Genomic DNA, 72,089 nt, shown 5'->3' with positions numbered 1-72,089 from the left:
TAAGCCAAACTACACTCAAAGTCTAAAGTGACTGCAGACAACTCCAATATCCCTCTCCACCATCTTACAGGGATCTGTCCTCTGTACTTTACATTGCAGGCTGCATTGAAAAAACTGTGCAACATGGAAACTATATTTTGTAATATAATTATAAAATATTTCATTTTATGAGCTGCTTTTTGAAAAGGTTTAGGTCCCTTTAAGAACTGCACATTGTCACGAAAATCAGGTAACACTACGTGAGCGAAAACAGAAAAAGTTTCTTTGGCCGCATAAGATACGAATGTTAATTAAGTTTAGGAGTTGATTCATAGACATGTAGGAAATCATTGCTGACCGGTCACGAAGTCGCTAGGGACTGGTGCTGAGGTCTTGCTTCCAGTAACAGAGCACTGAATACCTTACATACTGGGATAGAAATCTGCAGAATGAGTCACGAGAGACCCCACATGGTGTGGCCATAAATTCTGTAACCCCCCTGCCCCTAATACCACAGACCAGGCTGCGAGGACCTAAAGGAGAGCGCCAAAAAAATTCTACACAGCTCGTGCACATTAAGAAGTTACAATATGATTTGTACATTGTAGCAGTGTGTAGCATCACTTTTGCATTGCCCCCGAGTTATTCAATAAAAATTATCGGCATACTGCCACCTGCTGTACTTGTTCTTTTCTTTATTACTCTGTCCACCTCATTGAGGTGGTTGCACATGCTCAGTTCTATCCTTCAAGTGCCAATGGCTGTGCCTACTGTGACAGTTACAAAGAGAGAGCTACAGCAGAAAGGATACGCCCCTGAGATGTGATAGGGGGACAGCTGCTGCAGAAAGGATATGACCCCTGAGCTGTCATAGGGAGAGTGCTGCAAGAGAAAGGACACACCTCCTGAGCTGCAATAGGGAGAGCGGCAAGAGAAAGGACACGCCCCCAGAGATGTTATAGAGTGCTGCAGCAGACAGAACACCTCCACTGAGCTGTCATAGGGAGAGTGCTGCAGCAGAAAGGACACACCTCCTGAGCTGCGATAAGGAGAGCGGCAAGAGAAAGGACACGCCCCCAGAGATGTGATAGAGTGCTGCAGCAGACAGAACACCTCCACTGAGCTGTCATAGGGAGAGTGCTGCAGCAGAAAGGACACACCTCCTGTGCTGTGATGGGAAAAGAGCTGCAGCAGAAAGGACATGCCCCCAGAGCTGGGTTAGGGAGTGCAGCAGCAGAAAGGACACGCCTCCTGAGCTTTGATAGGGAAAGAGCTGCTGCAGAAAGTACATGCTCCTGAGAAAGGACACACCCTCTGAGCTGCCACCTTGATATAAATCTAGCAGAGCAGTGAATGGGGAGATCTCTGGATCCATGTGAGGTACAGGGCTGGTTCTAGCTTTGTTAGAAAGAGATTGTCATGTGCTGTATGATGTCAGTTTTTTGCTTGTTTTTTACATTAATTATGGGATAACCCCTTTAAAGGGTTTTTAGACTTTGCAACTATTTTTTTATTTCACCAATGCAGCTAAAATAAAATAAAAAAATGAAGTAGCTGTGAATAACCTTGTCTACAAATCTCCTACCGTTTTGTGTAAACAGCTTCTGTGCAAAACGATGTGTCTCTACTCCATGTAGTCTGGTCCTGCAGTCCTGTGTGTCTCTGTCCTCTTCACAACACGTGGCTGACGGCTCAGATCTCACAGGGTTTGGTTGTAGTTGTCTTATTTTACATTTCCATAAAAAGGGAAAAAGAGAAGAGAGGAGGCAGCGCCTCGTGTGTAGAACCTTACAGTACTAGGTATAAGGAAAAGCACTGATTATGCTTACCGAATGGGGTGGTGATGGGTCACAACGCCTCCGAATCGCTTCTCTGGATTGATTACCTGTCCAGTTCACGGGAGAAGAAAAGACTGCGTCTGCCGCCCCTGGTCTGTATCCCTTGCCGTAATAACGGTTATCAGGATAAAATACGTGCAGAAAAATGGAAAAAGTTCAAACCATTCTGGGTGGCGCTGATGCAGAAAGAACTCGTTACTCTGAAGGTACCAATAAAGGAAATCTTTTATTAAAGAAGGTCTACGCGTTTCGGGGGCAGAACATCCCCCTTCATCAGGACAATAAAAATTATTACATTTAAAACAAGATGCTTCCAGTTGTTTTATGCACTCAGTTTGAGCGCAATGTGTGCAAGTCACATGGGTGGGGAGGAGGTTGGGGGCGTGAGTGTTTGCACGGTCGCTAGGATACCGACACTCCCCTCCGGTTCAGGTGGCCAATCATTTAGCCTTGTGGGCTGTACCATTGTTCTGTTTTCCTCCTCTTGATGACGTGCCGTGGGCGGTGGTTTCCCTGATTGGTCCGGCCTCCGGATGACGTCGGTGGGGTGGGATCTAGGTGACGTGGTGGATCCGGCCTATCGGTGATGTCAGTGGGCTGGTCTGGCGGTGACGTGATGGTTCCTAGTGCCGTCTTTCATTGGTCAGGCTTCTGGATGACGATTTTTGGGGCGGGGGTGAGCTCTCATTCCTGATTGGTCTTATTGTTCTGGGCGTGCGTCAGATGGTGACGCTGTGTGCTCTCTACGCCTACGTGTCTAAGTTGTTCAGGTTCTTGATTGAACTCTTTGAGATGTTTATGTCCATCTCACGGGTCAATATAGTTTGCATAATTTTTCTTTTGACCCGATAATTTTTTAAAAATATATTTATATAAAGCATTTGCTTTATATACCCGACAAAGCCTAAAAACCAAAAGGGTTTTTAGACTTTTTTACTGATGCTAAGCACCACTTACCATACACAAAAATGTGGCACGTCTTTTGGATAAGTATCGCATCAGTGCGATCCCTCCACCTAGACCTGCCCCTCCAGTTCCGACCTGACATGCGCTATGCGGCATTTGAGTATACACAATTCATCCAAGGTGTACCGGACATCCCTGTGCACCAAATGCTACATGACAGAAGTGTCCACACAGGGACCAGACAATACACATACCCGCTTTGTTTATCCCTGATGACAGCCGGACACGTAGGAGTAGAGAGCACACGGCGTCACCATCTAACGCACGCCCAGAACAATAAGACCAATCCGGAATGAGAGCTCACCCCCGCCCCAAAAATCGTCATCCAGAAGCCTGACCAATGAAAGACGGCACTAGGAACCATCACGTCACTGCAAGACCAGCCCACTGACATCACCGATAGGCTGGATCCACCACGTCACCTAGATCCCGCCCCACCGACGTCATCCGGAGGCCGGACCAATCAGGGAAACCACCGCCCACGGCACGTCATCAAGAGGAGGAAAACAGAACAATGGTACAGCCCACAAGGCTAAATGATTGGCCACCTGAGTGTCGGTATCCTAGCGACCGCGCAAACACTCACGCCCCCAACCTCCTCCCCACCCATGTGACTTGCACACATTGCGCTCAAACTGAGTGCATAAAACAACTGGAAGCATCTTGTTTTAAATGTAATAATTTTTATTGTCCTGATGAAGGGGGATGTTCTGCCCCCGAAACGCGTAGACGTTCTTTAATAAAAGATTTCCTTTATTGGTACCTTCAGAGTAACGAGTTCTTTCTGCATCAGCGCCACCCAGAATGGTTTGAACTTTTTCCATTTTTCTGCACTTATTTTACATTTCAGTTACATAAATGAAATAATAAAAAGCTGCTGTGTGTCTCCATGGTAACAGACTACAAACAACCCCTGTGTCGTCTGATCCTGCAGTCCTGTGTTACGCAATTCCATCTACGCCCTCTTCTACAGTCTGTAGGTTATCAGCAATAAGGAGAGAGGGAGAAATGTACCACATGGCTGCAGGATCAGACTACACAGGGTTTGTTTGTAGTCTGTAACCATGGAGACACATAGGCCTGCATAGGAGCTGTGTACACAAAACAGAAAAAGGCCTAGTACAGGCACTGATGGACAGGTGACAAAGAGGTGCAAAGAATACCAACAGGAGTGTCCCGGTGTCACGCAGTATCATATTTGTGAACGGTCCCAGGAAAACAGGTGAGAAGGGGGCGTGGTTGACTCCAAAGAAGACAGGAAGGGGCGGGGATTGTGAAAATTTACCCAAAGTGGGCTCTTTGTGGGCTTCAGTGGTGGTCCCAGAGCGGGACGTATATGTTGGAAAAGCAACGCAGCGTATCACTTTGGTCTGGAGTGTTCCTGGTCTTTTATGTTAATGAACTGCCATGTTGCCATACCACAAAGGGGCGGGGTTATGCAAATAAACATGCAATCCGAGATTTAAATATTGATACGTGTGATATTGGGCGTCATTTTCAACCAGCTCGGTAGTCACATGACCAGGGAACCAACATAAGGGGGTGGAGTCTGAAAACTATTTGATTGCTTGAAACCTAGTCGTCATGGAGATTACAGTCACCGACTGCTACAATGTAGAGATATTGTATCGACAGTGAGGACAGGAAGCCCAGCCCACACTGTGTGGTTAAAGGGGGGCACCGGTATTATGTTAGGGCCTCCCCTGTGTCCAACCCCCCCCCCCCCATATAATAGATCAGGTCTCACACATTATAATGACCGCACACAAGAAATGCTTTGCTGGCGTTTATTGCTGCTCCCCAGGTGAAGATCAGGAGTCCATCGTGTCCGGCTCTTCTTCAGATGTCTATGGCCGGTGGTTGTCAGCAGCGGGTTCTCTGCATCTATCCCATCACTCTGTAGTAATAGTAGTAACGTTGGCGTCTCCCTGTAAGACAAGGTCACATGATCGATGTAGCAGAGCTGGATTTGTCATTAAGGAATAATAATGTAAGAGGTTTAGCTGCAGTCCTATGTAAAAGTGACAGATAACACAGTGACTCGTGGCTGGCCATACATGACCTGATACCACAACTGGGTCAGCACTGTGGGGGGGTAATGGGCTTACTATGTCCTTAGGGTCTGGGGTCTTGTATAGGACACCTATAATCCCAGCAGAGGTTCTACATCTCCTTGTAATGACCGGATCCCTTTAAGGAGGGTCCAGAGCAGGGAGATGTCTCACCAACCATCTATGGTCACCTCTAGACCAGGGATAGACGCCGATATTGGACGTGCACCGCACTCCAGATGGAATACGCTGCCATAGGATCCCAACTCAAGCGGATGATGGGGGTTGTCATAGTTAGGGTGGGGTGGCTTGGGTTGAGTTGGAGATTCCATGGGTCTCAGAACCTTCGATCTCAGGTCATTCTGTCTGGAGATAAGCGGTTAAAAGTGGGTTACCTCTTTGGGGTGCTCTGTGCCCTCGCCTCCTCCTGGCTGGAGCCCTCCTCCTGGGTGCACGGCGTCTCTCCCTGCGAGCCATTCTAGGATGATCCCAACACGAAGGCAGCGGTGATGAATGACTGGTGGGCCGCACCCCTGACCGATAGACTCCTAGGTGTCTGTGATGTCACCCTATGATGTCATCAGTGTTCTGCATTCCATCTACATTCATACAGAGATGCAGATATAATAATCTATAAAGAAGTAGCAGAGCTGAGTCTGTCATTCACTAGAGCGGATATCTCTGTTTTTACATAGGGGTCACTGTGTCAGTGCATAATAACAAAGTTAGCCCTGCTACATCTATATGCAAATCCATAACCAAGAAGAAAAGTGTCTCATGTATCTCGGCTCTAATATAACACCTATAATAACCTTCCCATATGGCACGTTACTTTCCAACTCTTAGCAGAACTCGAATGACAAGCTCAGCTCTGCTTCATCAGTTATTTTTTTTTTTTTTGTATGAAGGCTTAGTCTCACAAATGTAGCAGAGCTGAGTTTCGTCACAATTTGTTTCCACTAATAACTTTTTACAAAGTTCGGCCTGTTTAGTGCCAGCTTTATATGGCTGCACATCTCAGCCCTAGATTATGACGCTGGTGGTTCAGGTCAGTTATTGGGCTAGGATTTGTGGGCAAAATATGGGCACCAAAATATGCCCAGATGACACTAGCCTGAAAAATACTAACACACTGTAACAGAACTCAGTCTGCTATATCTACAGTTGTGTTCAAAATAATAGCAGTGTGTTTAAAAAATAAAGCTCAAAATCCTTCTAAGGCCTCATGCACACGACCGTTGTTGTGTCCCGTGTCCGTTGTTCCGATTTCCGTGAATTTCTGCGGACCCATTGACTTTCAATGGGTCCGTGGAAAACTCAGCTAATGCACCGTTTGTCATCCGCGTCCGTGATCCGTGGTTCCAGTCCGTGAAAAAAATAGGACCTGTCCTATTTTTTTCACGGACAACGGTTCGCAGACCCATTCAAGTCAATGGGTCCGTGAAAAAACATGGAGGCACACAAGATTGTCGTCCGCGTCCGTTTTTTTCCTATCATTTGCATGGCAAACTTGACTTAGATTTTTTTTTACTTTCCTTTATGTCTGGAGATCCTCCAAAAATAAAGGAAGACACCCGGAAACAAAAACGGACACGGATCACGGAACCCCTTTTTGCGGACCGCAAAAAAATACTGTCGTGTGCATGAGGCCTAATAGCTTTTATTTCCATACACACAAATGCATTGGGAACACTACACATTCTATTCCAAATCAAAACATGAAGAAAAATATATCAAATTTGTGTTGTTCCTCTAAAAGAAAATTGAAGAAAAGTGAATATTAGACTGTTCAAAAAAATAGCAGTTTGTATTTTTCTTTACAAACTCAAACATTCACTATATAAAACGGAGATGTTTGAAGATTTTGCTTTCCTTTGATCATCAGAGAGGCTCGATCAGGCATCCTCAAACTGCGACCCTCCAGGTGTTGTAAAACTACAACTCCCACAATGCCCTGCTGTAGGCTGTTCGGGCATGCTGGGAGTTGTAGTTTTGCAACAGCTGGAGGGACGCAGTTTGAGGATGCCTGGGATAGATCATCAGTTTAAACAAACTGCAGAACCCCTTTAAATAAGGGCAATAATTGCCACCTGTTTTTCAAAGAATGAATGACCTCACTCATTGAAATCCACACTGCTATTATTTTGAACATGCCCCTTTCAATGTGTGATTCAATTACACAGAATCAGCAGCATGCATGTCATGACTGTTGGCTTTCTGTTACTCTACTACACCTGCTAGGAAATTATTTGCCATGTAGAAATATCATTTCTACCAAAAACAGTGATTGATCAGGTTAGTGATGTCTGACTGCTATTATTTTGATCACAACTGTATATATACAGTACATACAATACACATCTGTACCAGTCATGATGGAATGCAGAACACTGATGACGTCATAGGATGACATCACAGACACCTAGGAGTCTATCGGTCAGGGGTGCGGCTCACCAGTCATTCATCATCGCTGCCTTCGTGTTGGGATCATCCTAGAATGGCTCGCAGGGAGAGACGCCGTGCACCCAGGAGGAGGGCTCCAGCCAGGAGGAGGCGAGGGCACAGAGCACCCCAAAGAGGTAACCCACTTTTAACCGCTTATCTCCAGCCAGAATGACCTGAGATCGAAGGTTCTGTGGGACGCATGGAAGCTCCAACCCAAGCCACACTATGACAACCCCCATCATCCGCTTGAGTTGGGATCCTATAGGAGTGAATTCCAGCTGGGGTGTGACAGCCATTCCTATAGGTGCACGTCCAATATTGGCGTCTATCCCTGGTCTAGAGGTGACCATAGATGGTTGGTGAGACATCTCCCTGCACTGGACCCTCCTTAAAGGGATCCGGTCATTACAAGGAGATGTGGAACCTCTGCTGGGAGTATAGGTGTCCTATACAAGACCCCAGACCCTAAGGACATATATTAAGCCCATTACCCCCCACAGTGCTGACCCAGTTGTGGTATCAGGTCATGTATGGCCAGCCACGAGCCCCTGTGTTATCTGTCACTTTTACATAGGACTGCAGCTAAACCTCTTACATTATTATTCCTTAATGACAAATCCAGCTCTGCTACATCGATCATGTGACCTTGTCTTACAGGGAGACGCCAACGTTACTACTATTACTACAGAGTGATGGGATAGATGCAGAGAACCCGCTGCTGACAACCACCGGCCATAGACATCTGAAGAAGAGCCGGACACGATGGACTCCTGATCTTCACCTGGGGAGCAGCAATAAACGGCAGCAAAGCATTTCTTGTGTGCGGTCATTATAATGTGTGAGACCTGATCTAATATAATGGGGGGGGGGGGGGACACACTTGCCCAGGGGTTTGTTGCTTTCATACAATTGGTTAATAAGACTGATAAAAGCATGACTGCAGGATCAGACTACATAATGTTTGTTGTCTGTTACCATGGAGACACAGGGGTCTGAATAGGTGCTGTATGCAAAAAAAAAAAAAAAAAAAAGACATCCAGAAGCTTTTAACCCATCATAGTCGACTTCTCTAAGCACAGGGCTTGTTACAATTGTAATCCTGTGAAACAATCCCATCAGCAGCACACATCTGTTTCCTGCCTTGTTTGTTACAATGTATCAGAGTAATGGGTAACGGTCAGTGGAGTCCGAAGTGTGTAGACGGGATACCATTGTAACAGATCCCCAGGTGTGAGAAGTATGAAGTCTGTGCAGGTTTTCATCTCCTGTCTGCAAACATGATTGCCCCCGCTTACTGACAGTAAGCAGAGATCTTGAAAATGATGAGTAAACAAAGTATATTTAAAATTAAAATAAAATGCTAAACTTTCCATTATACTATCCATGAGGAGAACCAGAGCACAGGTACTGGAGGGGCTGGAATACTTCTTTTAACCACGAGCCTTACATGAGGAGCAACAAAGGGCTTGGATACTCCCTGTATCCATGAGGGGTACCAGAGGAAGGGACTTGCATACCTCCTTGCATGAGAAGAACCAGAGCACAGGTACTGGAGGGGCTGGAATACTTCTTTTAACCACGAGCCTTACATGAGGAGCAACAAAGGGCTTGGATACTCCCTGTATCCATGAGGGGTACCAGAGGAAGGGACTTGCATACCTCCTTGCATGAGAAGAACCAGAGCACAGGTACTGGAGGGGCTGGAATACTTCTTTTAACCACGAGCCTTACATGAGGAGCAACAAAGGGCTTGGATACTCCCTGTATCCATGAGGGGCACCAGAGGAAGGGACTTGCATACCTCCTTGCATGAGAAGAACCAGAGCACAAGTACTGGAGTGGTGCTGGAATACCCATTTACGGTAATCCATGAGCCTTGCATGAGTAGAACCTGAGCACAGGTACTGGGGTGGGGCTGGAATCCCTTATCCCTTGCATGAGTAGAACCTGAGCACAGGTACTGGAGTGGTGCTGGAATCCCTCGCATGAGTAGAACCTGAGCACAGGTACTGGAGTGGTGCTGGAATCCCTCGCATGAGTAGAACCTGAGCACAGGTACTGGAGTGGTGCTGGAATCCCTCGCATGAGTAGAACCTGAGCACAGGTACTGGAGTGGTGCTGGAATCCCTCGCATGAGTAGAACCTGAGCACAGGTACTGGAGTGGTGCTGGAATCACTCGCATGAGTAGAACCTGAGCACAGGTACTGGAGTGGTGCTGGAATCCCTCGCATGAGTAGAACCTGAGCACAGGTACTGGGGTGGTGCTGGAATCCCTCGCATGAGTAGAACCTGAGCACAGGTACTGGAGTGGTGCTGGAATCCCTCGCATGAGTAGAACCTGAGCACAGGTACTGGGGTGGTGCTGGAATCCCTTGCATGAGGAGAACCAGAGCAGAGTTGTGGGTGGGTTCGAGGCCTGACCTATACACGATTATACATAACACACATGAGGAAACCGTTATTTATAATTTCTGTACAAAAACATCTGCAAAACCAGCAGTCCATATATATATATGTTATATACACGCTCACGCTAAAAACGGAATTAAATAGTCACGCCTCCTTGGCCGTTCGTTTCCACTTTTAAGAAAGTTCAGAGAAATTTCAGCAGCTGGGAAAAAAAATATTCTCACCAAGTCCTTGAAATGTCCGACTGTTGGACCATATGTACAGGGGGGTCCGTGCGCTGCCGCTGTGGGGTCGTGCACATACATGGGATGGGGGTGTCAATCAAATTCTGCTACTAAAAGGTGACCGGAGAGGCAAAAACTTCCAGCCAATCATATGAGCCGCCGCTGGAATAGTCTAGAAGTTTCCCTACTGTTTAATCCATCATGAATAAAACTTGCATTTTTCCCTTAAAAGAGGTCGTCTCACAAGACATTCAAACCAGCCCTGGATCGGAACATTTCTGTAATTACGTGTAATTAAAAATTTTGTATAGCCGCTGAGTTATTCAATTAAATGTATCTGTATAGCGCCACCTGCCGTTTGTTTTTTTTCCTTATTTTTGTCCGTCTCACTGAAGTGGCCGCACATGCTCAGTTTAAATCTTCAACTGCCACCAGCCACATGTTCGGTTAGAAGCTTGTGGCAGTTACAGGGAGAGAGCTGCAGCAAAAAGGACACGCCCCTCTAAAGCCACAACTTAGCACCCAGCTTTCCTGGTGTCTGGAAAGGCAAACCCCTTTCTTCCCAAGATCATTCTATAGTTTCCTTCAGGAGCCTAAAAAAGCTGGGTTACTAATACTGAGTGACTGGTTTGTTTCCTTAGTCACCCAGCTTTCTCAGTGGTGTTCTGAAATACTGTACCATTAGGAAAGCTGGGTGGCAGCCATTGGGTTGCCAGTTTCTTTTTCTTCGATTATTTTTATTCAGCGCACTAGGAAAGCTGGGTGCCTTCTTGTAGGTAACCTGTTTTCTCAGATTTGCCATTCAGGACACTGGGAAAGCTGGGTGGCTGTCTTTCATCCCAGTACTATTAGGAAAAACTCAAAACCAGGGAACCTATTTGCCCTTATATTTGCCATTCAGGAGCCTAGGAAAGCTGGGTGACCGTTACTGAGTGACCGGTTTGTTTCCTTAGTCACCCAGCTTTCCTAGTGTTCTGAATTTGTCGTACTTGTACCATTTAAAAAAAATAATTAAGATTTGCCATGCAGGATACTGGGAAAGCTGGGTGTCCGTCTTCCTTCCCAGTACTATTAGAAAAAAATCTGACTGGGAACCTATTTGTCCTTAGATTTGCCATTCAGGAGCCTAAGAAAGCTGGGGGACCACTACTGAGTGACGGGTTTGTTTCCTTAGTCACCCAGCTTTCCCAGTGTTCTGAATCCATCCTACTCGTAGCATTAGGAAAGCTGGGTGAGACATTGAGGTTACAGGTTTGTTTCCTTAGATTTGCCATTCAGGACACTAGGAAAGCTGGGTGTCCGTCGTCCTTTCCACTACTCCAATCTAGAAAGTTGGGTGACTGGCTTAGTTGTCTCTTATATTTGCCGTTCAGGACACTGGGAAAGCTGGGTGACCGTTTTCCTTCCCAGTACCATGAGAAAAGTTGGGTGATGACCAATAACCTAATTGTTTTTGTTGTTTTTTTTTGTTCTGTAGATCACCCAACTTTTAGGCCTCGTTCACATTTCCGTGTCACGTCTGTGGAAAAAAACACAAACATACGTGTCTATTCCGTGAAGATGACCATAAAGGATCCGTGTACTTTTTTACCACCCGCTGCTCAGCTGAAAATTAATTTCCAAAGAATCTCCTATTAGTCTTCAGTGAAAAACGGACGCGTGTCAGTGATTTTCACGGAACCATAGACTTCAATGGGCGTGCATCACGGATCAAAGTAGTGCATGTCCCTGTGATTTGTTTTTACTGACCCACAGTCAGTAAAAAAAAATAAAAATTGTGAACAGACACATTTAAATCAATGGGTATGTGTGCTGTCCGCAGAAAATGCGAATAGCACACGTCAGTAAAAAACAGAAATGTGAACGAGGCCTTAACTAGGCAGATTTACTCTACAGGAACCTAGGACAATTGGGGGACTGACAAATTTTTTCTTTTTAAATTCACCCAACATTATCACCCCCAACACTAGGCAGTCTAGGAAAGCTGTGAGATTCAGCTACACAACAGCACCACAGCTGTCTACAGGTTGTACGTGGTACTGCAGCTCGTCTCCTTTCACTTTAATAGAGCTTAGCCGCAACGCCAGACAAACCGTAGAAAGGTGCGGCGCCATTTCAAGAAGAAAGTCCCCATGTTTTTCTAATCCTAGATGGCCCTTTTAAGATGATCACAGCAGAAACTTCAGCGATCAGGGAAGACCTGGCAGCAAGTGTCCAGTTTCCCTGCAGTGCCCCCACAGGTGAAACAACACAGTTCTCATTCGAATCCATGGGCGGCCTATGAAATACACAGATGTATTGGGTCCTCCATATAGTAATACAAGGGTTTGGAGCTCCCTTTACTGCCAGAAGCGGTCGGTACACTATCTACCGCCATTTTTAAAATGCCGACCTCTTCCTCTTTACAAGCAAACCCAGGGCTGGCCAAACTCCTGCAAAGTCAGAAAAAAATAAAGACAAATACATTTGCGATGTGCTACCAGTAACAATCTACCTAAAGTCACTTAAAGGGGTGCTCCAACTATTACCAAAATATGGCTGCTTTCTGCACACAAAGAGCAGCACCCCCTCTACAGGTTGTGTGTGGTATTGCAAGCTCAACCCCCTACAAAAATCACCAAACTGCAATACCAGACAAAACCTATTGACAGGGGTGGCGCCATTTCTGGAACAGCCATGTCCTAATTCTAACCAACCCCCAAGAAAAGTCCATAAAGTTTACTGGAGCGTACGCAGGACGCGCTCAAGCTTTAGCACCACAGTTCAGGGCATAAACTTCAAACCTCAGAGGCTGATGCGGGGCCATGAACAAACAACATTTTTACGAGTGCGTCCCTCATCCATAGAGGTCCTCCGTGTAAACCAGGCATGTCCAAATTGCGGCCCTCCAGCTGTTGCAAAACTACAACTCCCAGCATGCCATAATAGCTGTAAGCTATCCAGGCATGCTGGGAGTTGTAGTTTTGGAACAGCTGGAGGGCCGCAGTTTGGACATGCCTGGTGTAAACAAACATGGTAGCTATCGATGCTCCACCTCTTACAAAAGTCTGAGCGCGTCCTGTGCAGTTGTCAATACAGTTTTACCATAAACTGCGATTTACATCATTGGCGTCCGTTCTGTCAGCTGGCTGGCGGTGCTATTCTTGTTTAAAAAAATAAATAAAAAATAACTCCAACTAAAATTTCTTAGACCTCATTAGGAGTCAAGATTCACTGACTGAAAACACATCTGTTGTGCCATAGCTGCAAATAAAACGCCATGACGGTAGTGTGAATAGTGCTGCCAGCCTCCATTTTGATATTATTTGCTATGGGGGAACAGCTGGTTACTCGGCAACAGCCATAATCACATGACTAGCAGTTTTCTAGTATACTTAAAACTATTCACTAGGCCTCAAACCGGCAGCTAAGGCCTTGTTGCACATGGCAACCAATCACAGCAAAGCTTTTATTTTTGAGGCAGCAGCAGAAAGATGAAAGCTGAACTGTGATTCGTTCACAGGAACAAAAGGAAGCTGCTTCCCTATTAGTTGCCATAGGCAACAAGGACAAAATGCCTCTGAAGTAAGACTTGTACTTGAGGCCCAAAATGCTTCATTTTACATACGGTACGGCAATTTTGGTATCGCAGACAGGTGTATTATGGGAACTTACTGGTTTCAATAGACGTGCGAACTGTACTACCAGTAGCTCTACAGCTGTCGCACAACTACAACTCCCAGGCAGTGACTGTCACAGCATGCTGGGAGTTGTAGTTGCACAACTGCTGTATACAGAGCGACGGGTTACCCACCAATACTCTATCATAGTCGAGAGTGACAGGTGTCCAAGTATAAGAATTAGGATACGTTTCCTTTCATCTGGCATCCAGTAATCTGGAAAATCTCATAGGTCAGCACCAAATGTTGCCTGCTCTAAGGCTCTATTCACATGTCACGGTCAAAATGCTGCGACATTTACAAAACTATGGAAAATCTCTGCAATTTGGCCAATATTTCATTAAAATTGCAGTAGAAAACCTCTAACGTTCCAGATTGTTGGATAATCCAGCTCCCACCAATGTCAAATAAAAGGAAATTCACTTTACATGTAATGGTATGCCCCTCTATGCCTGTACACATACAGAGCGGAAAAATCCTTTAATCCGGCATCAGTGGGACACGAGTGGCACCAGATTATCGGACAGTCTAGATTATCAGGTGGTCTCCTTATGCCATAGGAAGAGCAAATTAACTCTTTCTGCTCAGTCCACTGCTTCTGACCTCGCCCCATTCCACATCAGGTGCCGGATTAAAAGGAATTTTGCAGAATTTTTCTAGATTTGAAAAGCTAAAATAATCAGCTCATCCCAGTACGTCACATCAAGGGTCCCGCATATATTGGGTGTAAAACCCGCGGGGATCAGAGGCGGCCATTTTATATACAGATAATCAGATTCCCATGAAATGTGCAGATCCTGAAGTGGTTCCATGATTCGGCCAGCACAACGTCCTGGTAAAAAAAAAAACAAAAAAAAAAAAAACACATTTCTCTCACTGGCGCTAAAAAAATAAAAATAAAATACTGTGCTCATAGAGAAAATTGTCCCGTCATACGCTGTATGTGAAACAGCCTCCTCCACTGAGGTCCGATGACGGCATCCCTCCCACGGCCGCTACACATGCTCTATGTTCAGGGAGGGTTTACACTGTGTCCTCTCATCCGTGGTGATGTCACCGCCATGTATGATCACCGTGTCCTCATCACCAAGACGTTGGCTGGTAAAATTATTCATCTCCAGGAGGCCGCTGGGCTCCACCACCACATTGGAGCTCGAGTGACAGGGGATGGGGTACTGGGGGATGGTCTGAGGAGAAAGATGTATAGTAGTTATATTCTTGTACATAGGAGGCAGTATTATAGTAGTTATATTCTTGTACATAGGAGCAGTATTATAGTAGCTATATTCTTGTACATAGAAGCAGTATTATAGTAGTTATATTCTTGTACATAGGAGCAGTATTATAGTAGCTATATTCTTGTACATAGAAGCAGTATTATAGTAGTTATATTCTTGTACATAGAAGGCAGTATTATAGTAGTTATATTCCTGTACATAGGAGCAGTATTATAGTAGTTATATTCTTGTACATAGGAGCAGTATTATAATAGTTATATTCTTGTACATAGGGGCAGTATTATAGTAGTTATATTCTTGTACATAGGAGCAGTATTATAGTAGTTATATTCTTGTACATAGGAGGCAGTATTATAGTAGTTATATTCTTGTACATAGGAGCAGTATTATAGTAGTTATATTCTTGTACATAGGAGGCAGTATTATAGTAGTTATATTCTTGTACATAGGAGCAGTATTATAGCAGTTCTATTCTTGTACATAGGAGGCAGTATTATAGTGGTTATCTTATTACACATAGGGTGCAGTATTAGTTATTCCTGAAACTATAGGAAATGTAGTATACATATTTTGCTTAGTCTGTATTAACAACAGTTAAAAATATTTGTAGTTTTTAATTTAATAACCATGATTTTAGACTTTTATCTGCGGCAACAGACGAGTAGCACCGCACAGTCCAGATCACCAGTTTTTTTTATTTCCTCTTGCCCCCTGTTCTTCCACTGTCAGCACTCAGAGCTGCACTGAAATCCACAGTCTGAACGGTTATGCCACGCCAGCACTATAGAGGGGGCTTGTGCACACGCACGGCAGTCGACAAAGAGGAACGGGGGAGGTAGGAAAATAAAAAGTTCTGATCTAGACTCCTTATCTGCAGCACTACTCATGTATTACCGCAGATAACAGTCCAAGATTGCGGCAACAGATTCCCTTTAAATCATAAAAGGACTGTAGTAAAGATACACCCCTCCCCCCATGACAGGCGACCTACGTGTCCCTATAATATGGCAGCAGGCGTTACCTGTATAATAATTTCAGAAGGCATTTCTTCCGTTCTCTTTGGAGTCTGTGGAACGTTCTGGATCTGAATGATCTGACTGGCAACAGGGACATCTACTTTCCTGGTGAGCGGCGGAGGCGGTGGCAGCGGCACTGGTAAAGTGGTGGAAGAGGTTGCAGTGATGATGGGGGCTGGGAAGCATTTAGGAGGCGGAGGTACGGTTGTAGTCACTGCACTTTGTGCAGACAACCTCTGCACCTGAGAAGCTATGGCCGCCTCTGTTAACACTGGCATAGGTTTAATAATAGGAGCGACTTTACATGGCGGATCCACAATCATAGGTTCCACGTTCGGATCTATATCTGCTTCCATCATGGACATCTTCAGTATATCCGCAACAGAGGTCTTGTCTGCCATCGACACGTTGGGGAGGATACTGGTCATGGCAGGGGTGAGTTTCGGCAGACATTCGCCTACCGTTGTTTTCGAAACAGTGGGCGGCTGGAGACCCTCAAATGTGATCTTCGTAACCGCAGAACCGTGTGTTACAATTGGCTGCAGGAGAAGAAGAAGAAGAGAAAAAGCACCATGTACAAATAAATAGTAGGAAAAACAATGAGTGCAGCTCTGGAGTATAATACAGGATATAACTCAGGATCAGTACAGGATAAGTAATGTATGTACACAGTGACTGCACCAGCAGAATAGTGAGTGCAGCTCTGGAGTATAATACAGGATGTAACTCAGGATCAGTACAGGATAAGTAATGTAATGTCTGTACACAGTGACTGCACCAGCAGAATAGTGAGTGCAGCTCTGGAGTATAATACAGGATGTAACTCAGGATCAGTACAGGATAAGTAACGTAATGTATGTACACAATGATTCCATCAGTAGAACAGCGAGTGCAGCTCTGGAGTATAATACAGGATGTAACCTATGATAAGTGATGCAATGTATTTACATGGTTACTCTGGTTTATGGATAAAATTCCCCGTTAGGATTCAAGTCCCCTAAAAATCGAACTTTACATCGGTGCCTCCTTTGCTTACCTGTAAAATCCTTTTCTCGCTGAGTTTATTGGGGAACACAGGAGACCGTGGGTATACCAGCTGCTGCCACTAGGAGGCGACACTAGGCAAAAAAAAGTGTTAGCTCCTCCTCTCAGCTATACCCCTCCTGCAGACACTGAGCTAATCAGTTTCTACAAAAGCAGTAGGAGCCGCCAGGAGAAGCCAACAGAAACCAAATTGTATGAAAGAGCTGGAGATGGGTCCGAACCAAGAACAGGTGGGACCCATCAGGAAAAGCCAGCGATGTGCATACTGGGTGGGTGCTGTGTCCCCCAATGAACTCAGCGAGAAAAGGATTTTACAGGTGAGACCACAAAAATCCTATTTTCTCGCTCGTATCATTGAGGGACACAGGAGACCATGGGATGTTCTAAAGCAGTACCATGGGGAGGGAACAGAATCCAGAACAAAGCTAAGGCTGGCCATAAGGTCCCACTTTAAAATGCGAGGAAAAGATGCACAGGAACCCCCTGACTGGGACAGGAAGAGCATGAACCCGAAAGGCCAGCCGGAGAGCGAAGAACACGCAGTGGCTTAGACTGGGTAGAAAGCCCAGTTAAAGGAAGTCCAAGGGCTTGTGAGACCTCAGAAGATGTGGATAGCAGCAAAGAATATCCACAAGAAGGATAAGCACATCTGACGACTGAAGACTATGTCTGGAAGGTTCCTCTGGATATCAAGGATCACAAAACTACGGTGGAAGCCCGGACTGGAAAGCAAAGATGTCTTGCATGACAATAGGCCCCACAGAAAACAGAGGGAGGTCAACTCACAGAAATGGGTCTGTAGAATCCAGGTACGAACGAAAACCGGCAAACGAGCAACAAGGGGACCCAGACAAGACCTTACCAAATGTGTAAGCATTCAGATGGGATATTTCAACACAGGAAAAAAAAACTTTGTAATTTGGAAGGAATCACTGGGCAGATGGCGGAGGACCAATCCTGTAGCGAACTCCCAGGTAGATGAGGCGACATCTGTGGACCAATTTGCAAGCGAAAAACAGAGAGTAGCCACCCGTTTGGAAAAGACTCAGCACGAGAAGAGAATAAAAATTATGGAATCCGATCACTCATCAATAAGATATAAAGGACGGCAAAGGGAGATGAAAAAACCACAACGGGAGCCAGTCAGAGGTATAAATTGAAAGGCCATAGGCCACTGGGGAGAGGTCAGAGGAAAAAACATTGACCTCGGGGGATCAATAGCATCCCAGCTGTGAATGCGGAATAAGGGTGTGGGCAAAATAAGAGGAAGAATGTGAGTGATGCTGGATCCAGAACCATAACATGGCTGGCTTTAGACAGCCTGAGAAAACGATGCAGAGACAAGACAACCTCACTGTAAAAACGGAGCGGGCTACGATCCATGAGAGAGAGAGCACACACGCTCCCCAGGAATACACTCATGGAGGCAGAACCCAAAAAAGGTAAGCACTGCAGGATACTCCTCTGCTAAAAAAGAAAGGCTCCCTAAGGAGAAGGTAAAGTGGAAGACAGATGCCCCCAGAGCCTTGTCGTGAGACTTCGAGCGAGAGAAGCTGCCCGATACTCCACAGAGAAAACTGCCTGAATCGGGCATGCCCACCCGTAGGCCAAAGAACAAAATACCTTGGTGATAGGTAGAAGCAAAGCAGACGCCAGAAACATCGGAGGTGGGAAGCCTCGTCAGAGACCATATACTATCAGGGGTGTCGCGCTCTAGCAACGAAACCTCTATTAGCGGTGGTCGGGGGAGTAATGTAGCAGACTCGGAATGAGCCGTGAAGAAGTTGGTTCACCACCGAAGGACATCTCAAAGTCATTACTCATGTCTTGAGAGGCAGTGCCGATGGTGTCACAGCATCAACTGTTAGCGCCCATGTCCCACTTGTGACGGAGAACGTGGTAGACAAGTGCCATAGAAACGAGGAGGCTATGCCAACTGAAGAACACCGCAATAGTGCGCACCCGAAGTGAGGGGCTCGTTATGCAGATAACTATGTCATCAGGAATGAATGGGCATGTCAGCTGCAAGGCCAAGCGCCAGCAGAAAGACTACACTTGTCGGAGCAATGGCATTCATTGGTAGTGTAAAATGAGCAGGAGGTCCACCTGAGAGTGAAATGTAGATACAATCACCGCACCTAGGACCAGTGTGAAGGTTTCACCTGTAGGAGGGACGCGGTAAGAGCTACAGCCTACAAGCCAGGGCCGAAACACGGTGTGGAACAGAAGGCCAAGTGTGTTAGAAACCACGATGTGGGGAAGAGAGCAACGTGAGAGAGACCACGTCTAGTGGGGTGGCCCTAAACCCTGAGCATACAGTAGCAGATAAAAAGGTTAGGACTAAGGCAAATTCTCTGCCGCTATACAGAAGTAGCCACAGGATCTAGTGGTAGTGCAATAGTCCACCTGAGGAGGAGGCTATTCAGTAGAAGTCATAGTATCTAGTGCTAGTACCATACTCCACCTGTATAGGCCGCAGTATCTAGTGCTAGAAGAATCCTCCACCTGAAGAGGATGCCGTGCAGTAGGAACCATAGTATGTAGTGCTAATGCAAATACCTCACCTGAGGAGGCGGCCGCACAGTGGTAGCCACAATAACTAGGGCTAGTGCAAAATTGCACCTGAGAAGGGAGCCATACAGCAGTAGCCACAGTATCTAGAGCTAGCACAATACTCCACCTGAGGGGGAGGCCATACAGTAGGAGCCATGGTACCATACCGTATTAGCCATGTCAAGTAGTGCTAGCATAAACACTCCACCTGGGAAAGGCGCTATCCAGGGTAGATACGCTACTTGAGGTGGAGGCCCTACAGCAGTAACTACGATCTCTAGCGCTAGCGTGAATACTCCACCTGCGGAGGAGGACATACCGTAGTAGCCAATCCGGAGGGCTAGCATAAATACTTCACCTGATAAGAAGGAGTAGTAGATAGAGTATTCAGAGTCCGTGCAACACTCGACTCGCTTGATAGTAAGCACAATATTCTGTTCTAGGGCCGACGCACTACATAATGAAGATGTGAAGTAAAATAACCAACCGTGTAAGGTGGAGGCCCACCAGTGATGGGGGGTTATATAAATCCCGCAAGTGTTTCGGGGTAACCCGCTAGGAGGACAGAGGCCGCCATGTTGGTGCTCAAAATCAGCACACAAAAATGCGGAAGTAGCCGCAGTATCAAGCGGTGGCATCCGTATTCCACCAGACGAGGAATATAGGGCACTAGTAGGTACTGCCTCTTGCAACACTTCACCCGTGAAAGAGGAGGAATATGATAGGAGATATAGTATCTGGTGCTGTGGCGTAGTAGTCACAGTATCCAATGTTGGTGCAGTTACTTTACCCGTTTGTGCGATTACTCTACTTGCGGAAGGAGGTAATGCAACAGGATGTACGGTAATACCCATGTGACAGGCAGGACAGCATCCAGTGGTAGTGCAATTACTCCGCCTATGGAAGGGAGTAATGGGACCAGCTGTGCCGTAACTAGTGGTAGTGCAATTACTCCGCCTATGGAAGGGAGTAATGGGACCAGCTGTGCCGTAACCAGTGGTAGTGCAATTACTCTGCTTATTAAAGGGAGTAATGCAACAGAGGGTGCAGTACCCGTGGCGGAGGGGTAATGCGATAGGATGTACGGTATACATTGGTAGTGCAGTTATTCCTTCTATGGGAGAGGGGTAATGTGACCGGATATACAGTAAGGGAGGGTGGGATGAGACAGCACGTACCACATCCAGTGGATTTAAGGGAAATGCGGAAGAGTAACCGCATGAGGCGGGAACGCACATGCACCAACTGTAGAAGGAGTTAACGCTGTTTCAAACCCACGCTCAGCGCTGGCAAGCACCAGGGTTAACAGTTTTTTTTTTTGTAGCAATAATTTGACATTTGATGCCCCAGCCTCAAGTGGATGAGGAGGCAGGAAGGGGTTACATTTTTATTTATGTATGTGAAGTTGCAAAAACCCAGTCACAATAGGTGCTGGCCTCAAAAAGGTGGCAGGCAAGGAAGGGTTAATTTATTCTCTCTCTTGTGGACTGGGGGCAGAGCTCAGCAGGCTTCTGGGGGAGGGGAATGTCTGGGCGCGAAGATTTCGCACCCAGAGGGCAGTTCCTGCCCCCCTATACACAGGCATGGAAGTTGCGGCCTAGTAGGCAGCGAAGCCGGGGGCTCGCGTAGGAGCGAGCTGACCAGAAGAACTTCCGGCTGGAACGGAGGAAGGGACGACCAGCTGCGAGATGGCCGAATCCTGGATGAAGGAGCCTGGGATAAACATACAGGACGTCCGGTACAGCGGTCACCCGGGGAGGGAATGTGACTACTGGGAAATGCTATCGGACGGCCCCGGAGGTGAAGGGGGCCGCAAAGGAGAAAACCAAGGTCGGTAGGGAATGCAGGCTGAAAGGAGCACTTCAGTGGAATGAGGAAGGAAGAGAGGTGGGTTGGAAATGACAGGGGGAGGTGTTGGATGGTGGGGGTTCTACTTACCCTCCGCTCACCATATCTTCCTCCTCTTCTCTTCACCCCCCCTTGGGGAACCAGCAGGGTCACCTCCTCAGCCATTAGCACCGAGGTGGCAGTGAGGCTGGGGGGGACACTGCAGAAATGCAGATAACCCCATAGCCGGGGGGATGCAGGGGAGCTAGGCCGCCCTGGTTCACTTTGCCTTCTTGGGGGAGGTCGGGCATTGAGGGGAACAGACACCGGCCTTCCTCCCCGGGTAAACAGACACGAAAAGTCTCTGTTTCCTGTACCTAAAAGGGAAAATGTAAAATAAGAAAAGAAAACGGTAGCAGGGAGGTCTGCCTCCTACAGACACTAAGCCAAAACTGATTAGCTCGGTGTCTGCAGGAGGGGTATAGCTGAGAGGAAGAGCTAACACTTGTTTTGCCTAGTGTCACCTCCTTGTGGCAGCAGCAGCTATATCCATGGCCTCCTGTGTCCCCCAATGATACAAGCGAGAACAGTCCAGGGTCTCCGGTGGCTGGGGCCATGGAAGCACGCAAAGGTACGCATGCGCAGCAGCTCCCGTATACAAGCAGTGTATAATGTGATGGAAAAATGAATGAAGCCAGCAAAGGAGGCAATATGGACAATCACAATACATTAGTAAGTGCCTTGTCTCTACACTGTAATAAACTGAGCTTGCACACTTACCTGGCCGGTAGATTGCTTCTCCGATGAGACTGGGATATGCACTGGGGTCTGGGAGAGCTGCGAGTGCATGTAGATCTTCTGCTGACCTGGAACCTGCTGGAGTTTCGGCAGCTGCTGCGTTGTCTTCACGGCCAGCACCTGCACTACAGTCTGTTGCGGCTGAGACATCAGCGACGGGAGGTGCCTCTCCTTGATCAGCATGTGGCGCTGCGTGTGCTGCTGGATGTGCTCCTGCTGCAGGGGGGTGATCTTCTGCTGTCTGATGGATAGCTGGGCCGTCTGCTGAATCTTCTGCTGAATGTGCTCGGGCTGAAGCTGGAAGATCTGCTTCTGCTTGGTCTGTAGGGACTGGACTGTCTTCACTTGGAGGTGCGCTCCCTCCTGGTGCAGGTGGATCTGTTTCTGCTGCCTTTGAGCCAGAGCAGATCTGTAGAAGAGACCGGTCTGGGGGTCCAACGTGTCCATTTCTTCCACTTCACCCTCTTCCGTCACCGTCTCTTCTGTTCTCTTGAAGGCAGTGTGGCTGCTCAGTGCCTGCAAGGGAATTACCAAAGTCATATGGGATCAGGAATGATGAATTCCAAATTATTAACCTCAATATATAGAGATCTGCGCCCCTTGCGAGAGCAGCTGCTTGTGCTCCAGAGATGCTCTTCCCACTTGGGACAGAACACCGTAAATAACAGCTATGGAGCAAAGTCTTTCCCTGCTCTCTCCTCGCCATCTGAGTGGTAAGACAAAGGATGGGGCCTCGCTCTGTCCCGCAAAGGCCCCCCATCACCTCGTGAAGCCAAATATCGGGTCTACCCTGGGTAGGACTGTTCCTGACAAACCCTCCCTCGGACCCTGTAACGGATCAAAGCACCTACATACAGCCCGGGCTACCAACACATCCCACCGCGGTAATGGCGGGCCGAGCTCTGAAGGGCGTACCTGATGCATTATGTGTGTGATGGCCCCACTGGTGGACGTAGGGAGAGATTTTACCAACACGGAGGTCTGCGCCGCGCTCTGAGACTGAGAGACGTGCTGCAGCAGCGTACGAGAGGACTGCAGCTGGTGGTGCTGCGACGGGTGGCTGACGTGGAGGAGAGACGTGAAAGGGATGTCGCCAGAACTTACGGTGGTGGACACCATGGGTCTCGTTTTACCTGCAAGGCAGAGAGAAGAAAACTTCATGAGAAAGTTAAACAGACTTTGCACTTTAATTCTTCACTATTTTTGCTTGCTGTCAGTGATCATTTTTTACATACAGAAGCTAAAAAACATCTACAGGTCTAATACTTTCTCGCAGCTGACGGTTTGCCACACTTGTATCAAGTCAGATATTGTGCGAACATCTTATTTTACTTTCCACGTAGCCACATTTTCTACTTCCATCGCTGGCGTTTTTCGGCCTGGGCGGAGCTTAGTCGTCACATGACAGTTCTTCCGATACCGGTTTATGGAAGTTTGGTAAAACATGGCAGATATTTGGCATGGGAACATAGGTGTCATGGAGATACCTGCTGCTACAGTGTAGAAACCATACTGTAACAGCGACCCCGGATTGCACGTTATGGACTGGAATTTCCATTTAAAGGGGTTCTCCACCTTGGACAATCCCTACTTGTTATCTCCAGTAAGGAAACCTGGCAGGAAGTGTTCAGTTTCCCTGCAGCGCCACCGCAGGAGAAGACATAAATTACACATCAATGGGCTGTACGTGGTAATGCAGGACTGGACAGGTCCTCCAGAGAGACGCTCTTCATAACTAATCTCCACTCTGACCCAGATGTGAGGTTTCTGAAGAAGGACCCTCCCTTTAGAAAACCTATTCTCATACACGGTTTGTGGACGACACCAACAAAGGACAACATCTGGAAAAATCACATAAACCTCCATCTACTCCAATAAGTAATGTAAATGGAAGCACAATTCGCGGTGACTCACTTCATTATATTATTACGTGCTTGAGGAAGGGCGACCACAGGACTGAGCTCAGTGTCCGGTCACAGGATTCCTGGAGTTGGGCAGGTTATACGGGAAGGCCTGCGTCACCTCACGTATTACACTGAATTAACATAATTTCATTATAAAGAGATTTCCCTGTGGATTGATTTATAGCAGGGCGGGGGGGTGGGGGGGTATGTACTAATCCACACAGCTGCCTGCACAGACCAGACCAACAATGACCACAGCCACCGATAAGGGAATGTGCTCCACTGAGGAGAATAAATCTACATACAAAGTGGCGTTATTGTACAGATCTAGATTTATACTTCAGAGCTGCACTCACTATTCTGCTGGTGGAGTCACTGTGCATATACATTACTTATCCTGTACTGATCCTGTGTTAAATCCTGTATTATACTCCAGAGCTGCACTCACTATTCTGCTGGTGCAGTCACTGTGTATATACATTACATTACTTATCCTGTACTGATCCTGAGTTAAATCCTGTATTATACTCCAGAGCTGCACTCACTATTCTGCTGGTGGAGTCACTGTGTACATACATTACTTATCCTGTACTGATCCTGAGTTACATCCTGTATTATACTCCAGAGCTGCACTCACTATTCTGCTGGTGCAGTCACTGTGTATATACATTACTTATCCTGTACTGATCCTGAGTTACATCCTGTATTATACTCCAGAGCTGCACTCACTATTCTGCTTAGTACATTACTTATCTGGTACAGATTCCTGTTATCAGTTTATCACTGGGAGACCTTTCTAACAAACAACTGTCCAAAGCAGTGAACCTCAATAACAGGATAGGGTGGCGGAGCATGAAAGGTCAGAGGACTCGCAGATGACATCTGGTGGTTATGGGTGGGTGACGCTGTAGGGTCATTATACTTTTGACTCCATTAGCCTGAAGACCCAATATTATAATCTAAGGACCACACTGGTCGCTCCACATCACAGAACCATCTACGGTGGGAGAAACCCAACAAACGGCTGAAAGAAGAGGGGAGCACAAAACCTGTAACACTCCTATCTATGGACGATGTATGGACTATGGGGAATAAAATGACATCACTACCACAGAGCCTCAAGCCATGACCTGCAGTGGTCGGCATGGAGGTGGCATCATGGTGGGCACTAGTGACAGCACAGACCTAGTGATGAAGGTGCCTATGTACTAAGGAAATGGTATGTTTATGTCTGCATAGATCACTTTGGGGGTGGTTGTGTTCTGTGTATACTGTATAATAGAGCTGCTTTATGGTCATGTCCAGTGATCGGGTCATGTCTGGGGTTGTAGTGTTCTAAGTATAGAATACGATAGAGATTGTATTAAGGTCATGTCTGGGGTTGTAGTGTTCTAAGTATAGAATATGATGGAGATTGTATTAAGGTCATGTCTGGGGTTGTAGTGTTCTAAGTATAGAATACGATAGAAATTGTATTATGGTCATGTCTGGGGTTGTAGTGTTCTAAGTATAGAATACGATAGAGATTGTATTAAGGTCATGTCTGGGGTTGTAGTGTTCTATGTATAGAATATGATGGAGATTGTATTAAGGTCATGTCTGGGGTTGTAGTGTTCCATTTCCTAGCCATGGTTTTCTGACAATCTCAGTCAAGGGACTTAAAAAAATTCAAATAATATTGCGCCCCCTACCTGTAGATAAGTATTCTGCAACCAATTCTGACTCCACCACAGCAATGGAAGAACTTTCGGTCTGATGTTTATCTGGGGCCATATGGATTGGAACAGCCATCTGGCTGAGGTCAATAGTCGGCTGGCGGGGCTTACAATCCGCTTTCTCCTTCACTGAAGAATAAAAGGGCAACCATCAATCGAAGAGTACGAGTGACCCCAGTGAGTAAAGCTTATTTCAGGAGACCTTTCTAGGGGGGCTGATAATTGGGTGGGGGATGGGCCGTATGCTCCTCTACATAAATCATTTTAGAGAAACCACTGCCTGATTATCGATGATGAATGTATAAAACACGCGAGCTGCAGATCTATGGACAAGTTCACTTATGACCCCTCTGGAAATTGGGGGCACAATTCGCATAAATGAGAGGCAGAGTCCAAAATCTCAAAGTCTACATTCACAACACTCCAGCTACATCCAGAGCTGCATTCAGCTGTGAGGGGTGGACTTCCTCTTACATTCCAGTCTCCAGTAGGACATAACCTTAAAAGGCCCAGAAGGTTTACAAAAAGCAACCAGCAGAAGTCTTGATGCGGCTCTGGGTGTGACTGGAGTAGACGACATAATGTAACAGAAGCACAATAGGAGATGGATGACCTAAGGCAGCGATGCCCAACCTGTGGCCCTCCAGCTGTTGTAAAACTACACCTTCCACCATGTCCTGCTGTTGGCTGTCTGGAGCATGCTGGGAGTTGTAGTTTTGCAACAGCTAGAGGGCTGCAGGTGAGGCATCCCTGACATAAAGTTATCTGCAAAGTTTCCTAAAGGGATTTCCTTAAAGGATAGGTCATCAATTTCAGATCGGTGTCACAGCACCCAGATAGGCCACGAATATTGTAGTCCTAGACATGACGGACACTGCAGACATTTCTTATTAGGTCACCTCTCAGCACTCACCGCTTGTTTGCTGCAGCTCCATCAGGGCCTTGATGGTGGACGTCGCAGACTGGGACTCCCCTGAGATGTCCTGGTAGATTATTGTGGGCGTGGTGTCCATGGCGATTTCATGTTCCGACCAGTCGTGACCCCGAGATGCGATGACATGGACCACCGGCTGGGAATCTGAGTGACCCAAGAAAATTCAGTCAATGTGAAATCCTATCAACACCAGGACTGCAATCTTTCATACCAGGTACCCAGCGAGGTGGGGAGAGACCCCCACTCAATCAGCAGAGCAGGCCATACATTTTAAATAGCCATCTCTCCGGGCTGCCTTCTACAGATGCATGCTCAGCTCGGCCGAGTGTGCAAGTCTTCTTGAAGGTGGATAGGAATAAGCAACTGCTCGACTCCTGTGGCAGCAGCTTATCTCTCCCACAACAAAAGGATCAGGCATGTGGAAATCCAACTACCTGATACATCTATCCCCCGATATATGCCACGTCGGGCCCCCCATACTCATCAGATGATTGGCCGCCCATGCCAAGATTTGGGTTTGACCGACATTAATCTGATAGATGATAAGTGGCAAAACAACTCTGGCTGACCCGACATTCATTCGAATAGTCGGCATGTAATACCACAGTTCCCCTGTAGTGGCCGCTGCAGGGGAACTGTACAGTCAGACAGACCTTCTCCCAGCGATCTCAGCCGATTGCCAGAGGTTTATAAAGCCGATCATCGGACTGGCTTATTCCGACAAACCATTTTATGGTTACATTTTTACGGCATTCGCTATGAAGTAAAACTTACCTGTTCCCTTCATTCTCTGGGTCAGTAAGACTGTATTTTTTTGTGTGTTTTTATATCCAAGACTTTGAAATAAAAGTAATTTTTTCTTTGCGTCTCCATGTTCTGACTTTTTTTTACTATTTACGTCTATGGGGACGTGTCTGGTGCTGCAGCTGAGCTCCACTGAAGTGAATAAGACTGAGCTGTAACACCAGCCACAACCTGAAGAAAGTAGTCTGTTTTTTCTAAACCTGAACAACCCCTTGAGCGCACGGTTTGGTTCTTGGCTTAACTTGACATGTAGACATGAGCACCTTGCGAGCTCTGGGAGGACTCTGTAGACGATGAACTGCTCTCAGTGTCTTCTTTCACTTCTTGGATGGTGGCACTGGTGGTCTCCACTACCCGCGATGCTTGCTGCAGTGTCTCAGTAACCAGCTGCCGGGTCTGTTCGCTCATGACAGTCGCCTGGAATGTGACCGGCTTTGGCTTTATAAGGACCTAATGGAAGAGAACCAAGAAGTTTACTCAGAAAGGGCAGTCTACCCCCTGGGACTGCCATCTGCAACAGCCAGCCGAGGTCTTGTCCACACTGCTTCTGCAGCAGAATAGTGAGTGCAATACAGGATGTAACTCAGGATAAGTAATGTATGTACACAGTGACTGCACCAGCAGAATAGTGAGTGCAGCTCTGGAGTATAATACAGGATGTAACTCAGGAACAGTACAGGATAAGTAATGTAATGTATGTACACAGTGACTGCACCAGCAGAATAGTGAGTGCAGCTCTGGAGTCTAATACAGGATGTAAGTCGGGATCAGTACAGGATAAGTAATGTAATGTATGTACACAGTGACTCCTCCAGCAGAATAGTGAGTGCAGCTCTGGAGTATAATACAGGATGTAACTCAGGATCAGTACAGGATAAGTAATGTTATGTATGTACACAGTGACTCCACCAGCAGAATAGTGAGTGCAGCTCTGGAGTATAATACAGGATGTAACTCAGGATCAGTACAGGATAAGTAATGTAATGTGTGTACACAGTGACTACTCCAGCAGAATAGTGAGTGCAGCTCTGGAGTCTAATACAGGATGTAAGTCGGGATCAGTACAGGATAAGTAATGTAATGTATGTACACAGTGACTCCTCCAGCAGAATAGTGAGTGCAGCTCTGGAGTCTAATACAGGATGTAACTCAGGATCAGTACAGGATAAGTAATGTAATGTATGTACACAGTGACTGCACCAGCAGAATAGTAAGTGCAGCTCTGGAGTCTAATACAGGATGTAAGTCGGGATCAGTACAGGATAAGTAATGTAATGTATGTACACAGTGACTCCTCCAGCAGAATAGTGAGTGCAGCGCTTGAGTATAATACAGTGATTATCAAATGTTTTTCAAAAATAAAATTTCCAAACATGTCAGTAAAAACAGAACGGAGCGATCACCTACATACCTGGGTTTTCCCCTGCTGTCCGTACACTATTTTGGTGGGGATGATCTTCGTTGCTGGCTGCACTGCTGAACCTAAACCCTTTGGCTGTGTGACGATCATCTTGGTAATGGGCCGGGTGGCGGTGATGATTGCTGGCTTTGCGCCCCCCGGCATGGCCTGAAGAGCTTTATCACCCTAGAATAAGAATATCATCATATACATCAGAAATCAGTCACATCTGGCCCAGGGCTTACATTCGTCCTCTCTAACCGTGCAGTCTGAAGGACGGGCTCCTAGTCCATGGGGAGCAGTGTCACGGTGCTTGACTATTTGTGGTTTTTAATGTTTTTCCCCAATGAAGTCATGGATTTCTTCTCAGACACCACACACACACACACAAATCATTTTGGCGTGAGATTTTTATTTTATTTTTTTTGCATAATTTAACCCTTTCGGATCCAGGGCATCTTTGCCCCAAAACTTTTGAATTTCCCTACAGCTTGTAATTTTGTATCATCATGGCAATATGGCGTTTTGTTTTGTGGAGGACAAGTCACACTTCTGAGACCTACCATTATAGGGTACACATACATTAGGTTTTTTCCTCCACACCTCTCAAAAGCCATAACTTTTTCCTTTGCCGTATGAGGCCTTTATTAATGGGGTGGAATTGGGAAATAAAGCAATTGCACCACTGTTTTACAGGTTTTGTATTTATGGCGCTCACTGGGCGGTAAAAGAAATGACACATTACCGGGATATTCCAACAACCAGAACTTGTTAGATTTCAGAATACGTAGGCTCATTTTTTGTGGGGCGATCAGTAGTTTTTATTGATACCATTTTGGGGAATGTGTAGCTTCTTGATCACTATTTATTCTATTTTTTGGTGGAGGCAAAGTGACCAAAAAACAATGATTCGACCATAGATTTTTTTTCCCCCCATTACAGCGTCTACTGTACAGCAGGTTAATACTTTTGTAATGGTTCGGGCTTTTCCGGATGCAGCGATATCTCAAATAATTTTTTAGAATGTATTAAAACAATCTTCTCCACTTTTTTTTTTTTTTTTTACTTTATTTATAGTCCCTTGATAGGGAACTTATCATTAGATTGCCTATACCAGTGATAGGCAAACTGCGGCTCTCCAGCTGTTGCAAAACTACAACTCCCACCATGCCCTGCTGTAGGCTGAAAGCTGTAGGCAGTCTTTGCATGCTGGGAGTTGTAGTTCTGCAACAGCTGGAGAGCCGCAGTTTGCCTATCACTGGCCTATACCATAGAGTCCAATCAATTATATTGCGGTGTATGGTAAAAGCACTGTGTTCCTATTAAAGGGGTTGTCTGGGTTTAGAGCTAAACCCGGACATATCCCCATTTTCACCCGGGCAGCCCCTCTGATATGCGCAGGGCATATCCTTTGCCGTGTGCTGGATCGCTCCGGGCAAGGGCATTTTTGTCTGTTTGTTAGACGGCTTCTGCCTAGCAGTGTTCCCAGTGACGTCACCTGCACCGATGGGCGGGCTTTAATGCTGCCCTGGCCTTTCAACAGGCTAGGGCAGCTCTAAAGCCTGCCCATTAGTGCCAGTGACGTCACCGGGCTCACTGCTAGGCAGAAGCCTCCGTCTGGCTTCCCCCATGGAAACCTCGTTACGTCACCAGATCAGAAAAAAAAAACTAAAAACTTTGCCCTGCGTGGATCAGTGCAGGGCAAAGGAGATCATCGGAGCATGAAATGCTCACATCAGGGAGGCTGCCTGGATAAAATTGGGGATATATAACCCCTTTAAGCCCTGCCTGTGGGAGGGCATAATAGCAACACTACTATGGCAGACCTGGGAGCCTTCATAAGGGCCCCGGCTGCCATAACAATCAAAGTCCTCCCACGATCTCTTCACAGGGAGCCCCCCCGACTCCATATGACCGCTCAGATGCTGTGGTCGCAATTGACCATGGCATCTGAGGAGTTAAATGTTTGTAATCTGAGTAAGCCGAATATATGGGGTTACTTCCAACTTTTTTTTTAGACTTAAATATACCTGGGTACTTATGCCTCAGTATATTTTACCTGTGGGTACCAGTTATACCCTTTATCTGGTCCCATGCCATTCCCATCGTGATGCCAGACTCCGCAATCAGATCGGATTTGCAACTTTTCAATATTCTGCAGACTTTGATGACTTATTTTCCAATATTTGCTTGTTGTCAGTGAATAGAAACAAATCACAAGGAGTTTACAATGTTATCCCCTATGAGATGAATACAGGAGCGGAGATGTCCTGTTCGATATCAGACTAACACCTCTCACCTATACAGATGACACAACCCCTCTGCAGCATTTGGAAGCTATGGCCATGTGCACTTACCCCGGCATTCAGCAGCGTCGTCACAACATTTTTCCCCGGGATGCCCTGGATGGTGGTGCCTTTACCAGTCGTTTTCTGCACCACAATGACATTCGGTTTAGAAGTCATAGGGATGGTGGTGATTTTTGTGGTTGTACCTTAAAGGGAAGACAGACAATTACGATGTGGCTGATAACAAGGAGAAATGGCTTACATTCAGGAACTGGAACATTGTGGGGGCTTCAATGACATGGTGCCACGCCAGGTGCCCCCCACCATACGCAGCGCCGCCACGCCAGGTGCCCCCCACCATACGCAGCGCCGCCACGCCAGGTGCCCCCCACCATACGCAGCGCCGCCACGCCAGGTGCCCCCCACCATACGCAGCGCCGCCACGCCAGGTGCCCCCCACCATACGCAGCGCCGCCACGCCAGGTGCCCCCCACCATACGCAGCGCCGCCACGCCAGGTGCCCCCCACCATACGCAGCGCCGCCACACCAGGTGCCCCCACCATACGCAGCGCCGCCACACCAGGTGCCCCCATACAGTGTATGGTTTACCCCATATGAACCACCCATATGCAGTGCTGCCAACCAGGATACACCTCCACAAAGAGTTGCCAGTCTGGGTGTCCGCCATATACAGCTGGCCAGTGTTCGCCCCCATATATGGCACTGCCAGCCAGTCGGGGTGCCCTCCTACTCCTGCACAGTGAAGCATGTGTACCCCTGCAGATAAGTTTTGGTCTGTGGCCACAACTGTGCCCTAATGGAACAGAACTAAAGTGCAGCCGACCCAAGGAAAAACACAGGGCAGGCACCCAGCGCCCAGGAGGTAATGGCTGGTCCGGTGTCCCTGTACTGAAACCCTTGGCCGCCCCTCACCTCTACTCCGTGTATTGTATTACAGGAATGTGTCACCCTGCAAGGCCCGGATCACCGACACCCTATAAAGTGCCTTCAGAGGTTTTACAGGGCCCCTACTAAAATGTCTGGAGCCGGCGGGTCCTCCGACACCTTGTAAGACAGACGATCCTCGGCTCCGGCTAAGCCTTCAGCCAGAAAGAATCCCACATAAAAACGGAGATAAAGAGCGTCCTCCCAAAATCCGAAACTATCCACGGAATTCTACATCAGTCATCAAACTCTACCCATCTATTTCTGGGAAAGCTGGGTGGTAATCAATATGGCCACAGCTACAGCCCGAGCAGGAGTCACCCAGCTTTCCCAGACTCCTGAATCAGATGACAAACTGAAGAGATACTGAACTTCTAGATCCGTTCCTCACAGATTTAAGATTTCTGACTGCTGTCAATGAATGGAAACACATCTGTGACGCTTGTGTGTAGCTGTCAAGACTAATGTCGCCATTCAATGATAGAAAGCAGAGATATTGGAAAAAGTAAAGAACTGAGCACGAAAGATATGACAAGCCGCAGAACCTTCCATTATAAGAGGATTCTCTTTATATAAAACTAGGGGTGCACCGAAATTTCGGCGGCCGAAAATATCGGCCGAGAATGCACCTAATCTGTTTCTGCCGATATTTTTACATATCGGCTGGAAATAGCGGGGAGGGACTGGGAGGAGGAGCTGGGGGCCGGTGCGTTCACTGTGCTCCGGCCCCCAGCTCCAGTAGTTATAAAATGTTGTACAATTAATAAGCATTCTATTCATTTGGCCCCCTCTGCAGTATTACATTCAATACAGCCACATCCTACTCACAGGGCTGTGCTGGCCGGCCGGGCAGACGAGCGGAAGCGTCACGACTGACGTCACATGCCTGCGCCGCCTCCTTCATTCAGAAAGTAGGCCGGGCACATGACGTCAGTTGTGACGCTGCAGCTCCTCTGCCCGGCCGGCCAGCATTAAGATGACAGCCCTGTGAGTAGGATGTGGCTGTATTGAATGTAATACTGCAGAGGGGGCCTCATGAATAGAATGCTTATTAATTGTACAACATTTTATAACTACTGGAGCTGGGGGCCGGAGCACAGTGAACGCACCGGCCCCCAGCTCCTCCTCCCAGTCCCTCCCCGCTATTTTGAAATATTTTCTATTAATCTATTAATTGTACAATGGGGGCTGTGGATGGCACTGTTATGGGGTGGGGGTCTGTGGATGGCACTGTTATGAGGTGGGGGGGTCTGTGGATGGCACTGTTATGGGCTGGGGGGTCTTTTAAAAGTATTTGGGCAAAAAGCCATTTTCGGTTTCGGTTTCGGTCAAGGGGTATCCTGAATTTTCGGTTTCGGTTTCGGACCAGAATTTTCATTTCGGTGCACCCCTATATAAAACTTAAATAATTATTTTTAACCCTTCATGGACCTGCCACATGCACTGACCAGATACGATGTTGCTAGTGATGATCTTGCCTCCCAATGTGGCCAGCGATTTTGGCACCACGGTGATAATACTTCCACTGGTGGTCTTCACATATGTGGCACCTGGAGTAGCTGCCATACGAGCCCCAAGGGCTGAGCTGACAGCCGGACGTGTGTAAGTCGTCTGTGTCCCTGTAGATAGGAGGGAAGGAAAAGCAACAGAATTAGAGGGTTTCTCCCCCGAACTGAGGTTATTCTAGCAGCCAAAAACTATATTCAACCTACAATCAGTTACATCCTGTATTATACTCCAGAGCTGCACTCACTATTCCGCTGGTGCAGTCACTGTGTACAAATATTACATTACTTATCCTGAGTTACATCCTGTATTATCCTCCAGAGCTGTACTCACTATTCTGCTGGTGCAGTCACTGTGTACATACATTACTTATCCTGTACTGATCCTGAGTTACATCCTGTATTATACTCCAGAGCTGCACTCACTATTCTGCTGGTGCAGTCACTGTGTACATACATTACATTACTTATCCTGAGTTACATCCTGTATTATACTCCAGAGCTGCACTCACTATTCTGCTGGAGTATTAAATGTATTGAGGTGACTGCCCAGTGGTAGCCTGACAAAAACTCTCTGATTAGTCTGACACTTACCGCCGGGAGCGGTGACCAGCTTGGTCGTCATTATTGCCCCGTTGCTGCTGACCACCATGATTGGGGCGTTGCTGCTGTTCGGAAGAGATGCGGACATCGGTTTGGGGAGGATCTTGCTGGGTTGAACTTGTTGTGTGATTATTTTGACACCTGAAATACAATAAAAAGGAAAATAAAATATGATCAAGTGGGCGGGGCCCTTACTACTGTGATGTCAGCAGTGGGGTGTGGCTAAAACTACTGGGATACCTTCCCAGCTGAACACACTCTTTCCTTCAAGCAGTTTCTCTGAAACATACATAACTGCAGCCTCATCCCCCTCATCTCTGTCTTTTACACTAGATGGATTTTTTGGTAACGGAGGAGGATTCTGAACATATCCACAGATCCTGCAGGTTTTCCACCTACCGGCGATGGCACATGGAGAATCGGTACTCACCAGACTCCTGCTTGATCTGTATGGTGGGTTTGATCCCCGGGGGCAGCTGTTGCTGTGGGGATGGACCAGGGTGGGATAGGGCGGTTGGTTGTGCCAGAGGAGACGTCTGCTGCGTTATCTGATGGATCTGGTGTTTTGGCGACTGCTGGAACTGCTTGGGAAACTGTGCAAAGATTTGACCGGGAGAGGCCAACAGGCTTTTGGGGGAGGGAAGTCGATTGGAAGCGGCTTTTACTGTTGACGTAGAGACACCTAACCCAGAAAGATAAGAGATGTCACACATAGGAGTCGGCCCGTCTGCTGTAAAGAAAGTTTTATCACTGTAGAACGGAAGGTTCTGCAACTTTGTCTTTCAATTCTTCACCATTTTTAATGCATCTGCTTGCTGTCAGTGACTGGAAACACCGGGAGGATGAAAATCTGTTTTGATATGAAGACATCTGCAAAGAGAGAGTAACGAGACCTGCACCTGACAGCTGAATGTTCAGCCCCTAAATGTGCACAGGGAGGTTTCCTTTCACTGACAGCAAGAGGGGGACTTGAAAACGGTGTGGAAATGAACAAAGTATATGAGAATTTTGTAGACCTTTTTACTTCTTTCGAACCTGAATTAAAAAATATGAAAAAAAATAAATGACATTGAACCACAACGTTCATGATTTCTGAAAGTAGACATCTGGCTCATCTTCTTATCCTCCCCCCTCAAATATGGCACATGTACTCTGACTGGTAAGAGGGGTGATGGCATGAAGAAAAGCTCCTGTATCCCTATGCTGAGGTCACTGGAGGCTGTACAGGGAGAGATAGTTAAAAGGGGGGGGGGGTGATAACATAGATAAAAGCTCCTGTATCCCCATGCTAGGGTTACTCGAGGCTGTACAGGGGAGAATTGGTAAGAGGGGTGATGGCATGAAGAAAAGCTCCCGTATCTCCATGCTGCGGTCACTGGAGGAAGTCCAGGGGGAGATGACATTAACAGGATGTGATGACATTAAGAAGACTTCCTGTATCCCTCAAACTGGGGTCACTGGAGGTTGTATAAGGCTGGGGGTGACAGTAAAAAAGGGGTGACTGCTAAGAGGGTGATAACACGAAGAAAACTTCCTGTATCCCCATGCTGGGTAGCCCGAGGCTGTACAAGGGGGAGGGGATAACATTTAGGCTAATTTCACACATGCAGCAAGGAACTCCAAAAAATTGTTCTGGTAGAGAACAACCTGCCAGAGTTCTCTGGATCCGGCATTGCCGGATACTACTGCCTATCCGCCAGACCCCACTGACTACAATAGGGTCCGGAAGAGATCTCGCCACTACCTGGCAAATATGCAGAGAATCTACCGGACAAAAAGGTGTGAAAGAAGCCTCAGAAGCCGTGATCGGTAAAAGGGGAGGATAACATGAAGAAAAGCTCCTGTATCCTCCACCTTGGGGTCACTGGAGGCTGTATAGGGGAGGCGGTGACAGTAACAGGGTGTCATTGCCAAAAGTGAAGAAAAGTCCCTTTATCCCCCCCTCTCATCGTAGGGTAGGCCTCATGCACACGACAGTACTTTTTTGCGGTCTGCAAAAAGGGGTTCCGTTGTTCCGTGTCTGTTTTTGTTTCCGCGTGTCTTCAGACATGAAGGAAAGTTAAAAAAAATCTAAGTCAAGTTTGCCATGCAAATGATAGGAAAAAAACGGACGCGGGACAATCTTGTGTGCCTCCGCGTTTTTTCACGGATCTATTGACTTGAATGGGTCCGCGTACAGTTTTCCGTGAAAAAAAAAAAATAAAATAGGACAGGTTATAATTGTTCTGACAGACTGAAAACACGGATCACGGACGCGGATGACAAACGGTGCATTAGCCGAGTTTTCAACTGACCCATTGAAAGTCAATGGGTCGGCAGAAAATCACGAAAAACGAAACAACGGTCGTGTGCATGAGGCCTTAGTGGAGAATGCCAGTAACAGGTTGTGACTGTTATGAGGTGATGATGATGTGAACAAAAGTTGCAGTATCCCCCCCCCCCAGGGTAACTATAGGCTGTGCCATTGAAGAGATGTCAGGAACAGACTGCGATTGGTAAGCGGGGTGATAACATGAAGAAAAGCTCCTGTATCCTGCACCCTGGGGTCACTGGAGGCTGCATAAGGGAGAAGCAGAACCATCTCTTACTTTGGGCCACGGTTGACATCACAAGGGATGGGGTTGAAGACACCACTGTGGTGACGGCAATGCTTCCTGTAGACACCGGAGTTGAGGTACCACCGGTCATAACAGCAGAGGACTGGGCCAAGGTGGCGACCACTGGTGGCTTCTGCGTGGTGGAGGTGATGACGGAGGTGGGGATCAGCTTGGTGACGGCTGCATAGTTGTGAGACTTGGATAAAATGTTGGGGACAAACGTTGAGCTTGGAGAGGTTGTAACGATAATGACCTGTCCGGGAAGGGAGGCAGAAGAAAAACAGATAAGGAAACCGTCAGCATGCCACAATGTTAAAGGGATTTTAGTCTTTTATGTAAATAAAGTTTCATATTTATATATAAAGCTGCAGACCCCTTTTTTATCTTAATTTTGTGTTCCAATTTCTCATTTTCAACATCTCCGCTTGCTGACAGCAAATGGAAACAATTTCTGTTTATATCCAGATATTGAAATCCTGTACAGACCTCATTTATTTACTTTTTACAGCTGAGGGTTTGTTACAACTGCATCCAGTCTAAAAAAAACACCTCTGTCTGGAATGGGGGGGGGGGGGGTTTATACCAGTTATATTATCACATATTTGTGATTCCTGACGGTATCATATGGTGTGATATGGAAGTTTCTGCACTTATCATTTGTAATGTACAATGATTGGCATTGTTTGATACTGTATGTCGATTAATCTTTCTAATAAAAAAAGATCTGATTAAAAAAAAAAAAAAAAAAACACACACACACTCTGTGAGTCACATACATCAACAGCACAAATCTCCCTCCTGTGACAGGAGTTTGTTACAATGCATCAGTGCAGGCAAAATGCACCAGTCTGTTTACATCACAGCAGATGGTCTGTACAGAACTGTAACGCCACTTCAGCTGTGTAAGCAGAACTGCAAGCATCCTCTTGGATGCAAGCGACAAAACAAAAATAAAAATAAAAATAAGTTTCCATTCACTGACAGGTAGCAGCAAAGAAAGATTGTGAATATTGACAATTTAAAGTATACTAGAAAGGCCTTTACATACAATGTTCAAAGGGGAACTCATCGCAAATCGCAACTATCAATTCAAATCTAGCAGGGATGGATTTCTGACGGGCGTTGGGGTCATGGTCACAGAGCGATCACATGCACTAAAATTAGCTGCAATGAAGTAGCACCATATTGCGGTATTATTTTGCACATTGGCATGCTGCCCCAGCCTATTACTCACTGCTGCCCTCTTCTGGTTCAGGGTCATAATACACGTCTGCATCTTTTTAGAGATGTACATTGCATGCTAGTTAAAAAAATAAAGCAAAGAGAAGGGGCTCATTCCTATGCGGCGCGCTCGGCTATATTCGGAAGTCCCATTGAAATGAAAAGGAAGTGCAGCGCGCATTCGCAGCCACCCCTCCATTCACTTCTATGGGGGCTCACGGAAATTTTCAGCGCTCCCCTCTAGGAATGAATGGAGGGTGGCCGCGCATGCGCAGTGCACTTTCGCAGAGTTGGGACCCGCACCTATCGGACACTGGGGGCATATCCTACCGATATACCCCCCATTGTCCAAAATTGGAAAACCCCTTTAAGGCCCTTCCTCATCCCTCAAAGCCTGGAAAATCCCTTTAAGGATGCGGCCGCTCTACAGAGGGGACTCATTTCCTGCGCGCATACAGCACAGCGGTATCAGCAGTCTGGGAAAGCTGTACTGGCGGCCATACTGGTTGTCATCCAGCTTTCCAAGAAACTGATGCACGTTACAGAACAGCAGCGTTTTAGGAACCATGTGCTCACCTTCTGGGTGGAGGTGTTGGTGGTCTGGGTGGCGGGTTTGGTAAATGTGATCTTCACCGGCGACATGTGCGGGGGTAAGGAGTTGGCAATGCTCTGCATGATGTTGCTCATTTTGGGGCTGCCGGCGACGGGCAGAGTGATGGTTTTCGAGACCGGAGTTGTGGGTTTGGGAACATCTTTTAGGACCACGGGGGAGGAGCTGCTGGAGTTGGTTCTCCGTCGCTTGCGAGGCTTCTCGTCATCATCCGAACAGTTGACACCTAAACGGGAAAGAGATCACATAACGGATAAATGATGTCATCTGTGCAAAACATGGCTGCCTACTTCTAGAAACAGCGCCACACCTGGACATTGGCTGTATATACACAGTGACTGCACCAGCAGAATAGTGAGTGCAGCTCTGGAGTATAATACAGGATGTAACTCAGGATCAGTAAAGGATAAGTAATGTAATGTATGTACACAGTGACTGCACCAGCAGAATAGTGAGTGCAGCTCTGGAGTATAATACAGGATGTAACTCAGGATCAGTACAGGATAAGTAATGTATGTACACAGTGACTCCACCAGCAGAATAGTGAGTGCAGCTCTGGAGTATAATACAGGATGTAACTCAGGATCAGTACAGGATAAGTAATGTATGTACACAGTGACTGCACCAGCAGAATAGTGAGTGCAGCTCTGGAGTATAATACAGGATGTAACTCAGGATCAGTACAGGATAAGTAATGTATGTACACAGTGACTGCACCAGCAGAAAAGTGAGTACAGCTCCGGAGTATAATACAGGATGTAACTCAGGATCAGTACAGGATAAGTAATGTCTGTACACAGTGACTGCACCAGCAGAATAGTGAGTGCAGCTCTGGAGTATAATACAGGATGTAACTCAGGATCAGTAAAGGATAAGTAATGTATGTACACAGTGACTGCACCAGCAGAATAGTGAGTGCAGCTCTGGAGTATAATACAGGATGTAACTCAGGATCAGTACAGGATAAGTAATGTAATGTATGTACACAGTGACTGCACCAGCAGAATAGTGAGTGCAGCTCTGGAGTATAATACAGGATGTAACTCAGGATTAGTACAGGATAAGTAATGTAATGTATGTACACAGTGACTGCACCAGCAGAATAGTGAGTGCAGCTCTGGAGTATAATACAGGATCTAACTCAGGATCAGTACAGGATAAGTAATGTAATGTATGTACACAGTGACTCCACCAGAAGAATAGTGAGTGCAGCTCTGGAGTATAATACAGGATGTAACTCAGGATCAGTACAGGATAAGTAATGTAATGTATGTACACAGTGAGTGCACCAGCAGAATAGTGAGTGCAGCTCTGGAGTATAATACAGGATGTAACTCAGGAACAGTACAGGATAAGTAATGTATGTACACAGTGACTGCACCAGCAGAATAGTGAGTGCAGCTCTGGGGTATAATACAGGATGTAACTCAGGAACAGTACAGGATAAGTAATGTATGTACACAGTGACTGCACCAGCAGAATAGTGAGTGCAGCTCTGGGGTATAATACAGGATGTAACTCAGGATCAGTACAGGATAAGTAATGTAATGTATGTACACAGTGACTGCACCAGCAGAATAGTGAGTGCAGCTCTGGAGTATAATACATGATGTAAAACTCAGGATCAGTACAGGATAAGTAATGTAATGTATGTACACAGTGACTGCACCAGCAGAATAGTGAGTGCAGCTCTGGAGTATAATACAGGATGTAACTCAGGATCAGTACAGGATAAGTAATGTAATGTATGTACACAGTGACTCCACCAGCAGAATAGTGAGTGCAGCTCTGGAGTATAATACAGGATGTAACTCAGGGTCAGTACAGGATAAGTAATGTAATGTATGTACACAGTGACTGCACCAGCAGAATAGTGAGTGCAGCTCTGGAGTATAATACAGGATGTAACTCAGGATCAGTAATGTAATGTATGTACACAGTGACTGCACCTTTTCCACACACAGATGACAAGTAACAAACCTTCAGCTCCGTTTAGTAACACTCTTTGGATGTCACTTACTTTTCACATAAACTGTGCTGCCACTTGGCAGGACGACCACATTGGAGGCAGGACTAGCAGGTCGGGGTGACTTGACGGTGGCAACACTACCACTGGGGATCGGCGTGGATGTAGGTGTGGACGTTGTACTGGTGTAAGAATAGCAAACGACCACTAGAAGACAAGAATGTAAAGATAATGTCAGTGATTACTGCCTTATGACCAGAGCAGGGTAACACCTCCATGCAGCCTGCATATGCTGTCAATATGGCAGCACTAGGACCCTGCAGCTCATTTACTAGTTATGGTGGGGACTGGGCAACAAAAGCTGGGGTTGGAGGGTTGTCAGGCAATACTGGAGATATTCGAGTACTACAGGTGTAAGGTGCCAACCCCCTCCCCCACCGCAGCACTCACCTTCCTTGTTGCCAGTCTCTGCCGGGTCCGGCAGCGAGGCGTTGTGCTGTCCGGCCGAGTTGGCGATAGCATTGGCGGCAGCTGTGAATGCCGTCTGCGGGACCAGACGAGGCATGAGCGGGATCAACCTGCGCCCTTCAATGGACCACTCAGAAGAACTGTTCGGACCGGACATACTTAAAGAAAAACAAGAAGAATACTTATCATCCTACAGCCTCATCTACATAGAAGGGGAGCCCTCCTAGGCTGCATTCACAATACTGCAGGCTTCAGAGCTGAAATCCCCCCCCAGGATTCCCGGCTCATTCAGTATCTGCACAGAGCCTGCTCTAAATCTGGAGACACTAACTGAACCCCACATCACAGGGAGCTCACTAAGAACCAGCAGAATTATGAATGCAGCTCCGAGTATGACAGATGTGACTGAGCAAAATGACAATGTTATGTGCAGATTAAAGGCTTTGTCTGGGACTTAAAGGGGTTATCCGAAATACGCCAAAATCCTAGGAGGCTGCCACTTCTGGGATCACGTTCCTTACATTGGGCATGCGATTCCAGCCTGGGATTACGACCTTCAGCGCAAGTCTGAATCTCTTGCCAAAGCGCTAGCAAGAGATTGAGACTCACACATGCGCTGCGGGTTCTAACCCCAGGCTGGGATCACATGCCCAATGTACAGCACATGATCCCGGGATAGGTGCCTGCGCAGGATTGCAGCGCATCTCAGATAATCCCCATCAGTATCAGCAGCCTCGATCCCGGCTGTGGCGCTCGAGCCTCTTTCTAAGCCGGTGACATCATGTCCTTCAGTCACATGGCCTCTGTGCAGCTCAGTCCCACTGAAGGGAATAGGATCGAGCTGCAATACCAAGTACAGCCACTGTACAGTGTATGGCGCTGTGCTTGGTATAATACCAACAGGCTGTGACACTCTACCCTCAACAGCTGATTGGTGTGGGTGGCGGGAGTCGGACCCCCATCGATCTGACATTGATGTGCTGTCCTGAGGAGCAGTCAGCAGTATTTCCGTATAGGTAACTATACTCACTTGTGAGCGATAGTAGTGAGGCGCTCATCGTTCACCGCCCTGCGCACCTCTGCGCGATGCCGCTCCGTAGAAATGCTGCAGATAAGAAGATATTAAGGTGAGGGACCTGTGCGGGACCATATCATATCAAACAGACCCTGCAAAGCCTCCATGGTGATAGAAAATGGTGACAAAGGTCTGCTCCACGTCACAGACAGCGTGAGGACCCCACATAAAGCTCCTCATATCTCAGCTTCCTGGAGGTGTCTGAACATGTGGCTTTCTTCCAGAAAATGCGCCTCTCCTGTCCATGGGTTGTGCCTGGTATTGCGGCTCGGCCGGACAGGGCTGAAGTGCAATACCACCTACAGCCTGTGGACAGGGAGGCGCTGTTTCTGGAAGTAAGCAGCCATGTTTTTCAAACCCTGGACTGCAGTCCCGCCTGAAATTCCAGTCGTGTGAAGTGCTGATTTCCTCCATTAGGGGGATGGCAGGGGCAGAGCGTAGCCCACCCATTCCCAAGACTGATAAATCACTCACCTCAGAACCTTCGAGAGTTCCCCAAGGAGGTCTTTCTTCTCCTTGCTGAGGTCGCCCTGTGCACGGAGGGCGCTAATGACACCCGCATACGCCTCCAGCTCTGGCGGCACAAGAAGAAAAGACAGAAACCATAAGCAGCGGATAAACCCAGCATGAGCTGAACGCTAAGTGCCCCCCATGGGGGAGCTACAACACAAAAGCAAAGGCTTCAGACTATGTGGCCACAAATATTCAAATTAGTCTGCAGAGCTGCATTCACAATTCTGCTGGCTATTATTGGAAATGGTCATATTCCTGTACAGAGCCTGGTGTAAAGGCGAAAACATGAGAAAAATTGCCAGAGGGATCTCTTTGTGCTTTGCAGACACTGAATAAGCTGGGAGTACTGGGTCAGATTTCAGCTCTGAAGTCTGCAAAAGAGTGAATGCAGCTGCAAAGTGAAAGCTTCTGGCACTTGTTATTGGAGGAGAGCACCAGGCGTGCGCCGAGACGTAATGCGATGACCCCTCCACTAGGGGAGCAGGATCTGGGACGCTGCTTGCTTGATGGGTGCGGGTCTCATCAGTGGGAGATTTCGGCGATACACCACCCACTGCCGATTGTGAATAGGGTCACGTTACGACCCTGACCCTGTTGACTTTTTGGTCACAGGCGAGTTTGCCGGCCTAGAGATCAATAGAAGTCACATACAACCACGACTTTTTTTTATTTTTTTTTTATATATATTGTCCGATTGGTGTCATATATCCCAAATAGTACGACATGCAGAGAGAAAAAAAAATAAAAATAAAAAAAAACTTTGCGACCAAAGTTACGATACGACCCCCAGGTTACAAAATGAATACCACTTTAAAAGGGGCAGCGAGATGGGTGGCGGTCCCGCGATCTGCTGTCTGAAGGATTATGCAGCACTGCTTCATAATAAACCAAGCGCAGTGCCATCTAGTGGCCGTGCCTGGTATTGCAGCTCAGTCCCAATCACTTCAATAGGACTGGGCCGCACAGAGGTGGCAGTGCCAGGAGTCGAGCCCCCGGACCAGAGACGGACGACCTACTCTAAGGATAGCTCCTCAAGAATACAATCATGGGGGGCGGGGAATTGTCTGCACTCCCATTGAACGGTACAGTCAGCTAATCACAAAATGGCAGATACCAGGAACGGACATACTGATGCGGACAGCACACGGTGTGCTGTCTGCATTTTTTGCGGACCCATTGAAATGAACAGGTCCGCATCCTATTAAAAAAAAAAAAAATAATACAAAAGAAAAAAAAAAAAAAAGGGATCGGACACGGAAACAAACAACGTTCATGTGCATGTAGCCTAAAGCAAATGTAAATAAACTGCGTGCACTGTCCCTTTAAGGGGCCTTTACACTGCCTGATGTTTGGGCAGATTACCACTGATGAGTGTCCATACGAAACCGTTCGAAGTGACACCTAAATCATCGTTTTCCGGCAACGACCCTGGATGGGGACGAGCGATGACATCAGCGATCCCTCCTCCCCGTCGCTGCAGGTAAATGTCTCCTCACTGACGAGCAGGCGATTGTCAGGAGGGAACGTTTGCTCCATTGAACTGTGTAAAGGGGTCCTTTAAGAGATCCCTACCCCCAACCGGAGCCCTGCATCAGACCTGCGTCCTCTGCCAGTGTGTGCCGACCACACAAAAAAGCCTCTGGAATCTGACAACAGGGGGGTCCGGCCGCTCCCCCAGATTTCCTACAAATCAGCTAAAATGATTAAAGTCCTAAAAATCAGCATCAGTGATGAAATACGCAAAAACCAGTTCACGGTAAGGGCCTGGACCAGTCCGCTGTCATTACAATCCTCTATACTGGTGTAGTGCAGGGGTGCCCAACCTGCGGCCCTCCAGTTGTTGCAAAACTACAACTCCCAGCATGCCTGGATAGCCTACACCAGGGCATGGTGGGGGTTGTAGTTTTATAACAGCTAAGGGGGCCGTAGGTTGGGCATCCCTGGTGTGGTGCATGGCGGCTTTCTTCCAGAAAACAGCGCCACCCCTGTCCCCAGGCTGTGGGTGGTATTGCTGCCAGTCAGCCCTCTTCCCACAAGCAAGGGGGGGGGGGGGCGCTGGTTCTCGAAGAAAGCGGTCATGTGTTTTCCAAATCCTGCACAGCCCCCCTCCCCTGCAGATCCAGTCGGGATAGATACTACAGGAGGGGAACAAATGGGTCTTATAATCCGTATTATGTATCCGATCCGACCCCATATCTGACAGGTCTCACCACCCAATCATAACTCACATTGAGACCCCCGTCTATCAGCACGGACAGACTGACGGACACACACAGCAGTTATCTGCTAGCACAGGCCTGAGGACTACAGTCACATTAATCAGGATTTCCAGTCTACAGGATGCCGGATTATAGGGCACACACTGTAACAATAGCGCAGGAAATCCCTCACTGATACATTGTATCCTCTTCTATGACCGCAGACGAGCGCCACCTGCTGGAGCCGCGCCCGCACTGCCCACGAAATGTTTACAATCAGACAGGCTGGGCGCTGACGTCAGAAGGGGGGGCGTGCCTCGCCGAATTCACACACACACAAAAAAGCTAAGCGCGCATGCGCAGTGGCAATTTCTGCGGAATAACAGAGGTAACGGATGGAAAGCGCACCCAGTTTACGGAGGATCCTTTTACATTCATCTCGGCTGAAGTCCAGGAGGGTCGGCCACACCACTGGCATCCTGTCCCCTGCAGTCACACAACCCTGATGGGGAGAACGCTAGAAGGCATCCCCTCTCACGCTGTGAGGGGGGCCCCTGACACGTACGAAAGGGCCCCAGCTAGTCCCGTCACCGCGGACTTTGCTATACGGTGAGGGATCACGGAGCGATCAGCCACCGTAGATCCGGTGGGTTTGATTGCAGCTCCCGCTGTCAAGATGGCGCGCCGGTAGCATTGCGCATGCGCGGGGAAAGCCGGGAGTTGTAGTCCTGCTTTCTGATTGGTTGGCTTCGCAGACGAGGCGAGCTTATCACAAACGAGGGAGGGAGACTGTGTGTGATAAGCTGCGGACGGAGGCCAGAGAGGGACAAACATTAGAACGCCTACAGCGACCTCTAGGTGTTACTGCAGCTTTGGAGGACTGGAGGATCCGCTGTGTAGATGTAGAGGCCCCTCCCTGTATCGCCGTACACAGTGCCCTGTACTGAGCTCAGGTAGATTACAGACAGTGGCGCATGCAGCCTCCATGACCAGCTGTCTGTGGCCTTTATGCCTCATCCGTTTATATGGGGGGCACCCTAAGCATTTGGGTCACCAATACTACACATGACCCTCTTCAGCACACCCCCGAGGGTAGTACAGACCCCCTAAACTAGGGGTAGGCAGCCCCCGGCATTCTAGCTGTCATGAAACTACAACTCCCAGCATGCATACTTGCTCTGCTCTTCTCAGAGCTCCCAGAAAAATGGATGGAGCATGCTGGGAATTGTAGTTTCACAACAGCTGGATGCAGAAGGTTACAGACCCCTGCCCGAAACTAAAAGAGAACCAGACGAGACCCCCTAAATAAATACAGGCCTATTAATAAATACAGATTCTCCCACACCCCCTAAACTGAGAACCAGACCCCTGAATACAGGTAACAGGCCAGATCCCTAAATGATTACACAAACCCCCCCACAAAAGACCCCCTAAATATACAGACCCCTGACCAAACCCCATAAAAATTACAGAAACCAGACCACCTAAAAATACAGCCCCGCCATGGTTTACAGACTTACTATGTTTGCAGACCACCCAATCGTGTTTACAGACTCCAGACCAGTACCCCTCCAGTGTGACTCCTAGACCAGAACAGGACCCCCCCCCCCAGTTTAGACTATAGAGCATAAACCCATCCTGTTTAAAACTTCAGACCAAAACACCCCCCCCTTAGAAGACTCCAGAATAGACCCCCCCTTAGACCAGATCACCATCCTGTTTACAGACTTGAGCCCCCCCCCCCCAATTTAGACCATGCCACCATCCTGTTTACAGAACCCCCCAGTTTAGACCCTAGACTAGACCACCATTCTGTTTACACACCGTAGACCAGAACCCTATACTGTTAACAGACCCCAGACCAGAACCCCCCAGTTTAGACACAAGACCACCATCCTGTTTACATACCTCAGACTTGACCCCCCCACCCCAAATTTAGACCACAGACCAGACCACCATTCTGTTTACAAACCCCAGACCAGAACCCCCTAGTTTAGACCCTGGACCAGACCACCATCCTGTTTACAGACCTCAGACTTGACCCCCCCACCCCCAATTTAGACCATAGACCAGACCACCATTCTGTTTACAGACCCCAGATCAGAACCTCCCAGTTTAGACCATAAACCAGACCACCATCCTGTTTACAGACCTCAGACTTGAGCCCCCCATTTAGACCATAGACCAGACCACCATCTTGTTTACAATCCCCAGACCAGAACCCCGCAGTTTAGGCCACAGACCAGACCACCATTCTGTTTACAGACCTCAGACTTGACCCCCCCACCCCCAATTTAGACCATAGATCAGACCACCATCCTGTTTACAAACCCCAGACCAGAACCCCCCAGTTTAGGCCACAGACCAGACCACCATTCTGTTTACAGACCTGAGACTTGACCCTCGCACCCCCAATTTAGACCATAGACCAGACCACCATCCTGTTTACAAACCCCAGACCAGAGCCTCCCAGTTTAGACCCTAGACCAGACCACTATCCTGTTTACAGACTTGACCCCCCTGTAACGGATCACATGGCACCCCGACTGAGTGCCTCCGTTGCTAGATGCTCCTAGTGCTTTCCGAGGACTCCAAGCACTCCACTTGACACCGTACGCACTGCAGACCCCACGAACCGCCGCAGCTTGGTTGGGGTCTCACCGTCCTCCACCCACGCTGGACCTACGACAAGGCTCCAGGCTCCAGTGGGGGAACCTCTCCTACAGCCAGAGAGCAGGAACAGCTCTTACAAGAGCTAGTAGTTATGCCAGGGGAGTATAGCAAATCTTCCGCGTATAGCAATCCCCCAGTTTGATCAGTTATCCAAACACCAGTCTCAACATGATGAAGGATAAAACAGGAACACTTTATTGAGGGCTACCCGCCCGTATTTATGCAGGTCCCTATCTGGTGGACATGCCCCCAGGGGACCAGAATGGAGACTGAGACACACCGAACAGATACAACACATCCCCACAATGCATCATGGTTTCCTCCTCTCTGCCCCAGAGACAACCGAGGGATAATCCAATTATCTCTCAGGACAAAGGGGAGATCGCCAATACACATGTGGGGACAACAGGACAGAAATCACCATTTAAACACACAATGTCACACCCTCCCAGCAACCACAGACATTTAACATATTCCCAGATAGCTCAAGTCTGAGTGCATATCATTAGGTGAATGGCACTCAGACCACACGAATACAATTAAACTAGCCATCTGGGTACCCTCACATAACAAAATACAATTCCAAAGACAGATTTAAGCTGTGCGGCCGGCCTGTCTTCTTTAAAGTTAGTATGGGCCATAATCCTGAGGCAGGAGGCTGGCAACCAGCCCCCTCCAAAACACAGTGGCGAGGTTGGTTTCGTCACACATCTCCCCCTTCCAGGGAAGACTAACCAGATACCTGACCTCACGGTCAGTACCTGAGTTAGTCTGGCAGTCCAACCACAACCCCATACTGGACCTGTTGAATTTTGGGGCCTGGCTCTGTTCTGTATGTCCCCAGCTGTTGAGTGGGCATCTGCGACTCCTTGCTGCCTTGTGGTTCTCCAGCTTGGAGCTGTAGGTACTTGGTGGGCAGAGGCCGACTGCGCTCTGCCCATATGCCAGCTCTTCCGCTGGGGTCGCTTGTGGGGAGTCCGGCTCTGAAGAAGAGGATAGGGGAGGGCAGAGGCCGACTGCGCTCTGCCCAGATGTCAGCTCTTCCGCTGGGGTAGCCTGTGGAAAGTCAGCCTCTGGAGAAGAGGATAGGGGAGGGCAGAGGCCGACTGCGCTCTGCCCAGATGCCAGCTCTTCCGCTGGGGTAGCCTGTGGGAAGTCCGGCTCTGGAGAAGAGGATAGGGGAGGGCAGAGGCCGACTGCGCTCTGCCCAGATGCCAGCTCTTCCGCTGGGATGGGGTAAGGAAATCCTATCCCCAGGACCTTGTTGCAGATCGGCTGTGGAGAGGAGGAATCGCTTACCTCCTCCTCCTGGCATTCCTGCACGGTTGGTGGGGGATCTGAACCGGCCGTCCAGCATCCCGGTAGGCCTGGTGCAGAGACCGCGGTCCCATCTGCACCATCAAAGTTAGGGGTGCTGTCCCCCTGTGGTTGGGGATAGAGACCGGTTGTCTCTTCTCTCTTTACAACACACTGCTGCTGGGGAGTCCGACCGACTGTCTCAACTCTCTGTAACGCTGCCTGGTGCTGGGTAGTGGGTGCGACCATCTCCACTCCTAGTAATGCTGGTTGCTGCAGGGACGGGGGACTGACAATCTCCTCTCCCTGTGATCCTGTCTGCCGCTGGGGAGAGAGACCGGTTGTCATCTCTCCCTGTAAGTTAAGCTGTCGATGGGAAGTCAGACCGACTGTCTGGACTCCAGATAAGGCTGGCTGTAGTTGGGGATCTGGGCCGGCTACCCAGCATCCCTGTAGGGCCGGTGGAGAGACTTCGGTCCCATCTCTACCTGCCGTCGGGAGGTCTTCCCAGAACCAGTCGATGAAGTTCCCTACTTTGGGAGTTGGTAGGGAAGCAGGGGGTATCGCCGGCAAGTCTTCCCAGTTGTAGGAGGGCAGATCTGGCTCTACTTGTCGAGTAGGTTGGGGATGAACGGAGCTGAGAAGATGTTGGTAGGTCTGCTCCAGCTCCCACTCCCTTGTTACCAGGTGGGTCATGTCTTTGCTCACCTCCCTTCCGTCAGCATAATCATGCATGCCCATCCGGTAGTCGTAGATGTCCCAAAACCTAGACTCCTCCGTGCTGCCAAGATCAATGTCCTCCTCCAAGGCATCCCATAGTAACCCAGGTCCATCATAATCCTCACCCTCGGGTCTGTCGTGCTCAGCCATCCAGGGGGAATGTTGAATGACATGCCACCTTAGGGCCTGGTAAGTGTCATCTAGCCAAAGCTCCTTACATACCAGGTTCTGGAGCTCTGTTACCCAGTCATCCAGGGGCTGCTCTCCCAAGAGACCCATCCGCATCGCCACACGCTTCTGTAGCCGCTGCTCATAACTGGGGAGACTCTCACCTCGCCGCCGCTGGGCATTTTCCAGGGCATCATACCAGACTTCCTTTCTGTCTGCATCCCTGTAGTCCGCGGCTGCCTCCTCCTCCTCCTCGTCATAGAACGCTGTCCGAAGACTAGCCGATTCCATCCTGCTATAGCCAGGGGCGCTGTACGGATACTAGCGTTGCCCTCAATATACTCCACGAACGGTGTCTCCGAGCTGCTTCTCCTCACACTAGGACGCCATCCCACTGCTGTCACCAATGTAACGGAACGCCTGGCACCCCGACTGAGTGCCTCCGTTGCTAGATGCTCCTAGTGCTTTCCGAGGACTCCAAGCACTCCACTTGACACCGTACGCACTGCAGACCCCACGAACCGCCGTAGCTTGGTTGAGGTCTCACCGTCTCCTACCCACTCTGGACCTACTACAAGGCTCCAGGCTCCAGTGGGTGAACCTCTCCTACATCCAGAGAGCAGGAACAGCTCTTACAAGAGCTAGTAGTTATGCCAGGGGAGTATAGCAAATCTTCAGCGTATAGCAATCCCCCAGTTTGATCAGTTATCCAAACACCAGTCTCAACATGATGAAGGATAAAACAGGAACCCTTTATTGAGGGCTACTCGCCCGTATTTATGCAGGTCCCCATCTGGTGGACACGCCCCCAGGGGACCAGAATGGAGACTGCGACACACAGAACAGATACAACATATCCCCACAATGCATCATGGTTTCCTCCTCTCTGCCCCAGAGACAACCGAGGGATAATCCAATTATCTCTCAGGACAAAGGGGAGATCGCCAATACACATGTGGGGACAACAGGACAGAAATCACCATTTAAACACACAATGGCACACCCCCACAGCAAACACAGACATTTAACATATCCCCAGATAGCTCAAGTCTGAGTGCATATCATTAGGTGAATGGTCATCATTAGGTGAATGACCACACGAATACAATTCCAAAGACAGATTTAAGCTGTCCGGCCGGCCTGTCTTCTTTAAAGTTAGTATGGGCCATAATCCTGAGGCAGGAGGCTAGCAAACAGCCCCCTCCAAAACACAGTGGCGAGGTTGGTTTCGTCACACCCCCCACCCCAATTTAGACCATTGACCAGACCACCATCCTGTTTACAAACCCCAGACCAGAACCCCCCAGTTTAGACCCTAGACCAGACCACCATCCTGTTTACAGACCCCAGACTTGAACCACCCACCCCCAATTTAGACCACAGACCAGACCACCATCCTGTTTACAAACCCCAGACCAGAACCCCCCAGTTTAGACCCTAGACCAGACCACCATCCTGTTTACAGACCCCAGACCAGAACCCCCCAGTTTAGACCCTAGACCAGACCACCATCCTGTTTACAGACCCCAGACTAGACTTCTCTGTTTAGAACTTAGACTGCCCCCTCCCCTGTTTACAGACCTGACCCACTGAGTTTACAGACCCCAAAGCTCCCCCATTTACAGCTGAAAAAGGGCAAAATAAAACGTGCATAAAATGACAACGGAAAAGTCACGTCCAGCCCACACCGCAGCACCAGCCATAGGTAGACGACATGGAGGACGGGGTGCAATTTACAGACTCAACAATATGTACTGATTTTGCGGTCGCTGCTCCTGAGCTGCTGTGGGGGCGTTGGGCACTTTTCACACCCCTGGCTCTAGCCGTAAATCAGCAACCCAAAAGTATTAGTGTGATATATCAAACCAACGGCAGGGGCGAGTGGAAGCCATTTAGGGCCACGTTATTGATGACCTGTCCTTACATTGTCAATATCAGATCTGTGGGGGTTGGGCCCCCAACACAGCTGCCGATCGTCTAATTGAACCGGGCCCCGCAGACTTCTATGGCTGCACACCTCTGAGGCTGTATGGAGACAGAATGTAGATTTTAGGAAGAAGTGATGATATGAGATCCTTCATTGTGAGAAGTGAGTGATTGTGTCCGTCCTCCCGGGAGATGACATCATGGCCATTCTTATAATCACGCGATCGGATGGCGGTGATGTGTGAGCTCATAACCTTCCCTGGAGGGGTTAATTCTCTGGATGTTGTCTGCACCTGCCGACCATTATCTGGCCGTATAGGATATCAGAGCAGAAGGAGGAGAACATGAAGCCATGTCAGCCGCAAGCTCCGCTGCCAACAACGTGCAACACCTGCACAGAGACCGAGATGGTTATCATCAGTGTAAATAGAGCCAGGAAATATAGAACATATAGCGCACACACCAGATGGTACGGCACGAGCGAGGATAGACAGATAGATATTAGAGATAGATTTTTAGAGAAATCCCATGAACCGGACTGTATATGGAGAGATCACATTCACATTCGATTGGCCACGATCTTATAGTACTTTATACATACGTGGCTTTATTTATGCAGATCGCTCTGTAATTCAAGCTGCTTATATTCGTGCTCTGTGTGCGCGTTGGTGCCGGCACCCGATAGCTGGCGCTTGCGCGTTGGAAGTCTTGAGAAGCTGATCGTGTTCCGTGGACGCTGGTTTGATTATCAATACAGGACCTTGCGTTCTTTCATCTTTGCTCTTTTCCAGATGCGTTTCGAAACCGGTACAGGTTTCTTCCTCGGTGGGCAAAAAAGTAATAAAGATCGGGGACAAACTTGCGACGACATTCATCTTTAACACCTGAGCCGATCTAGATCGGGCCGGTGTGATTATCAATCTCTGGACCGGACTATGAAATGTTTGTTACTCATTAAGCTTACTTTAGGCATTGCGATTTTCATGCACAGACTCTGTTTAGCAATTTAGCATATCATGCTCATATATATACAGGACCTTCTAAAAAAATTAGCATATTGTGATAAAGTTCATTATTTTCTGTAATGTACTGATAAACATTAGACTTTCATATATTTTAGATTCATTACACACAACTGAAGTAGTTCAAGCCTTTTATTGTTTTAATATTGATGATTTTGGCATACAGCTCATGAAAATCCAAATTTCCTATCTCAAAAAATTATCATATTTCATCCGACCAATAAAAGAAAAGTGTTTTTAATACATAAAAAGTCAACCTTCAAATAATTATGTTCAGTTCTGCACTCAATACTTGGTCGGGAATCCTTTTGCAGAAATGACGGCTTCAATGCGGCGTGGCATGGAGGCCATCAGCCTGTGGCACTGCTGAGGTGTTATGGAGGCCCAGGATGCTTCGATAGCGGCGTGGCATGGAGGCAATCAGCCTGTGGCACTGCTGAGGTGTTATGGAGGCCCAGGAGGCTTCAATGCGGCGTGGCATGGAGGCAATCAGCCTGTGGCACTGCTGAGGTGTTATGGAGGCCCAGGATGCTTCGATAGCGGCCTTAAGCTCATCCAGAGTGTTGGGTCTTGCGTCTCTCAACTTTCTCTTCCCAATATCCCACAGATTCTCTATGGGGTTCAGGTCAGGAGAGTTGGCAGGCCAATTGAGCCCAGTAAACCATTTACCAGTGGTGTTGGCGCTGTGAGCAGGTGCCAGGTCGTGCTGAAAAATGACATCTTCATCTCCATAAAGCTTTTCAGCATATGGAAGCATGAAGTGCTCCAAAATCTCCTGATAGCTAGCTGCATTGACCCTGCCCTTGATAAAACACAGTGGACCAACACCAGCAGCTGACATGGCACCCCAGACCATCACTGACTGTGGGGACTTGACACTGGACTTCAGGCATGTTGGCATTTCCCTCTCCCCAGTCTTCCTCCAGACTCTGGCACCTTGATTTCCGAATGACATGCAACAGTCCAGTGCTGCTCCTCTGTAGCCCAGGTCAGGCGCTTCTGCTGCTGTTTCTGGGGAATGCGGCACCTGTAGCCCATTTCCTGCACACGCCTGTACACGGGGGCTCTGGATGTTTCTACTCCAGACTCAGTCCACTGCTTCCGCAGGTCCCCCAAGGTCTGGAATCGGTCCTTCTCCACAATCTTCCTCAGGGTCCGGTCACCTCTTCTCGTTGTGCAGCGTTTTCTGCCACACTTTTTCCTTCCCACAGACTTCCCACTGAGGTGCCTTGATACAGCACTCTGGGAACAGCCTATTCCTTCAGAAATGTCTTTCTGTGTCTTACCCTCTTGCTTGAGGGTGTCAATGATGGCCTTCTGGACAGCAGTCAGGTCGGCAGTCTTACCCATGATTGTGGTTTTGAGTAATGAACCAGGCTGGGAGTTTTTAAAAGCCTCAGGAATCTTTTGCAGGTGTTTAGACTTAGGGTCCATTCACACGTCCGTTTTTTCTTTCCTGATCTGTTCCGTTTTTTCAGGAACAGATCAGGACCAGATCTGGACCCATTCATTTTCAATGGGTCCTGGAAAAAATCGGACAGCACAATGTGTGCTGTCCGTTTCCGTTGTTCCGTTCCGCATGTCCGTTTAAATATAAAACATGTCCTATTCTTGTCCTGAAAAATCGGATCCTGGTACAATACAAAGTCAATGGATCCGCAAAAAACGGATGACATTCGGATGTCATTCCGTATGTCATCCGTTTTTTGCGGATTCCGTTCCTGGAAACACATAACAAATTTTTTTTTATTTTTTTTTTCAAAGAAATCCAAACAACTTTATTTGATTATTGAAATGTATACATGTTTCCGTTTTTTGCGGATCCGCAAAAAACGGATGACATACGGAAACATTTTCAGGAACAACGGATCCGCAAAAAACGGACCGTTTTTCAGGATGAAAAAAAACAGGGCGTGTGAATGGACCCTAAATTAGTTGATTCAGATGATTAGGTTAATAGCTCGTTTAGAAAACCTTTTCATGATATGCAAATTTTTTGAGATAGGAATTTTGGGTTTTCATGAGCTGTATGCCAAAATCATCAATATTAAAACAATAAAAGGCTTGAACTACTTCAGTTGTGTGTAATGAATCTAAAATATATGAAAGTCTAATGTTTATCAGTACATTACAGAAAATAATGAACTTTATCACAATATGCTAATTTTTTTAGAAGGACCTGTGTATACATATATACACACACACATATTTCCAGTGGTCGAGAAGAAGTCGGATGTGTACTCTACTTTAATTAATACTGAGGTTAGTTTTGATATAGTTTATTATTTTTTGACACAGTTCATTTTTCTATTTATTGTTTTGTTTTATTTTATTTTTCTTCTATTTTTATTCTTATTTGCTATGGAAACCCCAATGTTTGAACGAAATATAGATAAATAAGACGGGGAAATGATATATCCGTGTACTATACAATGTGGAATAGAACGGCATGAGCTGAACTCAAAGATCTGAAACATTTTCTACATACACAAAAGACCCATTACTCTTAAATACTGTTCACAAATCTGTCTAAATCTGTGTTAGTGAGCGCTTCTCCTTTGCCGAGATAATCTATCTGTGGCATTATGCAGTGTGATCAAGCTGCACATTTCAGAGTGTCCTTTTATTGTGGGCAGTCTAAGGCAAACCTGTGCAATATTCATGCTGTCTAATCAGCACCTTGATATGCCACACCTGTGAGGTGGGATGGATGATCTCGACAAAGGAGAAGTGCTCACTAACACAGATTTAGACAGATTTGTGAACAGTATTTAAGAGTAATGGGTCTTTTGTGTATGTAGAAAATGTTTCAGATCTTTGAGTTCAGCTCATGCCGTTCTATTCCACATTGTATAGTACACGGATATATCATTTCCCCGTCTTATTTATCTATATTTCGTTCAAACATTGGGGTTTCCATAGCAAATAAGAATAAAAATAGAAGGAAAATAAAATAAAACAAAACAATAAATAGAAAAATGAACTGTGTCAAAAAATAATAAACTATATCAAAACTAACCTCAGTATTAATTAAAGTAGAGTACACATCCGACTTCTTCTCGACCACTGGAAATATGTGTATATATATATACATATATGAGCATGATATGCTAAATTGCTAAACAGAGTCTGTGCATGAAAATCGCAATGCCTAAAGTAAGCTTAATGAGTAACAAACATTTCATAGTCCGGTCCAGAGATTGATAATCACACCGGCCCGATCTAGATCGGCTCAGGTGTTAAAGATGAATGTCGTCGCAAGTTTGTCCCCGATCTTTATTACTTTTTTGCCCACCGAGGAAGAAACCTGTACCGGTTTCGAAACGCATCTGGAAAAGAGCAAAGATGAAAGAACGCAAGGTCCTGTATTGATAATCAAACCAGCGTCCACGGAACACGATCAGCTTCTCAAGACTTCCAACGCGCAAGCGCCAGCTATCGGGTGCCGGCACCAACGCGCACACAGAGCACGAATATAAGCAGCTTGAATTACAGAGCGATCTGCATAAATAAAGCCACGTATGTATAAAGTACTATAAGATCGTGGCCAATCGAATGTGAATGTGATCTCTCCATATACAGTCCGGTTCATGGGATTTCTCTAAAAATCTATCTCTAATATCTATCTATTCTGTATTATATCTATCTATCTGTCTATCCTCGCTCGTGCCGTACCATCTGGTGTGTGCGCTATATGTTCTATATTTCCTGCTCATGCAAAATGGGAGCAAAACCGAAAGTATTGCGTTTATATTTTTGATCAGTGTATATATGGGAGTATGATATGCTAAATTGCTAAACAGAGTCTGTGCATGAAAATCGCAATGTCTAAACTAAGCTTAATGAGTAGCAAACATTTCATATGCAGCCAGCCGGGACCGCAGGGGGATAACCTGTGAGGTGACAGTGTACCGAGGAATAATAAACAGTCGGCTCTTTACTGATGCTCCCTGGGCCGGGCTGCAGTGAAGAGACCAGCACCAAATTCTCCGGGGCACACTCTATTACAGGGGACACCGCCCAGATGGGGATTGAGGTGCCCTTGATGGTGATTGGATTTTCTGGGTGCTTGTGCGGCTGGGCCCCTGAATTAAGTAAATGTCGTAACGCCAGCACCTTGATGGTGCAAATTGATGAGAGTGATTGTAGTATGGAGATGGAAGAATGAGGCAGGGTTTGAATCCAACTAAGAACTTTACTCTAAACAGGGTCTTGACAGCAGTTTACGTCCAAATATAAACAGTATCATGAATATGGAGGTTGAATGTGGTAAATCCAGGTAACAGGCTGTATATGTGGCTAGATCTCAGGCTATGGTAGGAGGTTGTGTACCCACAGGTATTTAGTACTGAATCTGCTCCTGGTCTCAGTGACGATGGTTTTAGGATCCTAATCTTCTACTTGAGTGCTGCTACAGATGGCCTTTCTGTACTTGTAATAATAAACGGTGAGGCTGCCAGAAGCTATACGTCCTTCACCTTTGGTAACTGAGATAAGTCTGGGCTACTCTGGGCCGTGGAGCCCCAGAGAGCTGAGAGGAGGGAGTCCTCTCCTTCCCCCTGCTCCTCACTCCTTCTACGGCATCTCCCACACTCTAACTTAACTAGGCCTGAGCTGAGTTATATATACTGTGGTGCTATCCCTATCTAGTGGTGGAATCTGTGTAGTGCACCTAACAGCCTGTTAATCGGGATCTTTATACAAAAGTGATACAACATACATCATAACAAGATTTTCAGTGCCCATGAATACAAGTGGGACGCTGCATACCCCCCTTGTTTAACATGTGTCGACCTCAACACATTCAGGACATGACAAAGTCTCCTGAAAAATATAAAGGGGGAAACATGCAGGCAGGCATACTGATATAAATACAACAGTATAAAAATACACATTATGAAAACATAAATTATGTGGATCACGACGCAAAAGGGGACACTGGGCGGCCTATCTTCTAAACTTGCCAGTGACACAAATGGGCGTTGATCTCACAAATATGGTATAAAGTCCATGGCAAAGTCCAACCAAGTCTTTAGGATATAAAACTTTTATAGTGCAGCATAATCATGTCACGACCATGTTTATGGCCGTGACTCATTGGGAGCCGCATACAGTTGCCCGCAGTTTGGGTTGTAGTGTCAACCGAAGCTGGAGGCATAATGTTGTTTGCCTCAAGTGCGGTTGCCGCGGACAATAGGTATGTGTGCGGTTTCCTTGGAGTTGTGTGCGTGTATGTATGCACTTTTGTATGTCTGTGTGCACTCTGTTTTGTGTTTGGTGTGCACTGACATCATTCCCCGCACTGTGGTTGCCCATGGCGTTATGCCCATGACATTATGGGGCATTGAGTAAGCCTATGTCATCTAGCTAGCAACAAACAAGAAGGATCCTACAACTATAGATCAGCTCCGGAGCTATCTACCCACTTCCCTCCTAAAAAAGCTGCAGCGTTTCTGTTTCCCGCCACCAGCCTCCACGTGGCAAGCTCTAACAGCACTGAGCGGGAGATCCTAGGAACGCAGGTGACGTCACCGGAAGTGACGACACCTAGCAGCAACCAACGGCCTGAGCAGACAGCGAGCGGGAACGGCACACGTGGACACCGCCGCCCAGACAGGAACCGCTGACCAGCTCATCAACAGCCGCAAGGAGGGTAATGTACCTGCTTACAAAGCAGTCTTTATTCCACAGCTTACCAATACTGGATCTGTGAATAACAGCCAAAAACGGAATCGGATTTATCGGTCTCCACCCCATAATTTTGGGATCTATAATTAGACCCTTATAGAAAGGTATCCACTCTTCAGCATACATCAGGATACCCCATCTCCATACCGGAATATATATTATGAGACTGGACCTTCCCCCCTTTTTCCTAAACAGGCTCACGAGACTGTCTCTCCTCCTCCTATACCAGGAGCACTTTTCTTTTCCAGCAGGATTCCACATTATTGACATTATATTGTACCAGGATAATATTGGTCATTACAATATAAGATAAGTCTCTTTTCCAACAGGCCTATAAGATTGTCTCTTTTCCAGCAGGATTGTATTGAATTGACACTTATTCATTACTCAACCACCCTCATATTTTTATCTTTTTATCTTTATTACTGTCATGTACTTTTTATATTGAATATTGATTATACACTACGTGCAGAATTATTAGGCAAATGAGTATTTTGACCACATCATCCTCTTTATGCATGGTGTCTTACTCCAAGCTGTATAGGCTCGAAAGCCTACTACCAATTAAGCATATTAGGTGATGTGCATCTCTGTAATGAGAAGGGGTGTGGTCTAATGACATCAACACCCTATATCAGGTGTGCATAATTATTAGGCAACTTCCTTTCCTTTGGCAAAATGGGTCAAAAGAAGGACTTGACAGGCTCAGAAAAGTCAAAAATAGTGAGATATCTTGCAGAGGGATGCAGCACTCTTAAAATTGCAAAGCTTCTGAAGCGTGATCATCGAACAATCAAGCGTTTCATTCAAAATAGTCAACAGGGTCGCAAGAAGCGTGTGGAAAAACCAAGGCGCAAAATAACTGCCCATGAACTGAGAAAAGTCAAGCGTGCAGCTGCCAAGATGCCACTTGCCACCAGTTTGGCCATATTTCAGAGCTGCAACATCACTGGAGTGCCCAAAAGCACAAGGTGTGCAATACTCAGAGACATGGCCAAGGTAAGAAAGGCTGAAAGACGACCACCACTGAACAAGACACACAAGCTGAAACGTCAAGACTGGGCCAAGAAATATCTCAAGACTGATTTTTCTAAGGTTTTATGGACTGATGAAATGAGAGTGAGTCTTGATGGGCCAGGTGGCTGGATTGGTAAAGGGCAGAGAGCTCCAGTCCGACTCAGACACCAGCAAGGTGGAGGTGGAGTACTGGTTTGGGCTGGTATCATCAAAGATGAGCTTGTGGGGCCTTTTTGGGTTGAGGATGGAGTCAAGCTCAACTCCCAGTCCTACTGCCAGTTTCTGGAAGACACCTTCTTCAAGCAGTGGTACAGGAAGAAGTCTGCAAGGTAAGAAAAACATGATTTTCATGCAGGACAATGCTCCATCACACGCGTCCAAGTACTCCACAACGTGGCTGGCAAGAAAGGGTATAAAAGAAGAAAATCTAATGACATGGCCTCCTTGTTCACCTGCTCTGAACCCCATTGAGAACCTGTGGTCCATCATCAAATGTGAGATTTACAAGGAGGGAAAACAGTACACCTCTCTGAACAGTGTCTGCGAGGCTGTGGTTGCTGCTGCACGCAATGTTGATGGTGAACAGATCAAAACACTGACAGAATCCATGGATGGCAGGCTTTTGAGTGTCCTTGCAAAGAAAGGTGGCTATATTGGTCACTGATTTGTTTTTGAATGTCAGAAATGTATATTTGTGAATGTTGAGATGTTATATTGGTTTCACTGGTAAAAATAAATAATTGAAATGGGTATATATTTGTTTTTTGTTAAGTTGCCTAATAATTATGCACAGTAATAGTCACCTGCACAGACAGATATCCCCCTAAAATAGCTAAAACTAAAAACAAACTAAAAACTACTTCCAAAAATATTCAGCTTTGATATTAATGAGTTTTTTGGGTTCATTGAGAACATGGTTGTTGTTCAATAATAAAATTAATCCTCAAAAATACAACTTGCCTAATAATTCTGCACTCACTGTATTTCCGCATGCGTTTTATATACAGACATTATATTTGATATTTTTATCATCAGCTATTCCATATTAAATAATATCATTTTTCCATACACCTCAATTGTTCTGAGTGCCATCCCTCTACTTTTACTCATATTCCCTCACCACAAGCGTTGGGTACGCTCTGTTTGGATTGAGCACCATACTCCATCCTCTTGTCAATAGAGAGCCGCCTCACTTTTACTCTTCAATATAATATATCTGATAGACTATCGGTTGACAGAAGAGATGGGCGGCGGGTCTTCTAGTTCCCTGGGATTTTTGGAGTTCTTTCCAGGCTTCTGACTCCCCCTCTGCCGCCGGGTTGATAGTTGACCGGTATCTATGATGCTTCACTTTCCCGAAAGAAGCTTCCACTTCTCTAACCGCAAGTCTTCCTAATCCTAAAACGCACATTTCTGGGAATAATCCTGACCGAAGCGCAGGGGCCACGTGGGAAGAGGCGCTGTATGGAAGTAATGGGGGTCAGAGGGGAATACTGTAATATCCTGTCCGGAGACTCTGCGAGTGAGCGCAACAGTCTGCAGAATGTTCCAGTCTGTAGGTTATGGCAAGAAGATAGGGGTTAAAGGGCATCTGAGAGTTGTCTTAAAGGGATATTCCATCATAGAACGCCAGGCTGTACCATAGGGCCCTCCTTATGGTATTGATTCTTCCCATCATTCTGCCCCTCTGTCTTTTCTGGGGCGCACAGTGCAGGGTAAGGCTAACGAGCTGGGACCCTTTTCGTGCTCGTATTACAGACACAACTCCTGACCCGATCAGGGGTCTTCTGTCCCAAACTACCGCCCGCTTTTTTCTAGCAATTAGTCCCAGCTCATTACACACTAAGAGAGAACCAGAACCTATATGTAAATACGGACCCCAGACCAAACCCCTAAAAATTACAGACCCCAGACCAGACCTATAAAAATTACAGACCCCAGACCAGACTTATAAAAATTACAGACCCAGACCAAACACCTAAAAATTACAGACCCCAGACCAAATCCCTAAAAAGTACAGACCACAGACTCTTAAAAATACAAACCGGCCCCTGTTTACAGAGTCCCCATGTTAACAAACCCCAGACCACCCCTCCATGTATAGCCCTGAGACCAGACCTCATTTTAATAGACCCCAGATCAGACCCCCCATTTATAGACCTTAGACTAGACCCCCCCGCCCAGTTTAAAGACCCAAGAACCCCTTCCTGTTTACAGACCCCAGACCAGATTCATCCAGTTTGCAAACCCCACTGCTTACAGACCCCAGACCCCCATCCTGTTTACAGACCAGATTCAGTTTACAGACCCCAGACCAAAGTCCAGTCCGTTTACAGACACAAGTCAAAACCCCCAATCTGGTTTATTGATCCCAGACCAGACATCCTCATCCCCCCACTTACAGACCCCAGACCAAAGCGTTGCTCATTTACAGAACCCCTGTTTAAAAGGACCCCAGACCAAGAACCCCATCCAGTTTACAGACCCCAGATTATATGCCGTGTTACACTATATGAACTGGATTTTTTTCCACATGAATAATCTGTTGTGTGAACATAGCCTAAGGCAGGCGGCATGCCTATTGGAGCAGAGGTCAGGGGGCTCTTGCTATCCCTATAGATGGCAGTCCCAGATATGGGACCCCCACCAATCCAGCGCACCACTTTATATGGAGTATCGGATCTACGGTCAGAGTTTGCAGATGATGTGAGCGATATCACCCAGAATCCCCTGCAGCCCTGACAGCCGTCCTGTCCCCCTCATCCAGGATATTGTACTGAACTGCGCTGACCCCTCCTGGGTGAGGCGAGACCCTTCATGAACGGTGAAGAAGTGCCTGAACCATTTTCCCTCCCGTATCGTCTTTTCTCAATAAAACAACAAAAAAATCTCCAGATTTCCCAGACGGAAACCTGTCTGCTAATCATTTACCGTCTCTGGGGGCGTGATCCAACAAGAATCCGCTTCCTGGGCAATAAAAAGGGTGACGTTCAGGGGATGTCACCAAAATGGAATGTCGTAAATCCAGGGCAACACTTCTCCCCTTGTCTGCAGGTACCGAGACATCCAGCTGTTTCTGACATTCACGGCGAGTGCGGCTCTCCGTAAGCTGCCTGGGGGCTTAGGGGGGTCTTACGGAAAGGTGGGGGGAATGCACTGACCCAAGTGATGGGATACAGCGCACAAACAGTTACTGCAAGCACCAAATATTGGTCGTCACGGTGCAGGAAAAAAGTTGTCAGCGAGAAAAACTTGGGGGGAGTTGTTTTTAAAGGAGTTTCCGGCCCCTGGATCTGGATTTTTTTGCAATTGCAAGTTATTAAAAAATTTGCAGTCGCTTTGCACTACAATGTGATATTTTATAATATTCATATGTATGGATTATTTAAAAAAAAAAAAAAAAAAAATTTATAAAAAAAAAAAGAGAAGGAGGGGGCTCCCTCTCTCATCCATCGGGCTGCTGCTCTGCGATGGCAGCGGCCCGATGGTTGCCATGGCAACCGGACGCTTTGCAAAGGTGTCCGGTGTTGCCATCTATCAGGAAATCTGATAGTACTATACTTTGCAATGCAAGACCATTGCAAAGTATAGTACAGCCAACAGCCCCATTGGATCTTCAAGATCCAAGAAGGACTTGATAAACAAAGGGTCAAAATAAAAAAGTCTAAAAAATAAATAAATAAAAATGTAAATTAAAAATAAATTGCCTTTTCCAAAAAAAATAAAAATAATAATAATAATTTTGCAGTCGCAAAGCTGATCTGTATAGCGCCACCTGCAGTCCGTTCTTTTAATTCTCAGTCTATTTTGCTGAGGTGGTTGCACATGCTCAGTTCCATCCAGCCATATCTACTGTAAGAAGCTGCTGTCAGGGAGCAGAAAGGACATGCCCCCTGAGCTGTGATAGGGAGAGACATGCAGCAGAAAGGACCCGCCCCTTGCGCTCTGATACGGAGAGAGCTGCAGCAGAAAGCACACGCCCCCTGGCATGTTAGGGAGAGAGCTGCATCAGAAAGGACACGCCCCTTGAGCTGTGCTAGGGAGAGAGCTGTAGCAGAAAGGACACAATTTGCCTGCTCTGCCTAGGGCACCAAAATACCTTGTCCTAGCCCTGCCCGTACCATAATTTGCTGTATTGGGCACAATGTCAGCATAACTACTGTGAGGGGGCACAATGTGGGCATAACTGTGAGGGGGAATAATTACCATTTGGGGACATTAATGGGACTGTGTGGGATTGGGCATGTATAGATGGCACTGGGCGGAGTTAGAGGCGTGGTTTAGTAGCAAGAAATTTGCATCTCCGTGTTTATTTTTTACAAGTTTGGAGGCATGGGACCGCAGGGCGAGGCGATATGTCTGGGGCTGTCAATCAAGTAGAGAGACACAGCATCGGGGCTAAGGTGCACCAAAGGGGTTCCTCAGTGCACTTAACACCTCATATCCACAATACTTAAAACTTGAATTGCATATGGACGGCGCGACCCAGTTAACATGAAATGCTTGCTTTTGCACAGCTGGGTTAACCCTACCACACGGTGCCCGGTTTAATAGAATTGATCCTGCTGGCTGGTCCTCTTTAAAAGGGGTTGTCTCACTTCAGTAAGTTGCATTTATCATGTAGAGAAAGTTAATACAAGGCACTTACTAATGTATTGTGATTGTTCATATTGTCTCCTTTGCTGGCTGGATTCATTTTTCCATCACATTATACACTGCTCGCTTCCATGGTTACAGACCACCCTGCAATCCATCAGCGGTGGTCGTGCTTGCACACCACTATGGCTATGTTAAAGATCTGTTCATGACGGATGCAGGCGGCTGCATTATCAGTAATGGAAGTGCTTTTTGCTGAACCCTGTGAAAGTAGCCTTATCTGTACTCAGGGAGTTATCACTGTGTTATCTGTGGTGTTACATAGGACTGCAGGTAAGTAGTTATTACCTCCCTGCAGTCCTATGTAACACCACAGATAACACAGGGAATAACAATAATAATCTTTATTTATTTAGCGCCAACATATTCTGCAGCGCTGTACAGTTCAGGGGCTCATGTACAAACAGTCATAAATAACATAGCAACAGACATGACAATAATTACAAGAGGAATGAGGGCCCTGCTCGCAAGAGCTTACAATCTATATGGAGATGGAGGCGACACAAAAGGTAGAAGTGCTTATTTTGTACAATGGTCCAGCCATCTTGGGAGAATAGGGGAGCAGATATAAAGCTGCATGAGCCGGTCACCAGCGGATATATGAGGTGCTTCTGGGTGCGGTGGAGAGTTTGGTGGAGGATCAGGTTCAGGAAATGATAAATGGGCTATAAATGAAGAGGAGTTAGATCAGGGGATGTGATAGGCCACCCTAAAAAAAAAAAAAATGATTACTCTTACCGGTAATTGGATTTTCCTGAACCCACGACAGCACCACAAGACAGGAAACCTGAAGTACAAAAAGGCGGACGCTCTTCTCCCACTTCAGTATGCCTTTCCGAAGATGAGAGGAAACTCCACCCGCAATTATTAGAATCAACTTTATTTATTTTTTTGCAACACCTACACGTGCACCAACCACTAATAAATTAGGGAAGGTAAATAAGGGTGCTGTCGTGGGTTCAGGAAAATCCAATTACCGGTATGAGTAATCTTCATTTTTTCCCTCAGCACCACGAGACTGAGGACCAAGGAAACCATTATGGTGGGTTGACATCCGAAAGCACCTTAGTAGCAAAGGTTAGATCAGAAGAAGAGTCCAACTGTAGACGGTAATGTTTGAAGAAGGTAGTCGAAGAAGACCAAACAGCAGCCTTACAGATATCCTCTATAAATACATCTCAGCCCAAGAAGTGGAAATAGCCCTAGTAGAGTGAGCTCTAAGGCCTTCTGAAGGAGACCTCCCTGAGGAAGAGTAAGCCAATGATATTGCTGAAGTAATCCATCTGGCCAAGGTATTTTTTGCTGCTGCATGGCCCTTTCTTTTCTGAAAAACAAACAACATCGAGGAAGACTTCCTCCAGTCATAATAAATACTGTGTTAAACACCTTCTAACGTCAAGATAATGATGAGCCTTTTCTTCTTCAGTTCAGTAGACTGTAACTGAAGGTTCGAAGTACAATCACTTGAGACCTGTGAAACCTGGAAGCCACCTTAGGAAGGAAGGCTGGATCAGGTTGACTGATCACCCTATCTTCTAGTACGTTGGTATAGGGAGGATTGATGGAAATACTGTGGAGCTCACTAATCCTACGGGCCGAAGTCAGGGCTACTAAAAGACATAGCTTAAAAGATATACATTTTATGGAAATCTCCTCAATAGGCTCAAAGGGATGTTTTATTAAGGCATTTGGGACCAAATTCAAATCCCAAGGCGCTATCTTGGGTGAAAGATTAAGAAGAATCGGAAACTAATCAAAAAAAATAAAATATCTTGATATCCACGGATCTGCTGACAAATTTTCATTAAACAAGGCCGAGAGAGCCAAAACTTGAACTTTTAAAAGGTGTAGGAGATAACCCTAACTGCAATGCCTTCTGAAGGAATTCTAACACCTGGAAAACCGGTATCTGGGAAGGGATGTCCCCAAGATCAGTATCAGCAAAACTCAGGAATTTCTTCCGGACTCTGGCATAACTGGAATTTGTCACCTTCTTTCTATATTTCAAGAGGGTAATCACTAAGTTGGACGAGAATCCCTTCTTGGCTACCAGGAACCTTTCAAATTCCATGCCATCAGATGGAGGCTCCTTATCTGCGGATGGAAAATTGGCCATTGAGACAGAAGGTCGTGGATCTCCGAAAGGACCCACGGGTCCGGCACCGACATCTTTCTTAGCCAAGTAAACCACGTTCTTCTGGGCCAAAAAGGGAGCTATTAAAATCACCCGAGCACGATCTTACCTTATCGTCTGCAATACTCTGGGAATCAAGGGAAGGCATACCCCAAGGGAAAATTCCAACTGTAAAGGAAGGCATCTAGACCACATGGGGATCCCTCTGGAGACTGAGAAAATAATTTCTTTACTTTACAATTTTGACAAGTAGTAAACAGGTCTCCTGAAGGAACCCTCCAAATGTCAGAAATCCTATTAAAAATCTTCTGGTTTAGACTCCATTCCCCTTGGGAGATAACATGACGACTTAAAAAATTTGCCTGAATATTTTCTGTGCCTTTAATGTGAACTGCAGAGATGGAAATACAATTTTCTTCTGCCAACTGAAGGATCTCGCTTGTCATTACCATTAAGGCCTTGCTCCTGGTACCCCCGTCTGTTTAAATAGGAAACTACAGTGCTATTGTCCGACATGATTCTGAGATGTCTGTCAGAAATTAGCGGAAGAACTTTTAACATAGCAAATTTTACTGCTATAAGGGCCTTCATATTTGAGGAAGCTAATTTCTGACCACCTTGCCATAAGCCCTGGATTGAGTGTTCTAGAATATGAGCCCCCCAACCCCAAGGGCTTGCATCTGTAGTCAAGCATAAAAGATTTTTCCTTATCCAAGGGGCCCCCTGGGTTAAATTGTCTTTTATCAACCACCACCTTAATTCCGCTATGGTTTGGTATAATTAAACAAGATTCTAAGGGTTTCTTGCCCCCTCCCCCTGGCAGTCAACAGGTCCCACTGTAGCCCTCTGGAATGGAACTGGGCCCATACAACCGCTGGGATACATGACGTCAAACTCCCCAGAATCGACATAGGATATCAAGGATACTCTTGGGTTCTGGGCTGGATCTTTTATCTTAGTTTCCAGATCTTCTCTTCTGTCAGGAAACACTTCTGTATCCTTGAATCCAACAGCTATCCCAGAAAATGCTGACTTTGTGATGGTTCTGGTCTCCATTTATCTCTGTTCAGGACCCATCCCATTTCTTCCAGAATCTGCGACACTTCCTGTACAGCTTTCCTGCAGGCCTCCTGTGATTCTCCGACTATTAAAAAGTCATCTAGATAAGGGATATAAAGAATATCCTTCTCCCTGATATGAGCTGCCATCTCCGAGATTATCTTCGTGAACACCCTTGGAGCCATTGACAGTCTAAATGGAGGGGCCTGAAATTGCAGATGTCTGATAACTCCCCTTAGTTCTACAGCTACCCGGAGGAACTTCTGATAGTCTTGATGGATAGGAACATGAAAATAGGTGTCTTTTAAATCCAGGAAGCAATCGGTATAGAGTAAATTTATTGCTGAATTTAAGGTCTCCATTTTGAACTTTAAGACCAAGAACCCATTTAGCTTTTTTAAATTTATAATAGTTCTGAAGGTACCGTCAATTTATTTTTCACCAGAAAGAAAGGAGAGTAAAAACCTTGGCCCTCCTGGCCCTCTGGTACCTGAATCAGGACTTCCCTTTTTAACAATTGCAAGACCTCTAGTTCTATAAAACCTGTTCTTTTTCCCCAGACTTTGTGACTATAAACCTTACTGGAGGAGGTGAACAAAACTCTAGTTTTAAACCTAGACCTATGGTGTGTAAGATCCAGGAACTGTTGGAAATTTGCTGCCATGCAGGAAGACATTTTGCTAGTCTTCCTCCTACAGGCACCCTGGCGTCATTGTTGGTCACCTGATTTTTTTCCTATCACTAAAAGATAGGCTGAAGAAATATCCTCTTCCACCTCTCTTTTGTGATCTGTATTTTAATTATCTGTCCTACTTATCTCCTTCCTTGTTACCTCGAAAGGAACGAAAGGGATGAAAAGGACAATCAAATCTTCCTTTAGCAGAGAATGCTTGGATTAGAAATTTTGTCTTCTTATCTGCTGCCTTACCTAACAACTCGTCCAAAGCAGAACCAAAAAGAAACTCTCCATCACAGGGAACAGTACACAACCTTTTCTTAGACAGCAAATCTTCACTCCAATCCTTTAAGCTACCAAGCCCTACGGGCAGAGTTAGACAGAGCAGAAGATCTAGCCGCCAGCCTAATAGAATCTGCAGAAGCGTCTGCTAAAAAATCAGCCGCTTTTTTTAATGGTAGGAAGAACTGCTAGAATTTCCTCCCTAGGGCACTTGTTTTTTACTTGATTCTCTAACTCAGAAAGCCAAACAATCAAGGCATGGGCCGTGCAAGTGGACGCGATAGAAGGCCTGAAAGAAGATGTAGCCGCCTCCCATGCACCCATTAAAAACCCATATCCTCAAATGGGAGACACGATCTCTTCGTTACTTTAGAAATAGCAACATCTATCTTGGGCGCTTTGTTCCAGGGGGCACAATCTGCTTCTAAGAAAGGGGTATTTCCTTTTAATGTTTTTATTTTTTATATAAACTCTCCTACCAGGCTTATTTAGGACGTTACATTACAGGGAAACATCTCTAATGCTGAATTTCAAGCCCCCCAAACATCAGATCTTGTACGGATTTGGGCTCTTTAGAATCTTCAATGCCCATGGTCGATTTTACAGCTTCTAAAAGAAGACGATCTACATCTCTTCCACTGGAAAAAAGGGCCTTCCTATCTCTTTTTCCTCTTCTCCAGAAGAATAAAAAGATACGTCCGAACCTAGATCTTCAAATGAATGAAAATACTGTTCCTGCTCTGAGTCAGAGGCGTCTATCACATTGAGACCCTGGACTCGTTTAGATCTTTGCTCTTTCTGACCCTCAGGTCTTCTTGTGGACATAGAAGAGTTGACCTCAGACCTAACAAGTGTCTGAAGGTTCTTATAAAAAAAAAAAAAAAAGGCGATTCTTCTGCCACTGTTCTGTCAATGCAGGCCTGACACAACTTTTTCAAATATTCAGATGATAGAGGGCATCTGCATAGGGCACATTCTTTATTTTTCCTTTTAGCCAAATCTTTCCTAGGTTTTCCCTGTAATATACACATATATATCATTAATAAAGGTCCTATTGAATGAAATTTTGGCCAGAGGCCGCTCACCCCCCCCTCAGGTACCAGAGCTGGAGTGGAAGCAGGATCATCAGGAACATCCTACCATGAGATGTAACAGATTAATTATTTCTTAGGGAGAGACTATGGCCTGCAAAACCTCCCTACCAAAAGAAAGATCTTGATTTGCCCTAGTATCCACTCAGTAATGTTTGGTAAATGTATGAGGGTTTGACCATGTTGCTGCTCTACAGATTTGTTCTATGGATGCTTTCGCAGCCCAGGATGTTGTGACCAATCTTGTGGAATGGGCAGTTAGATTTTTTTGGTGGAGGCACACCCAAGGCATTGTAGGTCTCAGATATAGCCATTTCAATCCATCAAGACAAGGAATTTTTTGTGGCTTTATGACCTTTATATGTCCCTAGGAATTGTACGAACAAGTACTTTGACTTCCTGAAAGGTTTTGTGGCCTCTAGATAAGACAAGATGGCTCTAAAGACGTCTAATTTGTGAAACGCTTCCCTCTCCGATTTTGGATTAGAACAGAATATACTTTAAAGAGGTTCAAAGGGGGCTATAGTCAAACAGGACTAGATTAAGATTCTATGGAGGAACCGTAGGTCTTAGGAAAGGTCTTAATCTATCTGCCAGTTTCTAAAAACGGATGACCCAGGGGTGATCCGCAATTTTTTTAAATCAAACACAGAACTTAATGCTGATATATGGACCCTTAAGATATTTGGACGCAACCCTTTTTCAAATCCTGATTGCAAGAACCCCAAAATAGCTTGAATAGAGAGCTTCTGGGATTAATTTTTGGATAGGGAACACCAACCACAGAATATTTTCCAGACCTTGGAATAAATCTTGGAGGTAACCTCTTTCCTGCTAGCTGCCATGGTATCAATTATGGCGTCTGATAAGCCCTTAGATCTTAATGTTATCCTCTCAGGTTCCAAGCAGCCAGATGTAACTTTTCCACCTTGGGATGGTGAACTGGTCCCTGGGACAATAGATCTAGTCTCCAGGGAAGAATCCATGGGCTCTGTACTGACAGGAGTTTTAGCAGAGGAAACCACGACTTTTTCGGCCACAATAGCGCTATTAATATCGCATGAACTTTGTCCTGATGGATCTTTTTCAGTACTCTGGATATCAGGGAAAGGGGGGGAGGCATATGCTAGATAAAAGTCGCATTTTTGGGACAGCGCATCTAACCCTATATTCCCGAAGGGATTTAGGTCGAAGAACTTTACGAGTTTTGTGTTTTCTGTGGAGGCAAACAGATTCACCTGGGGAGTACCTTGAAATTCTGTTATCTGTAGAAAAACCTGTTTTTCCAGGCTCGACTGTTGACCTCAGCGATACCCTGTCTGATAAAGAGTCTGACAGGTTTGAAACAGATTCTTTGCTAGACATTCTTTTGAGTCTCCCACGATTAGAAGAACGTCTAGGTAGAGAATTATTAAGATTTTCCGTCTTCTCAGGTAAGCCACTACCTCTATCATTACCTTCGTGAATACCATCGGAGCAGAGGTGATCCCAAAGGGGAGGACTTGGAACTGAAAATGATGCAACTTTTCCTAGAAAAACCTGCTATACGAAGGAATTGGAGCGCTCTCGCATACCGGAATATGGTAATACACATCCTTAAAATCTATCAATGCCAAAAAGTCTCCTCCTTTAAATAGGCTTATAGTGTTTTTTATGGATTCCATTTAGAATTTCATATTTTATAAATCTGTTCAGACTCTAAGTTGATTATCAGCCGGAATCCTCCATTCGTTTTTATTTTTTAACCAAAAAAACTGTTGAATAGTAAGTAACCCAACTTTTGTTGAAGAGGAGGAAGCGGAATAATAACTTTGAGCCAGTAGATTTAAGATACCTTTTTCTAGTTTTTCTTGGAAAAGAACCGATTTTTGAATTGGTGTTATTTTGAAAACATTTACAGGTGGAGGAAGACGAAAGGAAATATCGAACCCTTTCAAGGGTTCATGGCCATTTTTTCCCACTTTTTTGTAAAGAATTTTAGTCCTCCCCCTACCTGAAGTCTGGCATCATTGCTTGGATATTTTAGACTTTTTGGGGTTAAATAAAAAACCTCTGCCTCTCCCAGTCTTCTGACCTTCTCCGCCCGATCTTTTTGACTGGAAGGGAAATTTACTTTTATTTGTCACACGGGAAAAAGATTTTTTAGAATCCGCCGCCTTCTCTAAAATTCTTTTCAAGTCCTGTCCAAACATTAGGTTGCCGTGAAAGGGCAGGCTACATAGTTTCATCTTAGAACTAATGTCCCCTGTCCAAGATTTCAACCATAGTGCCCTTCTAGTCACCACCGCTAACCCAGTGGTTCTTGCCGCCATCCTAACCGACTCCGCAGTGAAATCTGAGAAGAAGTAAAAGAGGGAACGAGTCTTTCAAAGAGTGATAAGAGGCTCCCTCTTCAATAAGGGATTCCAATTGCTTTAACCACCTTTTGAGGGATCTGGAGACGGAAGTGGCGGCTAGGTTGGGCTTGAAAAGGGCCGCGGCAGCTTCCAAAGTTTTATTTAGACTTGAATCCACTTTTTTTATCCATGGGGTCTTTTGCAGACCCCATGTCTTCAAAGGGAAGGGCATTAGACCCCTTAACCAATTTGGAAAGAGATACATCAACTTTCAGGAACACGGTTAATAAGACTTCATCTTCCTCACTAAATGGAAGCCTACGCCTCATTGTTTTGGTTATAAATAATTTCCTATCTGGAGTCCTCCACTCCCTTTTTATCATCTCATGCATATTCTTATGGACTTGGAAGACTCACTTTTTTTCTATGTTCAAGTCCACTAAACATCTCGTCCTCGACTGACCTATAGACCTTCTCATCTGAGAGGTCCATGGTCGCCCTAATAGCTTTAATCAGTTCCTTCTGAGGAAAAGAGAAAGCTTTTAAATTCT

At 46.6% G+C, this 72,089-nt stretch overlaps 1 protein-coding gene across 4 annotated transcripts; it reads right to left on the bottom strand.

The window, feature by feature from the left end:
* Nucleotides 1-11,619: 11,619 nt before the first annotated feature.
* Nucleotides 11,620-45,494, bottom strand: EMSY (EMSY transcriptional repressor, BRCA2 interacting). Of its 4 annotated transcripts, none has more exons than XM_044285150.1 (19): nucleotides 45,203-45,494; nucleotides 42,558-42,657; nucleotides 42,039-42,113; nucleotides 40,991-41,166; nucleotides 40,595-40,747; nucleotides 38,541-38,800; nucleotides 36,735-36,996; nucleotides 34,577-34,828; nucleotides 34,138-34,287; nucleotides 33,487-33,657; nucleotides 31,162-31,298; nucleotides 28,817-28,990; nucleotides 27,648-27,855; nucleotides 26,581-26,745; nucleotides 25,644-25,796; nucleotides 22,964-23,181; nucleotides 22,031-22,564; nucleotides 15,832-16,365; nucleotides 11,620-14,759 (listed from the first exon to the last, which is right to left on the bottom strand). In XM_044285150.1, exons 1-19 carry the CDS (start codon nucleotides 45,270-45,272, stop codon nucleotides 14,568-14,570), a joined length of 3,984 nt encoding a protein of 1,327 aa, XP_044141085.1. In that variant the 5' UTR covers nucleotides 45,273-45,494; the 3' UTR covers nucleotides 11,620-14,567. The 4 variants fall into 4 exon arrangements, with proteins under 4 accessions (XP_044141085.1, XP_044141086.1, XP_044141087.1 ...); XM_044285151.1 differs by having other exon boundaries at nucleotides 27,669-27,855; XM_044285152.1 differs by lacking the exon at nucleotides 25,644-25,796.
* Nucleotides 45,495-72,089: the final 26,595 nt, after the last annotated feature.

Source organism: Bufo gargarizans, chromosome 3, assembly GCF_014858855.1.
Source record: "Bufo gargarizans isolate SCDJY-AF-19 chromosome 3, ASM1485885v1, whole genome shotgun sequence".
Classification (NCBI taxonomy): Eukaryota; Metazoa; Chordata; class Amphibia; order Anura; family Bufonidae; genus Bufo; species Bufo gargarizans.
Note: the sequence above shows the minus strand (reverse complement) of the source record. Positions and strands in the feature narration are given on the sequence as shown.

Excerpts from the sequence above, each read along its gene's own strand:
- EMSY (XM_044285150.1), bottom strand. The coding sequence starts at position 45,272 with ATGCCAGTGGTGTGGCCGACCCTCCTGGACTTCAGCCGAGATGAATGT. Across the intron at positions 41,167-42,038 it reads CTCACTACTATCGCTCACAA|TATGTCCGGTCCGAACAGTT; the intron begins GTGAGTATAGTT and ends TTTTTCTTTAAG. Across the intron at positions 36,997-38,540 it reads CCAACACCTCCACCCAGAAG|GTCATTATCGTTACAACCTC; the intron begins GTGAGCACATGG and ends CTTCCCGGACAG.